Source organism: Carya illinoinensis, chromosome 4, assembly GCF_018687715.1.
Source record: "Carya illinoinensis cultivar Pawnee chromosome 4, C.illinoinensisPawnee_v1, whole genome shotgun sequence".
NCBI classification, from domain to species: Eukaryota; Viridiplantae; Streptophyta; class Magnoliopsida; order Fagales; family Juglandaceae; genus Carya; species Carya illinoinensis.
The window spans coordinates 16,128,775-16,200,863 of NC_056755.1; the positions used below are offsets into that span (position 1 = coordinate 16,128,775).

Sequence of the window (72,089 nt, forward strand, 5' to 3'; positions counted from 1 at the left end):
AAACCGGACCAAACCGGACCGAAAACCGAAATACCGGTTTATAAGGAAAATATGTGCGTAATCGATTTTAAAAAATACAAAACCGGTATCTACCGGTTCGGTCCTAGATTTTGTCCAAAACCGGACCAAACTGGACCGGTTACATCCCTATGCGTAGTCAATGCACCAAGAAATTTTGGCCCTTTCAAATACTTCGATTTTTTTTTCACCTTCATCATCACCAGGAATTCACATTTTTCACCCTCTCGAATAGAGAAACACTTCCAATTATTTTTTGCTTTTGTTTTTATCATAAACTTAAAATCCACATAGCTTGGGAAAAGAATTTGTAAGCTATCAGATCGAATTAAGGAGAATAATTTTTCCAAAATCCTTTAATAGCGGAAATTCAAACTCTACTCAACCATTTTGAAGACTACATCCATGTTGGAAGACAAGAAAATGAAGCAACGCTCTACTAGCCTTACATGCTTGGATGTTAGAAAATACAATGCAATGGTGGCATGAAATCCCACAAGTTATTAATATCTAGAGTGATATTGCTAGATTATAAAAACAGATGGGTTGTGTTTGTTGTGGGGGGGGGGGGGGGGGGGGGGGGCGGCGGGGGATCTCTCTCTCTCTCTCTCTCTCTCTCTCTCTCTCTCTATATATATATAAAGCATACTCTTCTATAGTTTCATCCAGCTGCAGGTTGAGGTAGTCCATGAGCCCGTCATTTCGAGCTGTCAGCATTCTCGGTGTGCCTGGCAGCGTATCTCCAGCTACTAGGCATTGGTTGGTATACCCATCACCAAAACAGCTAATAACAGCTAGGCCATTGTTGTGGTTTCTCACATATGGGAGAGAATATTGAGGCATGGGAAGAAATCGAAGATGGATTTTACTTTACAGCAATAATTAACAAAATTTGTGATGTAATGCATATAGCCTGGTTACAAGAATACAAGACAATGACTTGAGTTGGTTCTATTTCTAACAAGAACCAATCCTTTGGATGAAAGATAAGTGTTCCGTATCCTGTTAAGAGATTTATGTTACATTAAACGGGTTCAATTTCAACAAAAACTGAACCCAAGTCTTTCCCATGTGATACATGCCAAAGGAAAAGCTTTCAACCCGATCGGGTGAAAACTCAAATTTAACACCAGCTAATAAAATTTTGCCACGTAGGAAGTGCAGCAAATGCCCATTTACACCTATATGCACTAGATTCCCTACTTATTTTTTTATCTCTTCCTCCTCTTCCCTCTCTTTCTCCCTCCCCCCTCCCCGTCGCCTGCAACTCTCTCTCTAAACGACGAAAACAAGTATAGATCGCTAGAAGTAGAACATTTTCTTTACTTTTATGTTCTGGTTTTTGTTTTTAATGAAGGGGTTTATGGAGATCTGAATATGTTATCTGAAATGGTGGTGAAATGGTGGGTGACTATGGGATTTGTGTGTGCAGCAATTTCTGGTCGTCCGATGATGAAGTTTGAGAATGGGTATACTGTGGAGACGGTGTTTGACGGAAGCAAGCTTGGAATTGAGCCCTACTCTGTTGAGGTGTTGCCTAGTGGAGAGCGACAATCTTTTTATTTCGTAAACAGCAACAATCGGTTGCTCGACCAGTAGAGGAGAGAGCGTATTTGAGAGAGAGGGAGAGAGAGAGAGAGAGGTTGCAGGCAACTGGGTAGGGGAATGGAGAAAGAGAGAGAACAGGGGGGAAGAGATAAAAAAATAAGTTGGAAATCTACTGCATGTGGGTGTAAATGGAGATTTGTTGCACGTCCTACGTGGTGAAATTTTATTGGCTGATGTTAAATTTGGGTTTTCACCCGACCAGCTGGGAGCTTTTCCCTTTATTGTTTGATGTAATTTAGAGCCATTTCAACTGCCTAGGTGTGGCAAATTGCAGTCGACAGTTACAAAATTTGATCAACAGTGATATTGCGAAAGGCACACTGGTATGAGTGAGATGATCTCTGATTAGGCACTTAAATTCAAATTTGCACCAACAAATCCAACCATCGAAGACATTGAATCAAACTAAATTAATAAATAGCCAATAAGAAGTCTTATAATTAGATAGCCTATGAACAGAGGGAAAAGTTTTTATATCTTCCTATAAAATGGAATGCTAAAGTACCCTCGTCACTAAAATGTTTTGCTAAACCCAAGGATGATGGGGCTTGCAAGAGGTTGACTACCTGGTTCACTATACATTGTGGTCAGTAGAAGAAAGTAATTTCTCCTCCTCATTTGTGATGTCATTCGTAGTGAGCTGAATATTTGACTTGGCGTTCATCTTATTCCACTCATTTTCCACACGGAAGAAGATCCATTGGAAGCGACGGAAAATCTCCAAAGCAGCGATAGTGAACACCGTTATGTAATTATGGCGAAGATGTGCAGACAGCTTGTATGTCCATGTGCAACGCAATACCAGATTGCTCCCTATCACCCAAAAATAAACCTGGAATCCAAACACACGCACATACATATACACAATGATTTCAGACACTATAATTGTTAGTGCCTACATCCAGCACAAAACCAGTCAGACGAGGTCAAACAATGATTGGTGAAGAAACTTTTACATTAGCTTTATTATGTTTGAGAAGGATTCTAAAGCTGGGAGTGGAGACACATTCCCCACAATTTTCAGATTGGGTAATTTGGGTCACATTGGAATACCATTCCACGCCAGTTCACACTCTTTCATCAGGTAACCAATCTTCTTCTTGGATCAGTTGAGCAGTTCATTTAAGGTCATAAAAACAATTTTGTAATTCAATTACTCCAACAAAATATGAGTAGGCTTACCCATTTTCGTCCGTATAACATGTGTGAGAAGAGATGTGGTTTGCTGAACTTGAATATCCGAGTGAAGCCACTGGCAAAGAGAAAGAGACATTTACTGATCAATCAGAAAATAATGATCAAGATGTAATACTTCTAGAAACGTATGGTCACTTTCCTTAACATGGCCTGAAAGTACATTAAGTGCACAAACTCCAAACAAGATTATCAAACACGGTAGTAAGATTTAATGAAAAATCATGGTTACCAAATAACTAACCTAGATTTTCATAAGAAAAATTTATTGAGCAACTAATTTTGGTTAACCCTAATATACAGGAAATACACAAAAGATACACCTAAGAAGTGAAAGAAAAGAAAATCTTTTCTCTAGAAACCCTTCCAAAAACCAAAACCAGCTCAGGGGGGTGGGGGCCTCGGCTCCCTCCTCCCTCCCTCCCTCCCTCCCTCTTCTTTCTGTTTTAATGGTTATAGTTAGTTTAGTTTAGGTTTTGTTTGGTGTTTGAATAAGGTTTCTCGGTGAAGGTCTGATGGGGAGGCTATTTCGCCGTGGCTCATGTGCCTAGCCCAAGACCCTCGATGGTTCATCCCTCTATCTCTCTCTCTGGTTGAAAACCGAGTCGCCGTGCTGCTAGGGTGACACACAATCTAGGTGCAGGTGGCAGAGAGGACTCTGATGGTCGGAGGAAGGCTCGGTTGGCCTCTGGTCTCTCGGGGTGAGTGGCGGTGTGGTGCAACATGAGGCATGACCCTGGTTTCGGAGGTTGCTCCTGTTTTAAGGGAGCAAGGTGGACTGTGCGGCATGTGGTTAGTAGATGCTCTCTTTTCGGAGCTTCAAACAGAGGTGGGTGGGCTGGTTTTGCAGCACAGATGGCTGCTCCCGTGGTGGCCATTTGCACCGCAGGAATGTGGAAGTGGTGTGGAAACGTGGGCTGGCCAGTAACGTTGGGCGCAGTTGAGCAGAAAAGTGGTGCGGAAGTTGTGCTGTAAAATCCGCAGAAAGTGCGGAAGTTGTTGGGAAGAAAGTGGAGGGTGCGGCGTGGGCTGACCAAAAAAGCCTATCATGATGAGAACCGAGTGTTTTATTGTGTTTATCGTAATGTTTATGTGTAAATTAAATACTTAGTTTTTTTAGGAAAATAAAAAAATAAAAAACCCAAAAATATAGTCTCTTGGACTACGGTCCATAGAGTTTTGTCCTCTGTCCCTTCTTTGACGGTATATGAGGTTATGTCACTCTGTCTTTGGACAGAGATGTGCGGTCTCTCAGCCTTTAGGTTTGTAGAGATTTGCAGTAGGGACTAGACCATGTCAATCACGATTGTGTACTGAGGTGCTATTAAGGTTATAGTTGAATTGTAATGTATATTTCAGGTCCAGTTGTAATGTTTCGTTTATTAATGAATGGTCGTAACTATTATTTCAAAAAAAAAATAGTGAAAGAAAAAAGAGAGAAAATCTTGATAAATATAAATAGAAAAATGGTAATAGCTACTGTCCAATGATAGAGTATGAAACAAAAGCTCCCAAGATCCTTAACCATCTTTTCACAATCAACAAAATTCCTACAATTCTTTCCCTCCGCAAACACTGGTAAACGCATGGGATAATTTTTCATAATGACACTTTGAGGACAACTGAACTAGGCTTTCCAACATGCCAAGAGGTCCACTACAGTTTGAGGGCTAACCCAATCAATTCCAAACAAACCTAATATCAAATACCATAAAGCTGTAGCAACCTCACATTGAAGCAAAGACATCTCATCACTCTTCTGATACCATAAAACGCCAACCAACCACAATAACATGTCCTCTTGTTATGTTGTTCATTGTAAGGATCTTTCCCAAACTATCCAAGCAAACAAAAACAGACATTGATCCCGAAGCATCCGCACAAACAAAAAAAGAACCTAGCCATTTTTTAATTGGGCTCCAGAATTTCTTTTATTAATATAATTACAATTTAGCTCCAACAAACAGAGAATAACATTTGGGGCAAATAAATTTGAAACCACATTTTGATATGATGACGTGTGTTAGAGGACATGGTTGTAATTAGTGTAACTTGTGAGGGTATAGTTGTCAATTGTATATTGTTGAACATCAGTGAATAACAGCAAGTATTCTCTCTATGTTTGACTACATGGTATCAGAGAGTTGGTGGTCAGTTGGTGGTGGTTGTGCAATGGCGTTAGTGGCAGTTAGTGGTGTAGTGGTGGTTATTGCAGTAGTTCAGGTTCATCATTGTTGTTCATGCATCCCGTTGGCTTTGCTCTTCATAGTCAGCAGCCGATAGGAATTTCAAGGTGCTTCCAGTGCTTTTTAGATGTCGTCTCTAGTACTGGGCTCTAGAGTCAAGCTCACCATTGTTCTCTGTGCATCCCAGCGAGTTTTTGACGAGTATCCCCTCGTCATCGGCCATCAAAAGGGCTATTTGTCGCCAACAACGTCAAAGCCTCGAAGTGTTTAATTGCAGGTCTAAGCTATCCAATCCTCGAGTGCGAATCCCCCCAACTTGGAGTAAGAGCTTGTTCCTATCCAGAATAACACTGTTTGGTAATGAGAATACAGTAAACCCAGACCACTTATCCTCGTTTAGGATAAACTAATCCATGTTTAAGGTTAATTTGAAGTCGGTACCAGTATATACCCGGTTCAGACCCAATACAAGCTGGTTTCAAGCCAATACATGCCTGTTTCGATCGATATAGGCTGATTCCGACCGATATAGAGCCGAAATTTGTTTACTCAAGTTGATTTTTCGGGTAATTGAGCTGGGTTTCTATTTTTCTAGATTGTGTTTCTCAGTTTTTCACCCATATTTCATATTCTGTGTGGATTTTGTCTCCAAGTTGAATTGTGATATTTTTCTGTGTCAATGACAACTAAATTTGAGTCATTGTCTCTTACATCAAACTTTAATATGCCTATAACTTCGGTGAAGTTGAATGGAAAGAACTACAAGCTATGGTCAAAATCTGTTGAAATGTTTTTGAAACACAAAGGGTCTTCGTAATCACTTGGTTGGCCCAATGCCTGACTCAACTAGTTCTACATTTGCTCAATGAGAATAAGAAAATGCTCAAATCTTGTCCTTGATGTTGACCAGTATTAAGCCTAATATTTGCAATAATTTGATGTGGAGGCATCTCAAGCAGATGTATTAGGGTGCTAGGAACATTACCCGTATTTATAAGTTGTGTAAGCAATTCTTTGGGTTGGACTAGGGAACTTTGGGCCAAGAAGAGTATTATTCTCAAGTGATTAGCTTATGTGAAGAATTCAAAATGTATCAACCAATCACTTATGATGTTTCACATATGCAACGACAACATGAAGAGTTCAATGTTGTTCGGTTTCTTGTTGGCTAAAACCTGAATATGAGTTGGCACATTCTCAAATTTTGGCAAGTCCACAATTTCCCTCATTTCCTAATGTGTTCTCCCGACTTCTACGTGCCACATTATCAGGACAAGAATCTCAATTGTCTTCTTATCAGATTAGTAAGAGATCCGCTTTGGTTGACTCCTATGTTGTTCTTAGTGGGTGTGGAGGCCGGGATGTTAGAGGTGCACGTGGGGAACATGATGCCAAAGGTAATTGCACCCAAGATTATAAATCTTGTAAGTGCAACGATTGTGATTGCACTAATCACTCAGTGGAGTATTGTTGGGATCTACACGGCAAACCATCTGGTTCCACTAATCAGGCCATTTTCCAAGATGCTACATCACAGTCAACGAGCTCTAACCCAACTCCAGATATGATTAGCATATTGAAGAATGGGTATGATCAGCTTTTGATCGCAAACAGGCTTCATCTTCCATAGCTACTCTTGCCCATTCAGGTATAGCGTCTACATGCCTTATCTCATTTACTCAAGATTCATGGATCATCGATTTAGGAGCTAGTGAACATTTGACCAGTTTGTCTTATTCCTTATCTAAGTTAGATACTGTTCTCCAAAAAGTGTTACTCTTGCTAATGATTCCCTTGCTAAAGTTAAGAGGCATTAGATCCATTAACCTCATTGATTCTATATCATTGTCATCTATTCTATACGCTCCTAATTTTCCCTTTAATTTGCTGTCCATTAGTAAAATTACTCAAAATCTTCAATGGCATTGCTAGTGGTCTGTATCACCTTGATGTCAAACAGTCACCCACATTGCTAGTGGTCTGTATCACCTTGATGTCAAACAGTCACCCACTTGAGCCCTCACATCCTCATCATTATCTGCTTTTGAATGGCATTGCTGCCTTGAACACCCCTCTCTCTCTTTTGAAACATCAAGTTAGGAATCTTGGAAATGTGTCTTCATTTCCTTGTGAAAAATGTCAACTTAGCAAACTCTAACGTGTATCTTTTGTACCTCAAGTTGATAACTGAGCACCTAGTTCTTTTGAATTAGTTCACTATAATATATGGAGATCAATCAACATTATATTAAACAAGTTTCAGTATTTTGTTACATTTGTTAATGACTACTCTTGTATGACATGGTTGTTTCTTATTAAGGTACAATCTAAACTTCTTTCTATATATATTTTTTTTATGACGGGGGAACCACCCCATGGTAGAGCCCTTAGGACTCACCCATGGAAGCTAAACCCCTGGGGAGACTAGGAGACTAGCACAGCAACCCACCACTATGGCTTTCCGCTTAAATCGCAACCACCGTGGTTTGTTACTCAGGAGGAGCATCGAGGTACAATTTATTGTTTGAAACAATCTCCTCAGACATGGTTTGGGAGGTTTTTTGGTGTTGTTTTGGCATTTGATCCTCATAGATGCCAAACAAACCATTCGGTATTTCACCTACATAGTGATGCAGGTCATATTGTTGGTTGTATACGTGGATGACATTGTAATTAATGGGAGTGACTCAACAAGAATTGTTAGGCTGAAACAATTTTTACATGATCAGTTTCAAACAAAAGACTTGGGCAAGCTTAGATATTTCTTGGAATTGAAGTCAGTAGATCTAAAAAAGATATTAACCTATCTCATTAAAATATGTACTTGAGCTTCTAGAAGAAACTAGCATGTTGGATGTATGAACTATTGACACTCCTATGGACCCAAATCGTAAACTCTTAAAAAAGGAAAGTGAGTTGTTTGGAGATCCAGATAGGTATCAAAGACTTGTTACGAAATTGAATTATCTTACTATCAATAGACCTGACATCTCTTATGCAATGAGTGTAGTGAGTTAATTTCTACAAATGCCCAAGGTCTCATATTGGGATGCTGTAATCTATATTCTTCGTTATCTTAAGGGAGCTCCTGTCCTTGGATTGTCGTATAGACCAAATGGACATCTTAGAGTTGAAGCCTTTTCAAATGCTGATTGGGCAGGATCTCCTTCAGTAGAAGATCCACTATTGGATACTGTACCTTCGTGGGAAGTAACTTTGTTACATGGAAGAGTAAGAAACAAACAATAGTAGCTCGATTTAGTGCAGAAGTTGAATACGAGCTACTAGTGAGTTAACAAGGTTGCAACACTTCCTTTAATAGATTGGGTTTCCAGCTCCTCTCCCTCTTCAATTATTTTATGATAATCAAGTTGCAATGCATATTGTCTCTAATCATGTGTTCCATGAGAGGACTAAACATATTGAGACTAATTGTCACTTCATTCGAGATAAGAGACTAAGTGGTGACATCTGCACACCATTTTTTATGTTTGCTGCTCAACTTGCAGATATGTTTACTAAGTCATGTGTTAGAGTCGGTTAAAGATCATTTGTTCCAAGGACATGGTTGTAATTAATGTAATTTGTGAGGGCATAATTGTCAATTGCATGTAGTATATAGATTGTTGAACATCAATGAATAACAGCAAGTATCCTCTCTATGTTCGACTACAACATGTTATAGAGTGGCACAAAACCCTTGAGGTTGCTCAAGTGGTAAGGGCCTTGCTCTTGGGGATATACCCCCACCAAGTGTAAGGTTCAACTCCTTGACTGCAAACAACTTCTAGGGGCCACAACCCATCGGTGAAAAGCCGATGATCTACCTAATTCATGTAATGTGAAACTGTTACACAGGTCTGAGATTTAACCGGGTAAAAGACGTTTTGTTTGCACTGTATCCGAGGTCCTATTCATCAAAAAACTAAAGCAGCACAATATGACTATCTAAGTTTATTTAGCCTTTCTAGAATAACAAAGTGAGAAATATGCCCACTTGTACACAATAAAATCCAAAGGTGTTAGATTTTACATAAATGATTCTACAAAAAAAAAGTAGGAAAAGGATTTATGATTTCCATGCAATTATAGTTACTTCTAAAAAAAAGTTAGTTAGAGGGATAAGTTTGATTATAACATTATATATTATATTGTGAAGTTATTAACAGTTGACATACCTCAAGTCCCAGTCCCGGGTCACATCCCAATAGAATGAGTACAAAGAGTTCAAAGCACCAGAGAGAAGCCAGAGAGGCCGATAAAAATTTGTCCACCTATCAGGGAAGACATGATATTTAAGGGCTGAAAGAAAAATCACTGGTACTGCGGTCGAATATTTTAAAGCTGAAACCACAAGAAAATAAAGTCACTACAAAATTGAGGCATGAAAGCATAACAGATCAATCTGAACAATTTTTTTTTATTAGTAATAAAAAAAATTGTCTCATCAATGAAAGCAATAGGCACAGTCCATATACACAGAATGTACACAAGAGACAATGGATGATAAATAACATATGGATAAGATACTGCATATGTAACATTACCATTCAGAAGGGTTGTCTTCTCCCGGGTATCCTTGTATTGTCGAAGACATTGAAAGAAACGAAAAAGATAAGGCAAGACAAGAACTAAAGGAATTGCGATGGAGTGACTGCCGCAAACAGAATCTGCTTCAAACCATGCAATAGTGGCAACCTGCTTGATTAAATAGATAAAATAAAATTTCTTAACATGATAGATATGAAGCATCAAATTCATATCAAACCACTTCCAATAAAAAGACAAGTGAAAATTTTCACAAGCCTAATTTAAAATAATAGGAAAATCTACAGGCTCCATTAGGAATTTAAGCAGTAAGAAAGGCTGATGACTAAGGGTCATGGAGATACAGTCAGACGATTTTCAACATCACAGTCTTCTCACTTGCTTTCACATGTCACCAACCTCTTATCAATTTTCAAAACAATATACCATCAGCAGTAATTGGACTGAATTCTCACAGGTAATTAATTGAGTTTCAAAATTATCTGAATGCATTTTTCATCTCAACAGTAATTTCAAGGAAATTTGATAAAAAGAAAATTTTAGTCATTTTGTTGATCTACTTTCTCTCCTAGAAGACCACATCTCCCACTCGATTCCATCAATTAGAAATTTGTTGCATTCTTTAGTAATGTGAAGAAGGATTCATTTAATTACACCAACATACAATATATAATGAGAAAATCTAACATGGAACAGTTAAAGTGAAAGAACCAAATATAGAAAGAAAGAAAAACTTGGCTCTCAATCAGGACCAAAAAGATAAGATGGAACCTGATGAAATTTTCTTTTAAAACAGAAAAACAAGCCGAGTAGAGTTATTCTGTGAATATGCATAAACCCAAGCTAAACAACAGAACACTGACCTGTCGATGGAGCATTCTACATACTGAACGCTCCAGATCTGAAAAAACCTGCACAAAAGCGACAAGTATATGCACTGACAAAGGTATTGTTGCAAGTATATATCCAAATATAGATATCCAAACCATTTCCTGACTCTAGAACCCCAAGAGAAGGCTAAACGTGGGTTGTGATTGTAGTTATGCTTATCCTATACTTTCTCCACAAAAATAAATAAATAAATTGATAAAACATATGCATGCCTGTCTATGTATGTGTCTATGCACGTTTATAGTAATTAAATTTTTTTGTAAGTAAAATATAGTTATTACATATGTAAAAAAATCTTTTTTTATTATTATTATAGAAGAAACAACCATATAATAATGTTTGATACAATAATTAGATACCCAAATGTTAAACAACTGATAAAAATGGGAATTGACATAGACAACAGTTAAATTAGAAAGATGATACATACTTTCGCCATGGAGGTCAGGATATCAGCCAAGAAAAAATCAGAAAATGATATTGCCTGTATTCATAAAATTTAAAAATAAATAAATAAATAAATCTCAATTTAGTACAGCATACAAAAGCCTAAACAAAGAAGAAAGCATTTACCCAACCAAAATAGGACAGAATATACCATCCACTCCTAGGTATAACAAACAAGGTCTTACAGCATAATCACCATATCTGTTCTTTTTCTTTATCTCTGCTCTGTAGAAAGCAAGGTTGATATATGGTGGATATTCTTAGGGATAGTGGTACTACACTGCTTTGTACAATTAATTGGGAAAGACTGTTAACAAATTCACTTTTGATTTTTCAAATGCCTGTATGAATACTGTTTCAACAATGTATTTCTCCCGGAAATAGCCCCTTAGCTTCGCTTGTTTGTTGCTGCACATGTCACATTCTGGCATTCACCTATTACACAGATTGTGCAATTTCATAATACGTCTTTTAAAGGATTATGCAGTACAATTTGGTCCAATAAGCCCACATTAAATAAATAGACAGCAATTGTGAGCCCTCAGGTAATGTTTTTTCAACTCTTTTACCCGCAAAGATGAATACCCCATCTATTCAATGCTAGGCACAATGAGTATCAGGACCTAAAAAGAGTTCTCTTTTTGTCCTATTTTATTAACTTGGGTGTAATGGGATATTGGACAGGAAGTGGTGGACCCTTATAAGCCGATGACCCTATAAGCTTTATGTTAGTGTGACTCCTAAAACTCTTGCCCTCCCATTGAAAGTTGATAGCATATTTGTTGTGTGTAACAATGACCACAAACCAAAGTATCCGTGCAGGCATCATTACAGTTGTGGGATCAAAGTCCTGCCAGAATTTTTCATCTCAATCAATAGGTGATAATGTGATTAATGATTATGCTGTTTACAGTGAATTCACTCGTTTCAAGTTTTTATAAAGTATCATGCATTGAAAGATGCTTGCCACCTCCTTATTTGATCAATTTAAAGAAATAGTACAACCAAATGAATAATTATAGTTCTATTCACTGGAATGCAGTTTAATTACAGTAGATTTTGTTTATCATCCCATAAAAGTAAAATGCCCCAACTCTCCATAGCTTTAAGGGTAATAATTGGTTAAGTTAGGATTTTCATTAATGGAAAGTATCCAAGTAGGGATTTTACTGTTCTAAAAAGTTATATGTACATATCAAGAACAAGGTTTTGAAAAAACAAAAAAAATATATATATAGTCTAGAGAGATGTTAGACATTGAGAATTACAGTAAATTAGAGGATGGATTCAAGGGTTAAAAAATTATGGCTATAACATAGTTTTTGGGGTACATGTGATCAAGTTCAGATTTTATGGTGCTCAGATTTCAATCTTCATGAAGGACTCCTCAAGCCACAATTGTGATAAGAAATAGGGTATTTCAGAGAAAAAAAAAATTAAATTTCTTGGGGAACTAAAAGGTCAAACATTGATTTCCTATCCAAACTAGGATTAGGATTTCAAAAAGTCAACCGAAAGAAAAACACTTGGTTGAGGGATCAATCAACGGGATTTTTAAGTGAAACTTGAAACCGTTTGGCAAGTGTTGAAGAAAGGGACATTTAGAATCAAGAAATTTTTTTTCTTATATTTCAATTAGTGGAATCCAAGTTCTATTAGGTAAGAAACTAGGAAAAAAAATTGACACTTCAAGGCACTTATCCCAAAAATAAAAAATTGTCAAAAAACTGACACTTTAAGGCATGGCTAGCAAATAGGGGCCAACTAGAGCATGGATTTTTCTCAATTTCAAGTAGGTTTTACTCCTATATAAAGGGATTTAAACCCCTTAAAAAGGCACATAACAGCTTCCCACATAAAACCCTACACATTTAGAGGAATTTGGTTAAGAATTTTATAAGCAGTAAAGATCGGTTGGCAAAATTCTAGTGGAAGTTCCAGATTGCAAAATTTTAACATATGATAACCCTTCCTCCATGAGTAATTCAGATTTCTTGTAAATCTAATAATAATAATAAGAAAACCAAAGAGGTGAATCTGGTCATTAAACGGAGTGCACTATAAGGTTGTTATCTCTCAAAAGTTAACATGTGTTACCTTTATGTTAAATGAAAGAAAGTATCATGATGGATGAATAATGTAAATCTTTATCAATATTTTCCTTTGGCCATATGATGAGGATGCTATGGTAACGAAGCAAATGGGTGGATATGCAACCCACGCTACAGGGCATTAAGAAAGTGTGGTCCACCAGAAGATGCAGTTCCCCTTGTCAGCCAGAAATAGTGGAATTGGTGCTCAAACTAAGCACATAAGGGCTACTGTGTGTGGGCCACTATAAGTTTAAAGCTAAGTTTAAAGGATCTATTTCCTGCTCTCTTCAGGATTGCTAATGCAAAAGATATTTCAGTGGTGGACATTAGAGAAATAGCAGGGGGACAAATTCAGTGGAACATCAATTTTAGCCGGGCGGCAAATGATTGGGAAATGGACAGTATTGAAGCTCCTTTCAGCCCTTTGTATTCCCTCCAAAATAATAATCAGCAGGCTGACTTATTGTGGTGGTTACCTACAAGTAAAGGTATGTTCTCGGTTCGCTCATTCTATAATTCTCTATCACAAGAATCTCCTATTCAGTTCCCGTGGAAAAAACTCTAGAGACATAAGGCGCCTCTCAAAGCAGCATTTTTTGTGTGGACCACCTCTTCAGTTAAAATCTTCACAATAGATAATTTGAGGAAAAGAAGGGTGATCATCGCAGATAAGTGTTGCATGTGCAAAAATGGGGGGGAATCGGTGGACCATCTATTACTACACTGTGATGTAGCTTGTGGGTTATGGCACGAGGTATTTAGTAGACTAGATTTTGGTTGGGTTATGCTTGAGACAATTGTGGTGGCACTGGCTAGCTGGACAAATTTAAGAGGCAATCAACAGATCAAGGCTGTATTGAAGATGATTCCTATTTGTATCATGTGGTGCGTATGGCAAGAGTGTAATGAACGGACTTTTGAGGAAAAAGAGAGATCGATGGAGGAACTAAAAGCTTTCTTTTTTAGAACTCTTTGTTCTTGGACCATTGCCGTTAATTTTAATGGTCAAGCCTTTCATGATTTCCTTGTATCTATTGTCCCTATGTAGTTTAGGGCTTTCTTTGTAACACATGGCTTTGCCTATTCTTTTATTAATACACTTTGATTACTTATAAAAAAAAAAAAAAATTGTTTGTGACGGTATGCCCATGATGTTAAATGTGTTGTAAAGATGTTTTCATAGAAATTTAACTTGATAACATTCAATTCATTTTTGTTTTTATGTTTTAAAATGCCAGATAACAATGAGGACAGGTTTGCAAGCCAGAGTCAGTAGAGGAGATGTTGACCTAGTGAAGATTTGAATTTTGTTTGGACTTGTATATCATAATATGATTTTTCCTTAGTTATGCCAGATTGTTATATTTATCATTTTTTAGGCTTAATAAAGTGTATGGTAGTATTTAAAGTTTATAGTGTTTATAGAACTCTTATTACCCAGTGCTATGGAAAGTGTGAATTTCTATTCCTAGCCTAATCAAGAATGGGGTATTATAGAACGGCAACAGTACAGGTCTTTTTTCAAGTCACTAACCTTCTTAAAAGGAAGAAGCAAGTAAAAAAGTACAAGCAAGACTTGTGAACACCTAGAAAACATGCAAGGAGCTTTTGTACTTATTGGCCTTTGTCGTCAGCAAGAAAAAAAAAACATGCAAGTTTTCTAGAAAGAAGAAGATAACAAAAACACACTTGCCTGTAGTGGAAGAAGTATTCGCCAAAGAATCCTTAACAAGTAATAGCGTGATGACAAATAAAAAATATCAAATGGGAATACTAAAATCATTGCAACAGCACAATATAGGAGCACCTGCAGAAGAATCCCATTTGTAGTTAATCAGTGGAAATGGTTTCAACATGCCAGTAAAAGTATGGCAAAACACAAATCAATTATACATCAATGGGATATCTAATGATGAGCAATTTAGTTTCTTATGGTAAGATTAAAATAGAATTGATATACACAATTCAGGAGGCATTAAACTGAATTATATACAGGACAAATGTTAAACAAATATATCATTTATGCTTGACAGATCAAGTCATCTGAATAGGCAGACATTTTCTGCTTTAGACATTCATGTTCAAGAATCTGGCCAACTCCCATCTAGAACAATATAAACAAATATATCATTTATGCTTGACAGATCAAGTCATTTGAAAAAGCAGACGTTTTCTGTTGTAGACATTCATGTTCAAGAATCTGGCCAACTCCCATCTAGAATAATATTAAAACTAGTCTGAAATCCAGTAAATGCATCAAACTCAATTTAAATATCAAAGCACAAATTAGAGTTTTCTACATAAATATCCTCACCATTCATATACAATCACACCAAAGTTCTAAATACAGAATTCTAGGAAAAATGTATCTCGAAAAAATGTCCTTAAATTCTTTCATGACATGGAACCTCATCAAGGCAGGACCTTTGGACCCACCCTGGGAATTATACCCTGGATACCTGACTCAACCCACCAGAACTAAGTATCAGGTAATCTAGTGGAACTTCTAAAGCAGAATCAAACCTAAAATGTTTGAATCAACAGCTCATTCCAAGTTCACCCTTTTAGACCACAAGGCTATGGACCTGACAGGTATAAATGCACTTACAGTCAACCAAAGAATAGAATCGTGAATAAACAACTAACAAAACTACTAAAGAAATTAAATAGCTAATGGTGTCACTTCATTATAAGGATTAAAATGATCCAAGTTTTAGACCCTTTCAGGTAAGCAGGAATCTAGCTACCGCATGCTAGATGTTTTGTGTGTGAAGACACATCACCAAAAAAAAAAAGTTCATAAAGTTATTTTGATAGGTGCAAACAGTTTATAAAGTATAAACAAAAATTTTCAAATAGCTTTTTACAGTGAAAAAGAAATTACTGGAATCAAATAATTAAATAAAAGAATTTTTCAATAAATGCATGAGTGGATGCATCTATTACACTGGTTGTGAAGCAGCCAATGATACTTCTCCATTGGAATAAAGATAAAGATATGCTGTCATGCTAGTTGGGACGATGATAGTCATCCATGTGGAACACTGCACATAAAAAATTGATAGTCAGACATACTGTGGAGACATATCCACAATAGTATGTACATGAAGAATCATTGTTTTCTTTTACAAGCAATAAATTAATAATTTGAAATAGGTAGAAGAATGTACTAACAATTTACAGGATTCAATATTAAATATCTTGCATGTAAATGTGCAAACCCACACTACAATATAATGACTAACAAAAAATATCATCTCCAGACAAAGGGCAGTATCCCTCAGCTACTCAAAACAAAAAATTTTCTTTCTTTACAAATTAATTATATATAAAGTCTTAGTGATAACTGGACCCTAGTTACATGAGAATTTTTAATACTTCTTACTGTTACTACAGCCTTTATGACAGAAGTCAATAAATATGATAAGGAAACAAGCAGCTAATTCTTTGCAAACTAAACGACATATTTTGTAAAAATGAGACAAATTTAAGTCAAATCTATCTCCAACTTCCATTGATGATGTAGTGGAAAACTAGAACATAGGTTAAACGCTACACCTTAATTTGGACATCTTCTTTAACAGAAATGATAGTTTCAAACACAAACTACATTTATAAAATCCAAGAATCAATTTATATGAGGAAGAGAGTTTAGCTTAGGACACATTTTGCATGGTAATGTAGTAAACCCCCCCCCCCCCCCCCCCCCCCCCCCAAAAAAAAAAAGAAAAAGAAAAAAACAAAATCGTGGTAAGCTGTTATTGCATGGCATAATAACACAAAGACAAAAGCATCAGTAGGCATTATTGGAAGTGAAATAACAGAGTCAACATCTTGCAGTGTGATATAGTACCTTCCAAATTTCTCTGTGAGTTAAGTGGTTTTGATCGAGATCAAAAATTTTTGCATAATTGACACTGGCTTGGGAAAAAAACCATAAATTAATTCCCCAAAGCCAAACTGTCATAGTCTGCAATACCGAAGAAAATGTGTCACTTTACTGATAAAAAATGTAAAAATATTTTTTTTAAATGTAAAAAAAAATATAAAAATATTGAGAAGTTGGTCTATTGTCAATAAGAAAACAATAACTAACCATAAGAAGTAGAGGATTATAATACAAAAATGCCTCGTATAGAAATAAATCACGCAAATCCAAACTCATTCTCATAACAGAATCCCATCCAATCTGCAAGACTCACATATAGAAAATGAGAAAATCCCAACAACCTGAAATCCAATGTAATGCCACTACTGCTCCTATCAGTACTAAAAATACAAAATGGAACTAACCTTGCAACAACTGAAACCCCAGACAAAGAATAACAGTACCTGAACATAATCTAAATTAGGAACTTGGTAACAAAGATGAAAAGAACTGGGGAAAAAACAAGAGCATAATAAAGCATACCTTTGGCTAAATGAAAATGCAACTCATCAGAAGGAACCATGATATCTATTTCTAAATTCCTATATATCGAATATCTAAACTCAAAGTTAAACTGAAAAAAATAATTTTTTTATTGGCACCGGTTGTCTGAGTACAGAGTCCCGACTAATCTCCGGAGTGCACAGACCCTCAACAAGAAATTTCCCGCAAGTGCACCTCAGATAATTCAAGGGGAAGTTCTCCAAGTCCAATGGCCCCTAGAAATTGTTTGCACCCAAGTGTATTCAAACCTTAGATATGAAGGAGCATACCACCAAGACCAAGGCCTTTACCACTTGAGTCAACCCCTAGGGGTTAAAAAATAATAATTATAAAATATTTATATCATATCAAACTAGAAAAACCTTGAATCTCCATAATAAAATGGGTGATGGCATGATTGCAGCAGCGCTCACTGGAGTACTCACACCCTTCATATCATTTGCATCTATTGAATTCAAGAAACCTTCCTCAACACCATTTTCCAGCTCACCTGTACGTGAAAGACATCCAATGTGTTAGATCTAATGGAAACAACAATCACGGAAAAAAAGTGAACACCAAATGCTTAAGACTTAGATGATTGTAACTTGATTGTACCAAGATCAGAGAAAACAGGTCTGCTTCCAGACTTCCGTAAGTGCGGACTATTGGAAGGGGCTGTCACAAGACCTCCAAACATAGATGAAGATAAGCATATAGAATTGTATTCCACAGCTTAACCTAGACTAAGAACCTGCAATATGTGAAATTACATGAAAAATCAAAATTCATAAAACCACATCCATGGTAGAATTTTTTTTTTTTTTTAATTATCAGTAATTATGAATTTATTAAGGAATGGTGAAGCCAAGTGCACGGGACATATACAAGAGCAACAACTAGGCATGGGTGCCTAAAGATTCAAGGAAATCATGTATGCTCATGCCGTTAAAGTCTATTACAATCAACCAATGGAAGAAGGTTTGAAGGAAAAAAAGTTCTAAGCTCATCCATTGTCCAATCAAGATCCTCAAAGCTGCGACCATTCCTCTCCATCCAGATGCACCACCACATGGTAGAACTTTTAATAGACCATTTTCTTTAGAACACAAAAGGCCATCAATTGAGGGAGTCATCCAAATGGTAATTAATCCATGCACTTAAATAATTTAAAAGGTATCAATAAGGTCATAATTCTTTTAGGGGTGGTAACAGGGCATATATGTAAAATATAGCACATTTCTATTTATTTATCTATTTTAATAAGTAAATATGGCACACTTTTATCTAATAGTTCCTAATGCTTCCTGTTTGTATATTCCCTTACAGTAAAATAAACCAGGGCCAGTTACCTAAGGTTTCCAAAGGGCAGCAAGACTCCTAGCACAAGATCTAACCACAACATGAAAAACATGAGATTGGAACCTACAATGCCAACAACAATACTTTTTTTTTTTTTTATAAGCAAACGATTGTATTAATAAGAATAGGCATAGCCCAAGTACACAAGATGGTATAAAAGAGGTAATACCTATTTAGGAAAACTGGTAGAAATTGATGGTCCCAACAGCACTATTAAAGGCATAATTAAACAAAACTTCTTGATGAGAAACAATAACATAATTCACATTAATTAAAGCATAAATTACTTGCAATCCCCAGCATAAAGTGTGTATAGTTGAAGAACTGGGACAACTTATTATATGTTAGTTTTTATTTCAACAACGCAATATGGCTTCGATTGTTGACTATCAAAGCTGCTTCCCAATAGGAAAGCCACCATTTGCATTGCACAAATTGACTCCAATGCAACTGAGTACATTGGAAAAATAAAATCCACACAAGCAAGCCCAATTGTTCTTAATAAAGATCCATTCAACTCAAATGAGAGCCACGACACATAAAAGGCAGATATAACTGACGATTCCCGCACATCAACAAGCAAAATGCACAGCATCCACATAAGCGACTAACTCATGGGCTTCCTAATTCTTTCCAACATACTATGTACCTATACTTGCACCAACCAACCCCGTCAACAATTGCTGTATTGTACATCAAGAAACATATTAAGTGCTACAAACAAAAGAAATGACAAAAGATCACTGTCTCCTGGACGTTAAAATTTAAAACTCTAGTACTGAAGATTCCGAGTTTATGAAACAAAATTTATCAGAAATGGAAATTTCCAACGTATTTCATCACCATCCAAACAATAATCAGACCAAAATATTTTATCTAAACCCCAGAATTACTCATCAAACCCCACTTCCCCAAAACCAAGAAAATCCACACAAAAAGAAGAAGAAGAAAACAACCAGTATACAATAAGAACATAAACAAGCAAAAACAGAGAGATGATAAACTGAGTCAGATGCGAAGAGACCTACAGAGGAAGATTGAAGAATGCGATTGAATTTCATGTTGGGCGCAATGCTGAGCTTCCTCCTGTTCATCCGGATCTCTCTGCCTGAGTGCATGCAATTTTTCCCCGGCCGAGTTTCGTGCAAGAGGAGTGATGGGGGATTTGAGAATTGACTATTGAGTATTACGCTATCGGAAGAAAGGCAAATGGAATACGAATATTACAATAGTGTGGGGATCAATTTGCAAACTAAGAGCATGCTGGTTGGATTGGTCAAATTCATTTTTAAATTTGGTCAATATCAATACTTCTTTATATTTATTTATTTTATTTAAATTTAATCTTCATATTAGATTAGTTATTTATTCTCTATATAATAATAAAATATTATTAAATTAATAATTTTTTAAAAAAATTTATTTTTATCATATTTTATAATTCTATCAATTTAATATTACTAATAATTATATTATAATTAAATTAATATTAAAAAAATATTTTCAAGGGTCATTTAATCATTTGAAATGAAAGTATAGAATATTTTAATATTTTAATTGGTGAAATGAAAGTGTAGGAGTGAAAAAGTAATATTTTAAATTTTGGTGAATGAAAGTAATTTTCCATCTTTAGCTAATGATAGCAGCAAAAATGTAAAAAATTTTAGATTTGCCTAATTCAATATGGGTCTTTTTTTCACAAATAATTCAAATTTTGGCCAACATCTTTATTTAGCCAAGCCAACAAGGATGCTCTAAAGAGTTTATGTTGAGGCTATCGAGGTAGGGGTGGGCAGCAAGGGCGGACCCCCGTCTGACTTGCCCCGTGTGGGTGGGGCAGATCCCTCTTCATCCAGGTGCAGGGCGAGGGTGGCCCCACCTACATCTAGCCCCCCCCCCCTCTCCCCCCAAGAGGGGCATGGCTAGGATGAGGGTGACCCTCGGCATGCAAATACCTTGCCCCGCCCCCTCTGCCCATATATATAATATTATATATATATATATATATATTTATAATATATGTTAGTTAAAAAGAAAAACCCAAGCCATGGTTTGTAGTATGACTTTATGTGTATTGGACCCACCATTACCATAGTTTGCACAATTTGTCCCTTAATTATTTTTTGCATTTATAATTTTATATAATATTTTAGTATCTAATTATTTTGCTTATATATTTTTTAGTTTTTATATTCTCAATATACATATGTTGAAGCCTAATCCTAAGGTTTTTAACTTATTAATATTGCAGGTTTTATGATCTCGATTTTAGCAGTTTCACAGCAGTTGACACAACTCAATGAACTCACCACCACCTGAAACCCCAAATTGATCAAATTTGAAATGTTATAATTTTGTTCATTTACAATTAATTGTAATGTTGCTACAATAGTTAATGGTACAATTTGTAATATTTACTATGTTTAGATGAGTTTGTAATATTATAATAGTTTATTAGTTCTCTTAATTTGTTTCCTTGTAATAGTTTAGCGCCATAGTGAAGATTATTAGTTAATACTTAATAGTATTTGTTGAAACTTAGTATATAGTTAATAGTTTTTATCCATATAATTTATTTTTTATTTCAGCTCTGAAATATTTTATTTTTGTAGTTAAATTCTAGGCCCAAAATGACCAAAAAAAAGTTTGAATGTGTTTCTGGACCATTTTAGACCCAGATAACTATACTAGGCCAAAGGTCAATTTGGGGGCGGGGGGCAGACGGATGGAGGCCCACCCTCACACCCTGTGCAACAAACGGGATACCTCGCCCCCTCATAGACGGGGGTGGACTGCAGGGAAAAAATCCCCAACCCACCCATGCGGGGGCGGCGGGTGGGGAAGGGGTAGCACCCGTATGTTGAGGTGTGTTTGGTTTCACGAATCTCCCATGAAAAAAAGAGAGTGATTTTAACAACCATTGATTCATCGAACTTTGCTCATTGAAACTCATAATTCCTTTATGTTTTGATTTTTTTGATGAACTGAAATTTACTTGTAAATGATAATACCTTTTTTTTGTTTTGGTAACAGATCAAACTTCATTAATAATAAAGATTACAGATATTTCTCAAACTATATGGTATAAGAAAGAAAGTCTAAAATACAATCTTTCCAAATCTTGCAATCCTCAACATTCCATGCATTCCTAGGAAGCAATGGCGAAACCAAGAATTTGTTTCAGGGGGCCAAGTAAAGCTAAAAATATAAGAAGATATTTTTTATTCTATTTCTATACAATTTATTCTACAGTATAGAACTATAAGATAGTAAGATCTAAAAAAAAATATATTTAATATAACCTATGTATTAAAAAATATATATTATATGTCAAGAGCAATATAATATTAAAATAACATAAAGACACTTATACAAATATATCAAACAAAAGAAATACAATGTCTAAAATTGTAATTTATGTTCTTTTAAATAAACAAAATCATCAAGTATTGAATTTAAATCAAATTTCTTAGCTATTTCTTTTTCAATATAGACAACTAAATTATTTACTAGAAACTCATTTTCAATTTTGTTGCGAAGTCTTGTTTTAATAATCTTCATAACTGAAAATGTTCGTTCACTGGTCCCTATAGATACTGGAACAGTCAAAACAAAATGAATCAATCTATCAATAAGATAATATATTTTTTATTTCTCTGTATCTACCAATCTTTGACATAAATCTGTAATGAATGACAAATTCTAAAACTTTGGATTAGTAAGCACATCAACTTCAAAATGATTTAATTGAAACCTTAAATTAATTTTTTCGTTCTCAGAAAAATCTAGAGGATAATACTTTTCAACAAGATAACATATATCATCAATATTAAAGGATTTATAAGTATCATTTGGATCCAAAGCTAGGCTAAAGGTTAAAAGTTATATTGCTCCTTTACCAAACCTACTGTTAAGCTCTTGCATTTGAAAGTTTATACTAGCATTAAATATTTCAAAATAATAATGATGTTCTATCGTAATGTGATCTTGTTGATGACGATCACGACCTTGGACATATAAAGAGCTCGATTCTAAAATGTCAATGTCAAACTTCTTGGAGAAATAGACAACATTCTCAAACAAATTTTTATAACCTTCATTTTCAACTCTTGGATGAGTCTTGTTGTAGTAAAAATCATATCCATGGCATTCAAGATGTCTTGAGATTTTTACTGCAAAACTTGAAAAATAACATTAGTAATATCCATGATTTCTTTTAGTAAATATAAAATAAATATAAATTGGAATGATATAATCATTTTATAAACAGCATTTTTATCCCCACATTGAGAGTAAATGAATCATTCTTTCATTATATTTTTAAGCACCAAGCAAGTGGCTCCAAACATTTATAGTAGATTGTAAATAGAATAAAAATGAGAATCTCAATGAGAATCACTGGCTCGTTTGATAGTGCCAATTTGATTAGCTCATTTTCCACTTTCAAGTTCATCAATAGCTATCATATGTGCAATTTGTGTTGTCTAAATAGCTTGTAGTTCATCATGATATCTACATGAAGCGCCCACCACATTGATAATGAAATTCAAATTTAAGAAGAACTCATGAACATAAACTATATCTTTAGATGCAGAAATTAATGCTAATTGTAATTAGTGAGCAAAATAATGAACATAGTATGCACATGGGCAATCTTTAAGAAATAATGTTTGCAATTATTTCCATTCACCACATATATTATTAGCACCATCATATCCTTATCCACAAATATTTTGAATAATAAGACAATGATAGAAAGAACTGTAGATATTTCATTCTTTATAGTCAAAGTTGATGTATCTTTAACATGTACAAGATCATAAAATTGTTTTTGTATAAAACCATCATCATCAACAAATCTCAAGATTATAGTCATTTATTCCCTCTTAGACTCATCTCAAGATTATAGCCATTTATTTCTCACTTTCTTTGTAAGAACTTTCAAAATCTCTTTCTGAATTTTGGGTGAAGTATACTTTGAAGATTTAAGATCATTTTTCAATGTAAGTTTTCCAACCTTGTCATTATACAAAGCCAATAATTTAAGCATCTCAAGGAAATTATCTCAATTTTTTGACTCAGGAGTCTCATCATGACCTCTAAATGCATATCCTTGAAATGCAAGACATCGAATAACATCAGTAGATGTATTTACACGGAGTCGATTGTTGAGAATTTGTTCAAAGCTTTATGCATTCATTACTTTATCAATATGCTATAATTGTTTTAATAAATCTTTACAAGATTTCATAATATTATTATGATAAGAGCAAGGATCCTCTCCAATATGATTAAAAACGGCACAATTTTTTCACTATTAATCTTCTTACAACTTATATATCCTATGATAGTAAATACATCTCATCCAAAGCATCCAGACGCTTTCATTGTAAAAAGATAACAAGGTAAAAAATATGCAACATCATTTGATATAGAATACACTAGCCAAGATGCAAATTGTACAAATCAAGAAGGTTGAAAGCGATGAGGATGCTTTTCAGAACTAAAAAAATATATATTTTGATAGACGTATTTGATATAAATCCATTTTCAAGTAAGCTCTTCTTATTTCATTATGTTGATTGGCTGGATAGTCCCACATAGGAGGGCGTAATCCTCGATCTTATTATAGAGAATATATATCAGTCTTTTTAGAATCACATGTAGAAGATGTAAAATGAATCTCTTTATACTCTACAATTAGAGAGTTAAGATCAGCATTTTCCTCTGATTCAACCTTTGGAATTTTAGACAAATTTTCTAGAATATTAACTTCTTTTCTTTTGAAGAATGAGTCGATAATTTTTAATTTAGACATAATTCAGGAACCTAAATTTAAAATTAAATTGAAACATACAAAATAAAGTTAGATATATATGAATTCAATTACTTATAAAACATGAATTTAAAGTTAATCTTTAAGTAAAAAATAAATAACCATTCAATAGACATAATTATATACGGGTCAAACCAAATAGTAATCAATCGAGTTAAAAAAAATTCTAAATAAAATACAACTACATCAATACATGAAAGAAGAAGAAGTATAAATAAATAAAAAAATCTAAATACCTGTACATCAATAGTTTAATATATATATATATATAAAAGAAGAAAAAATAGAAAAAAAAAAGAAAGAAAAAAAAAAGATTAAGAGAAAAGTAAAACCTGAGCTACTGCTATGTATGTAACACTGTTGGCCTGTAGAAGAAGTGCAGCAGACAATAGCTTTATTGGAATTTAGAGAGTCTGATTGTAACTTTGTAAAACTTGTTAGTACTTGTAGCTTTATTGGCTTTTCGGCATATTGTAAGGAAAATGTTTTCTTTTTCTAGTAAAATTACATGCAGACGGTAGATGAGAAGAAAAGAGGTGAGCTTCTATTCATAAAAACCATCTAACTTCTTTTTTTTTATTATTATTTTTATTAATAATAAAAACGTGTCATCATATTATTGGATAATTTTATTTTACATAAAATATATTTTATTTATTTTACTTTAAATTAGATTAAATTTTTTAAAATTGAACTTATAAGTAAATAATCTATAATATCAAAATAATTTTGTAAAGGGATGGCAAATTAATATTTTAGAGAGGGGGTCAATACAAAATAAAATTAATATTATCTTGTTAAATCATAAAAAATTAATATATATTATTTTTTTTCAAACTTTTGGGCCCCCAGGACCTTAATAGGTCCACCACTGCTAGCAAGTTTGTGAGCTACCATATTGCTTTCCCTATATATATGAGTAAAAGAGTAAGAAATAAAACAACTCTTAAGCCTTTTAACTTATGCAAATAATGTCCCTGGAGTTGAATCAAACATATTGTCTTTCCATAAAGACTCAACGACTAATAGAGAATCAGATTCAACTATCAAGTTAGAGATACCCATACTAGCATAGAATTGAATGCCCCATAATACAACCTGTAACTCAATAGCTTTAGGATTTTCAACATCATACTCTACCTTACTAGCTACCATGATCAACTCTCTTTTATCATCTCTAAGAAGAAACCCAACACCTGCTCTCTTTAGATCAGCAAACATGGCCCCATCAGTGTTTAGCTTAAAAACATCCATAGGAGATGGCTTCCATTTGAGATGTTGCTTCAATTGAACTAGACATTGCCCTCTAATCTCTTTGTGATTCTTCACAGTATTCAGAACAAAACCAGTAACCTATTTCAGACTTATCACAACCATATCAAATTCCATCTTGTTCCTCCTATACCATAATCCCCAAGCTAGTGAAAAAAGAGAGAGCCAACATGTTTTTATCCTTCCCCTAACTAATCTACATAGGTAGATCAAACACCTTACCATCTGCATTAATAACCAAAATGGGCGGTAATTGGTTCCATAACTCTTGAATATACTTGCAACTGATCATTGCATGGTTGATATCCTCCAGAGGATGAGAACAGAACCCATAATGCACCTCAGAAACAACATGCTTCTTCCTTAGATTCTCTTTAATAGGAAGTCCATCTTTACATGCATACCAAGAAAATATTTTAATCTTAGTAGGCACTGCCATATTCCATAATGCCCTCCAAAGACCCTGCTGACCACTCATATTAGATGACTCTACATGATTATGCTTCATCTATTCTACAATAAAATGATAATAGGTCCTCACAGAAAATCTTTCATCTTGCTCATGTTCCCATATCCATCAATCTACCACTGCCCTTGGACAAAGTACAATTTTAAACAAATATGTGATCACATTAGAATTAATCTTGTCCATATCCCACCATCCAATTGACTCATCAATCAAACAAGCCACTAAATCATTTATGTTTCCTCAAAAACATCAAAACCCTCATGTTCTAACGCCTTGTGCCGTGGAATCCATTTCTCAATCCACAAATTTGCGTTTTTTCATTCCCAATCCTCCATCTACAAGCCTCTTTCAACTATTTTTTAGCCTCCCAAATGCCTCTCAATGTATATGAAGGATTAGGACCCAAAGCCGCTTCAAAAAAACTTTTCTTGGAAAAGTATTTTACTTTAAACAGTTTATAAAGCAAAGGATTTTCATTTTGAAGCAATCTCTAACTTTGTTTGGCAAGTAAGCAAGATTAAAGATCCTAAGGTCTTTAAACCCCAAGCTCCCTTTTGATTTCCTCTCACACATTCGACCCCAACTCATCCAATGAATCATTCTTTTCTCTCTTTTTTGACCCCACCAGAATGACATAAACCCCTCCAACTCAGCACAAAAACCAGTAAGTAGAAGAAAATAACTCATACTATAAATTGGAACAGAAAGTGCAACAGCTTTTAAAAGCATTTCCTTCCTTACCCCCTTGAGAAAGCAATTTCTTTTTTTAACCTTGAAGCTTTTGCCAAACACTCTCTTTAATAGATTGAAAAGCTCTATTCTTGGACCTACCCACCAAAGGAGGTAATCCAAGATACTTCTTATATTGTAAGATCTCCTCATTTCCCCACAAGAGACCAATTTCTTCTCTAACTTCCCTTCCCACATTGTTGCTAAATGCCATAACAATTTTGTCTCTATTTATTTTTTTGGCCAAACACACTCTCATAATTGGCCAAAAAATTTTGTAATCTCCTATTCTCCTCAACATCTGCCTTACAAAATGTCACACTATCATCTGCTAAAAGCAAACAATTAATGTTTGGGGCTCTTCTACATATCTAAATATTAGAAACTTGCTTCCTTAACCCTATTTCCTTTAGCAAAGTTACTAAACCCTTTGTACATAGAAGAATAAGACAAGAGGACAGTGGATCCCCTTGTCTCAATCCCCTAGTTGGTGTAATAGGTCCTTTAGACTCCCCATTAATCAATACTAAAAATGAAACTAAACTTATACAGAATATAATCAAATTGGTCAAAGACTATTGAACCCTATAACTCTTATAACAGTCTTAATGAAACACCATTCAACTTGATCATACGCCTTACTTATATCTAATTTTATAGACATATATAAATTCTTCTCCTTGTTTTTATGCTTTGAATAATGTACTAAATCATAAGCAATAAGCACATTATTAGTAATCAATCGGCTTAGAACAAAAGTATTTTGACTTTCCTCAAGAACAAAAGGTAGCACAAATTTCAACCTGTTGAACACAACCTTTGCAGTCAACTTATAGGCCACATTACATAAGCTAATGGGCCTATAATTATCAACTTTTTTAGGGGTCTTCCTCTTAGGAATAAGAGTAATATTAGTATGATTAAGAGTAGAGGGGAATGCACCTAAATTCATAGTATTCAAAACTGCTCCAGTGACAGAGTTGCTAACAAAACTCCAGTATTGTTGGTAGAACATAGGTGACATTCTATTTGGCCTAGGGGCTTTACCAGGATGCATCTGTGCCAAAGCTGTAGTAACCTTAGCTTCAGTGTATGGTTTAGCAAGGTCTTCATTCATAGAGGGTGTCGCTTTGTCAGCAATGGAACACAGAAAATCAGTGGAACCCGTCGGCTTTAAACTTGCAAAAGGTTCCTCAAAATAATCAAGAATAGCCTTATTTCTCTGGTCACCAAACTTCCATACCCCATTACCATCTTTAATTCTCACCAAGTTATTCTTTTCTCACATTTGAGATGCCTTCATATGGAAATGTCTTGAATTTTGATCTCCTTCCTTAACCACAACACTTTAGACCTCTCCTTCCACGTCAATTCATCCATTTCTAGCCATTTTTTAACATCATCTCGGACCCTATTAAGCTCCTCCATATTGTCCCCTAGTGAACCAAGATCATGTACCCTTTCCATATGCTTTGTGGCAAAAAATAGTTGCTTTTGCATATTTCCAAAACAATTTCTATTCCATGTGTGTAACTGGTTCCTGCTTTCCTTTATCATATCCATTACATCTCTCATACTGTTACCTATATCAACCCTCCTCCAAAATCTTTTAATAGTATCATAAGTCTTCTCACCAACTCACATGGCTTCAAACTTAAACTATGTTTTTGGTTTGGTGAAACTCCCTTCCCCCTCATCATTAATCCATATTGGGACATGATCCGAGTATGCAACTAAATGACAATACCTGATAACGGGGTAAATTATGAATTAAGAGGCTCTAATGTGACAATTATTTTTGCGATACATAAGTATATGTGTTTATGCTTTCATAGCTATTGAAAAATGTTAAAACTCAAGAATGGTGGCTTCATGAATTATAAATATTAATATTATTTGAGTAATGCCATTTGAAAGCATTTATATCACACACCATCTACATGACATAATATGATTTGTAAAAATATTTAAATTTTAAAATTTATTTTTCAAATCAAAATATACTAAGTGTGTGGTATAAATATTTTTAAATAAAATTATAGATTAAGATCGTATATAAAAATACCCTCAATTTAAAATATGGTTATGTAAAATATGTACATATATCATTACGCATCTCCCTAGCCCAATTCACCAAAAGAAAAAAGAAAAAAAAAGAAAAAAAAACACCTAAGTGCATGGTTGGTAAGGAAGAAGGATGAGCCAAGTTGAGACTCTCCTGAAGAGAGAGAAAACTTTCTCAACCTTTCTTAGGTGTGAAAAAAATCGAAAAACTAGTTGAACAGATCGAACCGATGAGTTTGGTCTAATTATTAACCAGTTTAGTTTGATACCAGTTTTTAAGAACCGAAACCGGTTTAATACCAATTCTCATATTTTGAAAATCAGTTTAAATCGAATCTACATATATATATACACACACTAGGAAGGGCACAACGTGTGTTAAATTCAGAAAAAAAAAATGATACTAGATGTCAAATGAGCAGGTAAATAAAAAAAGTCAAACAGATTTAAAACAGGTCATAAACTTATAAAAATTAAACCAAACATATTAAAAAGTGAACAAAAGACATTGAATTTATATACAAGTCAGTGTTCTATTTAGGCATATATTTACAGCAAAGAAAAATTTGACAACAAGAGATTTTCAACGTTTATGTTATTGCTTCAGTTACAAGCTTGAGGGAGAGGATGTTATGTTTATTCCAGTGCAATTGTTTAAGTTGATTTATTTATGAGCCTCGATAGATGATCCATTTTTTCTTTGAAACTTTACTTTCAATATTTTGTAAAAATGGTAGGTGCTCCTATAATAATGAAAAGATATAAAGAAGTAATGTGTCAATTTTTATAAATAGATTTATGAATCTATATTTTACCTCATCTGTGTGTTTCAAGAGATCAACGGCTATACAACCCATTATTTCTTCTACTATTGATCCAAAAACAACGATTGTTATACATCCACTATTGTCATCTACTTCCATATAGGCTCGATAGCTAAAATTAATCAAATGATTATTATTGGTTAATATTAATTGTTGACGTCATGTGTTGCACGCCTTTGAGCCGGGCTCTCAGCAACTTGGATTTTTTTTTTTATCTTAGGCCAATGAATACAAAAAATATCACTACGAGACAGGGGCCATGGTGGTCGCCAGGGAGTATTCGAGGCCAAAGTCTGTATCGTTTTAGAGTTTAGTGCAAGTATGTAAAAATTTCAGAGAGAAATCCTAGTACCTTGGGATTCGCCTTTTATACTCGATTCCAAGGGTTAGCTGTCCATGCCCAGTATTAGGAAGATGTGTCCTATTAACATTCTCTTTAGTTAGGTTCCTTTAATGCTGCATGGCTCCCTAGGGTGGTATAATAAATGCGGCGTGGATCCAAGTCCCGCTCAACCCTTAGGTTCACGTCGTCAGGTCTCCACATTCGCTGTTCATCAGAACATCAAAGGCTCTCAGCAATTTCTGTTGGCCTGTTCGCTCATAGCTACATGGGACTAAGCTTCGCAAGAGGGTGTCGAGGTGGCATACTCCTTTATGTTACGGGGGTTTCCCGTGCTTTTGAATTCATGGACTGTCCTTTGTTCTAAGGCAGGGGGCAATGAATGCCATTGTCGTAATGGAGCAGTGGTATTGCAAAATCAAGGATTGGACCAAAAAGTTCTTATTTGTGTTTGGCTTAGGATGGGAATTTTTCTTCGGGCAGATTAACTACGTTGAGTTCCCTATCAGGTCCTAAAGGGGTATCGTTCCTAATGACAAGACTGTGTGATTGCAGGCTACTCCTGAGGAGCTGCATCGTATAGTCATCATTAAGGAGTGGGCAGGGAAGCATGCAATCACTTTTCTCTCATAGGCTTTCTTGGGGGAGGAGAACATAGCGGTGCATCTTCCTCCCCTCACGCACACCATTTATGCCGGCCGCAGTATTTCCATTTGCCCACTAGCTGCCTTAATAAGAAAGTGTTCCCCCAGCCCTTTCGTCGAAGGCAAATGGAAGAAACCTCGCATAGAGATGGTTAGGATCGATAGCAACCTCGAGCCTCTTTCTTAGCCCCATCTGGGCCAATTGTCGAAGTTAGTTGATGTGCAGCGGCCGAAACCCGCGACGCCTACCTAGTGCCCAGCCTCTCAAGTGTCTCCTATGTGTCTTGCACGTAGGCCGGGGGAGAACCTCGCAGGCCCTGGTGCGTCAGCTGCTCCTTCTCTCATTGTAGTTTTAGTTGTAGAGCTCGTATCGATCATTGCTCCAGAGTAGCTTGCCATCCTTGTGAGGTCGCGTGAATTGTCTTGGAGGTCTAATATACCCCAATTGCATTTCTAGTGAGCCCTCTTGGAGCAGGCCCCTTGTCAATTGACCCTGGTTGAGCGACCTCCCAAGGTAGACTTGGAGATGATCTCTTCTTCTGCCTCCATAACTCACTCCGCGGTCGGGGAGCAAGTCTTCGGGGACACTTCTGGGGACTTTACAGAAGGTTCCAACTCTTCCGAGGAGTGTACGCCTTCACCTGAGTCTATAATTTGGACTTTATGAAGATGTCTGTGCAATTTCAATCTATGGATAAAGAAGTATTGTTGCATGGGTTGTGCACTAGAGACAGTTCCACAAAGGAAGGACAACAATTTTTTAAACCATCATCAGCAAGACAATAAGGGTGGTTTTTGCAGGTTTTATCTACAGAAGAAGATACTAGCCATGAGAATAACCAACAAGAGATTTCTGAATTGTTGAATGAATTTTAGAACATTTTTGAAGAACCAAAAGGTCTACCCCCTTCTAGATCTTATGATCATAAGATAGTGTTAAAGAGTGATACCCAACCTATTTCAGCAAAGCCCTAAAGATACCCTTTCTATCATAAATCTAAGATAGAAAAAATTGTGCAGGACTTGCTAAGTCAGGTGTAATAAGGCAAAGTTAGAGCTCATTTTCCTCTCTTATTCTCTTGGTAAGAAAGACTGATGGGAGTTGGAGGATGTGTATAGATTACAGAGCCTTAAACCAAGAAATAATCAAGGATAAGTTCTCGATTCCTATGATTGATGAACTCCTTGATAAGTTGTTTGGAGCACATGTTTTTTCAAAACTTGATCTAATATTTAGGTACCATCAGATCAAGGTAAGGGGGAGGACGTACCCAAGACTGCATTCATGACCCATAAGGGTCATTAAGAATTCTAGGTTATGCCATTTGGGCTAACTAATACATCACAACTTTCCAAGGTTTAATGAATGAAATATTCATACCTTATTTGAGAAAGTTTGTTTAAGTCTTTTTTTGATGATATCTTGGTGTATAATAGTACTTATTCTGAGCATTTAAAGCATTTGAGAATAGTCTTGGAGACTTTGAATTGTAATCAGCTGGTTTGATTAAGATAGTTTCTATGTTGGATTGGCCCACTCCAACTTCTTTGAAGTTATTGAGAGGGTTTCTTGGCCTTACTAGATATTATAGAAAATTTATAAGAGGTTATGGTTTCATTGTAGCCCCTTAAAGAAAAATGCCTTTGAGTGGTCATAGATAGCAGCAACAACATTTTAGGAATTAAAAAGGGTTGTTACATAGCCACTTGTTCTAAGATTGCCTAACTTCTCAAAACCCTTTTACAGTGGAGTGTGATGCTAGTTAGGTGCTTGGGGGCAGTTCTTATATAAGAGGGACAACCAATTGCTTACTTTAGTAAGATTTTGAAGGGCAGAAGTTTGTTGCTTTCGACCTATGAAAATGAGTAATTAGCCTTGGTCTATGCAATGCAAAAATGGAGACCTTATTTGTTGGGTCAATCATTTAAGGTTAAAAATGACAAACAAGCATGAAAGTCCTCTTGGAACAGAAAGTGGAAACTGAGTACCAACACAAATGAGTGGCAAAATTGATGGGGTATTATATCACTTTTGAGTATAAAGAAGGTAAAGAGAATGAATTAGTAGATGAGCTATCTAGAAACAGGTGAAGAGCAGGCTCGAACATTAATTTTGATTTCTTTTCCTACTTTATGGATCGAGGTGAGGAATAGTTATTTATTATCACAGGAAACTCTGGACATCATCTTGAAGTTACAAAATGGAGATATGTATGTGAGTCATTACAGCTTACAACAAGGCCTACTACTAAGGAAAGGCAAGCTTGTAATAGTTCATTCATCCCCTTTTAAGGAGAAGATCTTACATTACATACACAACAACCCTCAAGTAGGACATGTTGGGTATCACAAGACCTTGCATATAGATAGAATGGATTTTTTTCTACAAGGGTATGAGTTGAGATATTAGGAGGTTTGTGAGGGAGTATGATGTATGTCAAGCTGCAAAATATGAGACACTTCACCCAGCTAGCTTGCTGTAGCTATTGCCTAGTCCAGGGTTGAATGGTTTTCATTGAAGGTTTGCCTTAATCACGTGATTCTGCTGTCATTTCTTCTATCATTGATAGATTTACCAAGTATTCACATTTTGTTTTCATTGGCATATCCATACACTGCTGTGATGGTAGCACAAATGTTAATGCAGTCTGTTAACTTCATGGTATGCCTAAAATGATAGTCTCAGATAGAGATCATGTTTTTACAAGTTTATTTTGGAAGGAGTTGTTTCAGCCACAGAACACTACTTTGGCCTTTAGTTCTGCTTACCACTTACACACAGATGGTCAAACTGAGGCCTTAAACAAATGCATTGAAAGTTATTTGAGGTGCTACATTGGGGTCAAGCCAAAGGATTGGAGTCTATGGTTGCCAAAGGATTGGAGTCTATGGCTTCCAAAGGCTGAATAGTGTTACGACACAACCATACATTCATCTACTGGATTAACCCCATTTGAAGCCTTGTATGGGTATCTTAGGCCCTAAGCTCTTATCTTATGTTCAAGGAACCATTACAAATGAGGTTGTGGATCAACAACTAAAGACTAGAGAAGAAATTATGGCCTTGTAGAAAGAGTACCTACATAAGGCTAGCACATGATGAAGCATTTTGCTGATCAGAAGAGAATAGAGAGACAATTTGATGTAAGCAATTGAGTATTTTTTAGATTGCAGCCATATAGGCGGAAGTCTGTGGCTATGCGCCACAATTTGAAGCTAACCCCTCACTATTATGGTCCATTTTAGGTCATTGCTAAGTTGGGAAGTGTTGCATACAGACTCAACCTGCTAGATTCAGCCAAGATACATCTTGTTTTCCATGTATTTTGTTTAAAGAAGAAATTGGGGCAGTGTATTAGTACTCTTCCATTTTTACCTCCATTAGATAAAGAATGGAGTATTCAACTAGAACTTGAGAAGATTATAGACAGAAGTATGAGAAAGAAGGGGAATCATGCTATGACAAAAGCATTGGTGAAGTGGATTGGAACCTCAGTTGAAGACAACACATGGGAATCCTTGTGGAGATTAAGGGACCTTTATCCCCACCTTGTGGGAAAGGTCTTGTAAATGGGGGGAATCAAGGTTCCAAATTTAACTAGCCTTATGGTCAAGGCTTTTTGAAGTGGGAATGAATTATTATGTGTGGAAATAAGTTAAAAGTGAATGGAAGAAGAAGAAGAAGAATTGCAGCTGTGAAGATGAAAGGATTGATTATGAAGTGGAGTTTGTTGGTAGTTAATAAAACGGTGTATTTGGGGATTTAAGTGATACGGGGCATTTCATGTGCAGAGAAAGAATAGTGTGTGTATTTTATAGTGATACGGTGCGTTTAGTGTTAGTGATGGAGTGCATTTTGTGTATAAGAGGCAAGGTAGTGTGGGTTAGTAATACGGGGTGTTTCATTTTATGTGTATAAAAATGGCTTCAGATTGTAAGTGGGGGTTATTTGAAAGCTTGTAGTGAATTCTTTGGGAGGTTGGATTATGCTCGAAATAATTCAAGAAAGTTATTCTTGATTCCATTTCCATTCTTGATCAATCTTGATTGTATTCTTTCATTCTATCTTAGTCTTGCATTCAAGATTATCCCTAACATCTAGTTGTGGCTTGGAGGAAAGAAATCGTGAAGGCTGAGTGGCTTGGGTAGGAAATCTTTTGTGGAGCCTAGAGAGAGTTGGTGTATGTAGTGCGGCAACCATAGACTAGAAGAAGGAACACACCATGTGCAAGGGGCTACAGGGTATATTTGCAGGTAAGGTTTAGGAATTTTAATGTGAAGATAACTTGTAGAGTTGTAAGAGAGTTCTATTGAGGCACAAATCTCAGTGGAATGTGGAGACGTGCATAGCTTAGAGTTTGAGAAGTTAGTCAGTTAGAAAGTTTTAATGTAAATATAATTTGTAGAGTTGTATCTTTGTTGGGAGATAATTCCGTTAGGCCTAACGGGTTTGGATCCATGTCATGGACTAAAAATTCAATAATTTTAATTGGGTTTCTAAAATATTAGCCCATTAAATTCTTCTAAAATTTTCAACTAATTTTAATGACTTTAAAATAAAATTTTAGGCCTCACTAAATCTTTATAAATAATAACTCATAACTTATCCAATATGAGTTAAAATTTTAGGCCCATTAAATTTATTTTAGTCCTATTAGATTTTTTTTTTCATATTGCAACTCTAATAATACTGGATCGGATTGTTACAACACACTGACATGGTTTAAAATGATTCATCAGATAGTAAATATTTTTTTATTATAAAATAGATCAAATATATTATATTAAATAGTGTCAATATTAAAATATTTTAAATAATTTATGTGTAGACATTTCATATTTTCTAAATTATATATGTGTGGTTTGGATAATAAGATGCTATGAGATAATTTTAAATAAAAACTGAAAGTTAAATAAAATATTATTTAAATATTATTTTTTGCTTTAAAATTAAAAAAAAATTATATTATTTATTATATTTTATATAAAGATTTTAAAAAGTTATAATAATATAATAAAATGAGATAAAATACTGTATCGGTTATACCCGATGGTTGTCCCATGATCACATCTTTTGCCTTTCTTCTTCGCAGTCCGGGTAAAAAGGCTGGCCACAGCATGTCCTTGTAACCGAGCGTTTCCACGTCACCATACTATCACTTTCCCGTATCCACATCCTGCCACGTGTCGAACGCCCAGAAAGCCTAGGAAAATCGTTTATAAATAGCTTACTGAGCTGCCTCAGGCTCAGACAGTGTCTCAAAGAAACCGACGTATAGCGTCGAGTTTAGTGTTTGTTTGTTCCATACCCTCTTATATTAAAATAATCGATATGGTTTTTGAGCTACACCTTCCCTTGCTCCCCATTAATGGATTCTATGTTTCTTGATCCTGGCTGATTATGCTTCACCAAATCTTTTTGTGAAAATTCGGCATTATTTAAATGGTCAGTGCTTTTTCACCCATACGAGTTTCACATTTTTCTCTCTTTAATGATCTCATTTTCGTCTATACTAAGAAAATGCCATTGGAATAGTGATGCAATGGTGGAATGGATTATCTCGTAATTTAAAAACGCAATTGGAATTTAGTCATATAATGGTGGGAGCGATATTTTGATGGGTTTTTGTTAGTTTGTGATGATGGTTTGCTTTTTGGGATGTTGAAATGAGAAAGGCGCCGAATTCCTGCTATGAGCACTTATTCAGTTGGTTTAGTTAGGAGGAATACGTACTTTCGATTGGGTTAGAGGAGGGAAGTATGGAGCCTCTATGTGAGTTTTGCGGGGTGGCGAGGGCATTGGTGTATTGTAAATCAGATTTGGCTTGCCTTTGCTTTCCCTGTGATGGGTGTGTACATTCAGCCAATTCCTTGTCCCGTAGGCACATGCGTTCTCTTTTATGTGAAAAGTGCTACTCCCAACCTGCAATTGTGCGATGCATGGATGATAAAATGTCTCTTTGTGAAGGCTGCGACTGCAATGGCAATGAGTGTTCAAGGTTGGGGCATCCGCGTCAGCCATTGAGCTGTTATACAGGCTGTCCATCTTTGGCTGAGTTGTCAAGGATTTGGCCTTCACTCCTTGATATGCCTCCTTCGAGTGCTTTTGATACTGCTTGGGAGTGTGTGAGTGCGCTACCTATAGATGAGAATTGCATCAGTGAATGTTTGGACCTAAGAGATAATGAGGGGTTTGGGTTGGTAGCAAGCAAGCCGAATGAACTAGAACCTTTCTCTAAGCTTGATCCTTGGATGGGGTTGTCATCTGTGATTCCACTAAATGCAAATTCCATGCAATTCTGCAGAGATCAGACACCTTTCTTCCCTGAAGAATCGAGTTTGCCAAAGGTAGCTTTTTTCCTTCCTGGTTTTTGGTTTTGATCTTGGTGAAGTAATTAAATGCTAAGAGTTTAATATATTGTATTTTTTACTAGTTTCTATCTAAGTGCTTTTATGTATTTAAAATATGGATAAAGTAACTTTACTTTTGGTAACTCTTAGTCATGCATTTATTTCCTTCATGTGCTTCAGGATGCTTCCAATTTCAAGAATCTTGGAATTCATGATTGTGATGATCTTTGTGAAGGTCTCAACAGTGTTGACGTTCCATTAATCTTAAAAAATGGTGAGATAGTTGGCTGTCCACAAGCTCTTACCGGATACCCGTTCAAGGAAGGAGGAATGGAATGCCTATCAACGGAGAAAAACTTATCAGTCACTGAATCTAATGGTCCATTTGAGAGTGCTTTGGAGGTTATATCTGCACTCGAAGTTTATAGTATTTTCTTCTAAATCATCCCTTTTTTTTCTCTTTCTACTTTTCTTCTCATTAATTCCGTTGTCTAATCTTCATAAAATTCATTGAGATATATCATTTGGATGTGCACTCATAAATATCTAAATCATTTTGTTTGCGCGGAGCACATGACACATTTGCATATAGGTATGTGATGTACTGCTGACATAATAGAAAAATAGCTTCTCTCGTCTTCAACTTGCATAGCACACCTCAAAATAAAATATCCAGGTGATTTAGCGTTTCAAATTCATTTAAAAAACACCTTTCTTTGTAGTTTTTCTAATCATCTAGGGATTAATAACATATTAATATTAGAAATAAATATTAGAAATAAATTAATATTAATGATAAATAATAAAATAGTTAGAGCTATATAATAAATAAAAAAGTATAATAATAAAAAGAAAAAATAAATAAAATTTAAAAATAAACGATTATTTAATAACAAAAATAAAAATAAGCAATGAATATAATAAATAAATAATAATAAAGAAGAAAAATAGGATGACCTGTGGTACTGTGTTGCCTTTTTTTAATTAATTTTTGTATTGTTTTAAATTTTTCATGAAGGTCATTATAGGAAATATGAGCTGAAAATTGAAAAATATGGTAGTTTGGAATATAAATTGAAACCATTTTCAAGCCTCTTTGACACACCCAATAATGAATAAGTATTGGTGTTTTAACTTTTAACTATAATGAGTCCCATGACAAGTGATGTGTTGACACATCAAGCTTGAAAGTAGCAAAACTCAAATTGAAAGGCATTTGGTTGTTTGGGATGTAATATGAGAAAAGGGTGGTAGTTTAGGAGTGCAAAATGAAATTTCCTCAATAGTTGAATCGAAGAAATTCATTTCCATGAAATTTATAAAATTCAATTCATTTACTTATCAAAAATAAATAAAATTCAATTCCTTTGTTAATAAGCCTAGTACGTCAAAATAGCTATTAAGCTTTGCCATCACATTAAACTATTCATTTTTCCGCTGTGACACACCAGGCAGGATCTTTTGTTAGCGTTTAACCATGTTTTTAGGAATATTCTATATGTGACAGACTTGCCCTTGTGTACCTTATTAGGCATCTTCGTCTGGGCAACAAGATTGTGTGCCCTTTAAAACTTCTCATGTTGGTGGGTCAAGTAGCATGATGCAGGCCTTGAATGGCGGCACAAATTGCTTACCTCTGAATCATACGTGTGCTGGGAACATCAATCTGGGGTTTCCTACAGGGCAAGTTCATTCGAGCATATCACTGTCATTATCCAACATCACCGGTGAAAGTAGTGTAGCTGATCATCAAGATTGTGGATTGTCACCAGCATTTCTAACAGTTGAGTCACCTTGGGCATCAAAAGCAAGGGATAAAGCTAAGATGAGATATAATGAAAAAAAGAAAAGTCGAACGTATGTGTCTCAGCCCTGAATTAATGTATATTTTATTCAATCTTGATATATGCATCATTTTGTTGATTTGATATCTAAATAATCTTGATTTATGCATACTTTTGTTTCCACGTGTTCTTGGAAGTCAGCTTTACTACTTTTTAACTTTCAAGCGCTCCAAATCTTTTGTCCAAAAACTCTGGATTATCTTGGCATTCATTTCAGTCTTGATCCTGATATATTTAGGAAAACAGAAGAGATAAATGTGGTTGCTGATACCCCTTTGTAGTTCAAAGTACAAACATTTCTTAGTAAGTGATATTGCTTCTTGATTTCAATTAAACTTAATCATTATCCTTAATCTTCGTCATAATGGGGTATTATTCTTCAAATAGAATGCAACTGCATTTGGCACATATATGTGATTCACTGGGAAAAAAATTTAACTTAAATTATGAAAGAAACTAAATATTTGTGTTTGGATATTTTATATATTATTTCTGGAAAGCTCAAACAGAATGATGGTTTTAAAGTATATTTATGTAAAGAAGAAAATGCTTTAGCTTATCCTCATGTAACAGAATAAAGTCACTTATAAATGGTCTCATTTTACCATTTGGTTGAATTGACTGGTAGTTGTTTGTTTATTCACTGAGGCCTGCCTTCTACACATCTATTACTTCATAGAGATCTTATTAATTCTACTTACATTCAATGTCTTGTTCTTTTCTTTTCTTTTTTGGATAGGTTTGGTAAACAAATAAGATATGCCTCACGTAAAGCCAGAGCTGATACTAGAAAGCGTGTGAAAGGAAGATTTGTGAAAGCAGGTGAGGCATATGATTATGACCCTCTTGTTATGAGGAACTTCTGAGCCAAATCAGCTTATCTCTATTCCTTGTCTGGCAATACAATGCCTGCTTGGAGTGAGGTAGTCTTGATGGCAAATTATGTGTAGGGACTTTTATCTGTTTAAGAGATGTTTTATCCCATAATGATAATAGGTGCTCAACTCAGTTCTGTACCTATACAGAAAATCTGTCTTTTGAATTTAGAAAGAGGATAAATCTTACAGTTTTTTACTCTTATATAATAGATATATATATATATCATATCATATCTTCCCTAGTTTTTTATTATTCAAATTTGTCACATGCTGTTCATGTTCTGTTTGCTCCAATATATGATATACTACGATCTTGTTCTTTCCAATTATCCTTTAGACTTTGTTTCTTTTCCTTACATCTTCTGGCCTGTTTGTTCTTTCTTGATTTTAGAGCAGGATAGTCCATGCTCGACTGAACCTTCATGTTCCTACAGGTCATTTACCCCCTCTCTCTGCAGATCCTATGTTGAATCTAGTACTTTGTGCTCCTTTATGTGAAATCGTCTATTAAAAATAAAAACAAATAAATTTTAGAGCATACCTTTTTTTAGCATTATCTTCAACTTTCCTCTTTCACGGCCAGATTTCATGCGAACGAGGACATATCTTCAACACTGGTTGCCCCTTAGAAAAAATTTGAAAGTTACACCTCTTGAATCTTCATACTACCTCACCTATTTATACAGTAAGTGTTCTGAACAACCTCATTCGTAATGGTAGTTTGAACTTCAATGGAATTTAGCACTACAACTGCTACTATATGATCAAGATGATGCATGGGTGCTATCTTGATGCTTAATTTATCAATGGAACTCAAATTGTAAACAATCATTTTCAACTTCACTGATCAATATCTTATTCTTTTGTTTATGTTCTGGCAAAGACAACAGATACTCAGTTGGAAGATACAAAATGACGAAGAATAATCACTACCTTCTGCCTTCTGCGTAGCATAATGTAGACCCCCCTCCTCTTGCTTTTGCTTAATTCGTTTCTTTTATCTTTGTTGCATTATATATTTAAATTTTAATCAGTTTAGAATCACACCGGATACAAATCCTCTTTAAATATTTGCCCAAAGTTAATACTCCAATACAGAGAGAGACATGTAATCTCACAACATTTAATGCTGCCCCTACAAGATTTCCAGTCAGTGTGAATCTCACATGCATGGGATATTTAAATATATATATATATATTATCTTTTCAAATTGAACAATATCTTCATTAGAGTAATTTTTATTCAATCTTTTCGCACCCTATTCCATAAAGAATGTCGCTCTCTTTGTACGGTTAGAAACGAGAAGACACCGAGCCACATTATAATGTAGAGCAATTTGGATGTACTCTCCAACAGTATTCCTCGCTCCAGATCTCACCCTTCTACTGAATACCTTTTTGTCTCTATTTGCTACCAATCCCATTTATAGCGAGTGCAGGCTCCAGGGTTTTTTGTGTTGTCAAGGGTATGTTGGGATATTTCTTTTTACATCGAATGGTTCATCTCTGTGTCCTATTGCATTGAGAACAAAACAGATAATGTGCAAGGAGTTTGTACAAAATTGCGTGCCGTAATCAGAATAGATGATGCCTTGAGATCGGGGTTAGGAGTTCTTTGAATGAAAACAACTTCAGTCTCCCATCTGTTGTGAGGAAGCCATAGAATATGCTGGTTTTTTTGTGTTAAAACTGATTGTGGAGCAGGTGGAGCCATTTTGTTCTTAGATCTGGGACATGAGGATATGCTTCTTCTGTTCTCGTTCCTAGATTATGCATTTTTTAAGATTTTCCAGAATTGGGAATATATGGTCTTGATATTTTCTTTCCCAAAATCATAATCATGGGCCATCTTTGTTTTTTGAGTCGTAAATTTGTATCAGTTTTTGAAATAGATGATAAATGATAATGGGTGTTGCATATCCCTTCTGATTCAAAATACCATTAGCTTAGATTTGTACATATTTGTTGCAAATAATAAAAAGATATATGAAATTCACTACATCAAAGACACATATCCTCTATGCCAATAGAGAATACAAGACAACATTGGAGTTGAGTTCTGAACTGAGACAAAAATAAAAGTGAAAATCAGAGCCACAGAACAGGCCTTTTCAGCTTCCCAGAACACTCTTTCTCAATACCCGAATTACAATGGCTTCTCTCCATCCAACTCCTTATTGATGGAAGCACCACCTCAACCGAAACTCCAAGAAGATATCGTTGTGTAAGGTTTTGGCATGTGTTGCAGAGAAAGCACCTGATATGTCTGAGGGCTAAGAAGTTAGCCCTATGAACCCATTTGTCACAGTTTCTGCATAAAAAAGCATCATCTGCTTGGCAATACAGTGATGCCCTCGCGCTGCAGAGCTCGCAAGACATGATCGAACCGGTTGAGGCATCACGCAAAGCAGCCTCTCTGGGGATCTGCGGCCGGCAGAGACCACCAAACTTTCCTTCCTCTAGACCTTGGCACATTCTTAGAAACTCAATATGGCATGGCCTAGAAGTTGGAGGAAAACAGCCTTTTATAGGAACATAGACAAATGTTAAATATTATTTGTTTTTTTCTTTCTTTGGTCTGATATATCACACAAGGAGGCCATGAAGGCGACTTTATGTCCTACAATTCTACAATCATGACACGAATGCCATTGCACATGAAACTTAGCCTTTTAGCCTCAAGGATTTGCTCATATTGGAACATTATAATCTAAGATCTGCTTGATTGTGCTAAAGGGTCCTTTTACTGATTGAGCAGAGTGGAGAATTTTGTGAGACCACTAAATTTCACCAAATGTCAAAAGTAGAAACATTATCAAAGCCCTTCAACTCCAAGATTTGATGGCATCCTGGTATTGTTACGAGGCATCTGTTGCAGGGTGGGTGGTTGATAGAGTTAAAACTTAAAAGGGCATTTGTTATCATTACACTCGATACATTTTCCTTCATCTTTATTATTTCTTTTTATCTCTTTGGAAAATAAAGAAGAGGTTGGAAACTGATATGACTTGTTTTGCATACGTAAAAGCTATGATGGCCTCTCTCTGTTGGACCCCATATGTCATGGAGTGCAGAGTGAGGGGTTGTTCTTGTCCACACATTGTTCTAGCATTGTAAGATCAGTCCAAATGCATGGTTGAAACAAAGCTTCGACCTCTAAAATATCCCCTTCCGTGCAATGTGAGATCGTGATTGACAACTTTGGAGGCAGTGGTGGAGAAAATGTGGTTGGTGGTGCCGGCTGGCTGGCTAGCTGGCTTTTCTTGGGGTTATTTCACAGAGTACGGCTCGGTTCTGAAAGTAGCCACACACGTTTGCGTATGAGGTTGTTGGATTGAGAATCTAGAAGCTTCTCAATTTGATGATGTTTAGGCATATGACATGACTAGCTCAGTGAGTGGGGCCGGTGGGCATCAAATCACATACGGATGTATAATGCGGCAATGCCAATGCTGCTCCCATTCAAGAAAACTCAATCATATACCGATGCATTTTTTTAAATTGAAAAGAGTTTTATTATATATAAATAAAATCGTATATTAATATTAATTTTTTTATATTTAAAATTTAAATTAATATTATTTTTAATAAAATTTACTTTTTGATTAATTACAATAAATTGATATACATATTAATACATAAGTATATTTATAACTAGACTTTTTTAATTGAAAAATAATATCTGTAGTTCGGGGTATAAAAAAAAATCTAAAAGTTATATAAAAATAATTATTTTTTAACAATAGAATTTATTTTTTTTCAAAGAAAATTGACAAACTTGTATTTTTTTAAAACTATTAGCAAAGCTTATAACAGAAATCCTTCAACACTGTTATAAACTAAACTAAAATAATTTGTTTTTTAGGCAGTTTTATTATAGGTGGTTTGGCTCAATTTTCACACTTTTGAGTAGGGTTGGTTTTGTGGACTGGGGTTTTTGAACTTTGGAAGATGAGATGGCTTATCTCATCTTATTTTCATTTACTTTTAAAATATCATTTAAATATGAATATTTTTTAATTTTAAATATTTAATTTTTTATCTAATTATTACAATTTTTTAAATTTACAAATAAAATATAAAAAAATAATTTAATTTTTTCAAATCTCAAAATAAAAATTATATTCTAACAATAATTTAATTTTATAATATTTTTATTCAATTTTTTCTCTTTCATTTCCTAAAACTCTATAAAATATCATAATTTGAATCATTTCACTACTATTTACAAATCATTTCTCTATTATTTATAGATTTCTAATCTAATCTCATTCTCCAAACATCCCCTTACTACACAGATGTTCAACAGTTATGGACTCATCTGCCCGCCAACTTGCCAAGTGTTTGTTGCGAGCGTGATAACTGGTGTGCAAAATTCTGAAATTTTCGATTCCGTCCGAACTTTGCTCCAATTCCAACTTCGACAAAGTCGAAGTTTTCAGAAGTCAGAATCGGAGTCGGTGTAGCTCCAAGTACATGTTTAGAGGTCGGAGTCGGAGTAGTGAATTGCTCCGAATTTCGATTTCGAATTCCAACTTTTTTAAAATTAAAATAGATGTGTCGTTTTGAATCTTTTTTTTTTTTAAACAATTATATAAGTTGTTGTTCATCATGTATGATATCTCTTAGGGGCAATGTGTTATAAGTAGTATTGTGATGGGTGATTGAATCCCACGTGCTTCGACTACGGATGCATGTATATATGTGGAATGTTGTGATTTTGTTGATCAGCTGAACTTTCATGACTTGGTCTTAAAACCATGTCCTTTTGTTTTGCTGCATTTTTTTCCCAGTAGTTTGGTGCTGGTTTTGTCCTCAATATAGGCCCCCACCTCCTCCTCATCAACAACTACAGCCTTTGTTTTCCCACTAGGGTTACCTCCAAACTCTAGCACTACAAAAGCAGCTCAAACGAACGTTAGAATCTTCTGATCATCTTAAGCAAGCTGCTAAAGTAGTACCACTGTAAGATAATGATTTTATTATTTGATATTGCATCCCAATATATAAATACACGCCTGTAAGCGACGTCATGTAACACTTGTAAAAAAAAAAATTACAGGCCAGTAATCCAGTGTGATCAAGGTGCCTGGCAATGTACAAAAAGTTAAACTCAAAGTTACGTATGTATGTACTAGTGAAAGTCACCTCACATTTATCATTAATTAGGGTTGTGAAAGTTAAATATTTTTCCGGCCGATGCATTTAAGCATGTCACGAGGAGTCTCAACCCACATTCTTAAATCGTGAAAATGTCAAGCTAACATTGCCAGCCAAATCCTAACTTATACTAGCATAGCCACACTTGCACAATCACTATCAGCTCTCGGACGGTACATTCATGAAATTAATTAGATCATGCTAGCTGTACCCCATTCATAAAAGTAACAAAATCTAGATCTTCACAAACCATTGCCATCAGCTTTCCAACAGAGAGAGAGAGAGAGAGAGAGAGCTAAAGCCTAAAGTGAAATATCCAAGTACTCTAAGAAAGTATTTCATAAAATTAAAGTATTTCATTAGCTTTCTTTCTCTTTTCATGCTCTGTAATTTTCATTTACTTTGTTTTCTATCTACTCGTACTACTGCAGTTTCTAGCTGTTAGATGCAATCTCTTGAATTTTTAGTTTGAATGAAATCATTATCATGGTTATTGTATTTAAGGGGGAAAGAATCGTAATACAAAAATAGCTCTTGTATGAAGTTGGGTTTGGGTGTTGAAAAATATTGAGATATGTTATGAATAGTAATAAAAAAATAAAAAATAATAAAAAATAAAAAATAATAATAATAAATAAATAAAAAAATAATAATAAAATAATAAATAACAGTGGAGAGTTGCCCAAACCGGAACTTGGCTGCCAATTATTTTTGCATGTTACCCAAAAAGAGCCCCATATACGTAATTACCAATAACACTTAGCTAGGTGGCAAAAATTGCAAAATATGGGTTTGCGCAGCAAAATATGAATTCTTTAGTTTTAATTGGCAACATATGACAGGTGATTAGCTTTTAAGTTAATTGGGCCTCTGATTCTTGTTTGCCTATGCAATGACCTAGATTGGGGCTTAGACTTTGAGACTTGCAAGATTTTGGGTAATCGCCCACACTTATTCGATTAAACACAAAATTATTGTCTTTTTAGTACATACCCTTCCTAGTGCCATTATTCTTTACATAAATTAAGATTCCATTAGCATTTCGTAATAATATAAAGTAGTTTGAGTACTATTTTAACCTGTCAATGGCTTTTTCTTGTTGATCTTGAATCTCATTACAAGAAATTTAATTTTTAGGGACGAAATTAATTTCGTCCTTAAAAGTATTTTTCTATTTCGTCTCAAAACATGGAAAACCTTATAAATCCGTTCGAATTAAAACATAGTAGTTCAAACTTGAGATTCTGAGACGAATTAGGTCGTCTCCAAAAATCTATACCGTTCGAACTAATTAAATTAAATTCGAACAGAAAATTAATTAATTCGAATGTAATATTATTTGTTCGAATGAGTATTAACGTGTTCGAACGGTATTATTTAATTGAAAAGATATATTGTTAAAATTGTAAGAATACATATTTTTTTTATTAATTTTTTATCATTTCCAAAGTAAATAAAAAGTTCTATATATTATATATTATGATTTACAATGAATTAAAATATTTACAAATTCATAAATTAATTTTATATAATTAATTTAAAAATATTTTAGTTAACTAAATATTAATTTAAAGATAGTGTCATTTTTTCAATTATCGTGAACGCTAAGTATAATGAGAAAAAAATATAATTAACAATAAAGAGGCTAGCAAACACTAAAAATAAAAACTATACTGCATTAATTACATTCCAAAATGAGTTAGACGTTCTATACAACATAAAAAAGTAAAAAAATTACTAACAATATTTATTTATTATATAAATCAAAATCCTCCTGTAAAGTTTGCAAGCGTCCTTCTAGGTCCTTAAACTTCTCCATCATGGGCTGAATGAAGTCCCTCAATAAAATGTCGTGGTGGTCTGCCAATATAGCTTGTACCTCATCTGGAGTAGCCCCGGCAGGGTGTCTCTCAATAGGGGCAGCAGCAGTAGAAGCTGGATCAGTAGGTGGAGGCTAATCTCGTAGGACTGCACGAGTCTTCGACAAGTGACCCTTGCTCTTATTGAATGTGATCTTGTTAACGGGCCCCATTTGTGGCGACCTCCGCTCAGTCAAAGTCACTGTAACCCCTGAATGGAGTAAGAGGTTAGATATCAAAAGCGCAAATGGTAGACTACCTCCACCCGAATAGCGTGACTCTATGCGAATGCGGAGGAAGAAATATAATGCTAGATCAATCGGCTCCCCTTGTGCTAACCGTAACAAAAATTTGGCCGCTCGATCCCGAAATCAGTCTTGTGTTTTTTCGGATCAATATTATACCCAACAATCAAATTAAGCATTCTGAAAAATGCTATACAGTCGGCCTGTCGGATCACTTTACTGCCATCATATAGAGGAGCCTCAGGGTCTCGCACTAGGTCACGAACCTGATCGTCTGTGAGACCATCATCAGGTACCTCATCACCGCTCTCGCTATCATCTGAGTTAGCATCCAGCTCTGCGGTCTGTACATCCGGCACTGGCGATGAGAATGCGACTGTTGTGTCCTCTCCAGATGGTGCAGTCGCTGCTCTCGCTGCTGCTGCTGCAGGATAGGCACCGGGCTCTCGCCGCAAATCTAGAAACTCAGCAATAACGCGGGGAGAGAATATAATACTCACTTCCCGGACTACTAAGTTATAGCGTAGAGCATCACCAGACTGCTCACCCATGGCACGGTAAAACTCACCGACCATCTCAGGATATGCTGTGCCCCTCTGTCGACAGATCGGGGTCCATCCACGATCGGTGATGATGTCATGTATGCTCTGCCCCTCCCAAGTGAGGTCACGGAAGTCACCTAGAATGATCTCCCGCTCAACTAGTATAGGCCTGACGGCCGGCTGAGAAGGAGCTGCGGATGTACTTTCGACTGACTCTGGAACGTTTTCTTCCGCTGCTGCTTGCCATTAGTATACTGTTGATGTATAAAATATATATGTGATCTAATTAAAGTGAATTAGAGGAATGATGATGTTGTGCTGTCATGTTTGACAACTGCTTATTCGAATGGCCTTTAATTCCATTCGAATTAAATTATATTCATTTGAATGAAATTTAAATTCATTCGAATGAACATAAAATTAATTCGAATGACCTCAGATAACTCTATTCGAATAAAATTATATTCCATTCGAATGAACCTAAATTTAATTTGAATGGACTTGACTTTAATTCGAATGGAATTTATATTCATTCGAACGGACCTGAGCCAAACAGACATGGCTGAGTCGACTCAGAACCGAACCGACACATTCATTTTTCACAAGGAATCCAATATTTTAATCGGTAGAAATGATTTAGGAGTAAATCCCTATCATTTCTACCGATTATAGTTGTATCATTTGGCCCCAAAACAACAAAATGGGGCCGGATTGATTCAAAATCCGACCCCCCCAAAACTAACCAAAAAACTAATAAAAATAAAGCTCATTTAATCCATACCTCTTGTTCTAGGAGATTTGAGGAGTTGGTCGGAGTTGGTGGCGGCGTTGTGGCTGCTAACGGCAGAGGAATCGAAGAGTAAGTTCGAATGAAAGGAGGCACGAAATGAATGGAGAAGAAACTGGTTCGCGGCTTAAATAACGTAATTTCGTTCGAACGGAAGTATAATCAGTTCGAACTAAAAGGGTATAAGTTCGAATTAAAAGGGTACAAGTTCGAATGAATTATATAATACTTCATAAAAATATATATATAAGTACAAGAGGTAAAACAATACGTTTTATATTAGTAATAATACTAGTATTAGTACTAATAAAAAATTTCTCACTAGTATATATAATATATATTAGATAACTATATATCGATAGTATAGAGTTTTATACTAGTTACTTATATATATTGTAAGTAACTAGTATATATATATGTAATAGTATATATATTATGCATTAGATGAGTATAAAATAGTATTGTCTAAAGCATTGCATTATAAAGTAAATATAGTAAGTATATAGTAAAACATTGCATTAATTATATGTATAAAAAACATATTTTTAATATATTTAGTTTGTATATTAATAATAAACCAAGTACTTGGACTATATTATAAAGTATTACAGTATTATTAGTTTTCATATTTTGATGCTATCTATACTTTAATATCACTTAGTATTATACTTATAGTGATACTAACTTATAAGTATAACACTATTAGTGATTGTGAATAAAATATTATACTATTTTAAATACTTAATATTATAGATTGATAAGAAACTTAGTATTATGATATTAGTGACACTTAGTATTATATAGTGTATATAAGTTTTACATATACACATAAAAATATTGGGTGTATTATTGTATAGTTATATATTTCTCTAATTATCTGTTCGAATTAATATAATATCAGTTCGAATAGAGATAATTCATGTTCGAACGCATATTTTTTTTTTTTGGAGGGAAAATTCGCACCAAGTTATCGATATATCAATATCAATTAAATACTTATTATTTGCAGTGATAATTAAATAGCAGTTAATACTCCAAATATAATAATAAGATAGTTAATTAAAAAATTATAATTAAATATTTGAACATAAGTAAGTACTCAAGTATTAATTATGATGATTAATACATAATGTATAATTAATTATATCTATGATATAGTTTAATTAAATAGCTTAATACTCCAAATATAATAATAAGATATTTAATTAAGAAATTATAATTAAATATGTGAAGATATTTAAGTACTCAAGTAATAAGATGATTAATACATAATGTATAATTAATTATATCTAAGCACACTAATTAAATAGCTTAATACTCCAAGTATAATAATAAGATATTTAATTAAAAAATTATAATTAAATATTTGAATATAAGTAAGTACTCAAGTAATAAATATTTCAAAATCTTTAATGGTCCATCATGTATACTTGTAATGTAATCTTCCCATGTATTTGTGATGTATGCTTGTTATGTTTATTACTGAGTGTTTGGATTTTGTAGTTATTTTACATGCATTTAAACCTTAGACCCGTTCGAGAGTTGTAGCCAAATATTCTCTTAAAGAATATTTGGGTATAACTCTTGAATTGTCCAAAGTTGACAGTTTGGGATTCTATCATCTATATGGCATATATACTTAATTATAACTCCTGTGTTAGTCAATTTAAATTTTGGTTTAGCATTTTCCTACATTCTTCGAGTATGTAGTTCATAAGTTTCTCGGCTCATGAATAGGGTTGACGACTTATCGTGACTAGCATACTCGGAGAATTGTAGGGAAATGCTGCTGAAATTTTTACTAACATACGAGTTTTAGACTGAGTATATATGCGATATAGATGATAGTCTCTCGAATGGGATAGGACCAACTACCTTAAAAGTACAGGGTAATTAAACACATGTATTGTAATAGTTGAATGATAGTGTTTATCCCATGATTGTGGTTTTCTTTTATAGATGGATAAAAGTTGGATGTTGTTGGGAGATAGACTTGGTCGAGACTATAAGCAATATGCACAAGGGGTGAAGTTTTTCTTAGAATTTTTTGTGGGAGTGTTGATAGTCGAGGATTTATAAGATAACCATGTAAGAAGTGCAAAAACCTTAGTTCATATAATATGACGGCTGTGGAGGATCATTTATTCGTAAATGGAATTGATTCTAAATATTCACATTGGGTTTTACATGGAGAACCATTTCTCCAAGGAGTTAGATTTGGCAGTCATCTCAACCAGATGGATGAATGTAACGAGATCGACACGGAAGACATAAATGTTGATATGTCTGATGATGGTTATGATAATGGAGAAGATATGACTGAAATGTTAGGAGATCTTGGCGCAGGCATATTTGGTGCCAGGGTTGGAGAAGGAACATCTACCCAGTCATTTGAGGGAAATGAAGACTTTGGATCATCGTGGGAGGATGCACAATGAGAATCGTACAAAGGGTGCACCCGTCATAGCAAGTTGTCATTCACTGTCAGGTTGCTCCATATAAAGTCTATTTGTCGTATTTCTGCAAAAGCTATCGATATGCTGCTTGAATTATTTAAAGAGGCTCTGCCAGAGGATAACGTAGTACCTCAAAATTTTTATGAAGCGAAGAAATTGAAGCGAGAGTTAGGATTTGATTATAATATCATCCATGCATGTAAGAATGATTGTGTTCTCTTCTGGAAGCAATATGCAGAACGTGAATCATGTCCGGTGTGTCTTGAGTCAAGATGGACATCAGATAAGCGTAATGTACCCCAGAAAGTGCTAAGACATTTTCCGCTTATTCCTCGACTTCAAAGATTATTTACTTCCCGGATGACTGCGAAAGATATGACTTGGCATCACACAGAAAGAGTTCAAAATGATCAATTTCTCACTCATCCTGCATATTCCTTACAATGGAAATTTGATGACGAGTATCCATGGTTTGCTGAAGAACCTCGCAATGTATGTCTTGGTTTAGCAACTGATGGTGGCTTTAATCCATTTGGCAACATGAGCACTTCTCATAGCACTTGGCCTGTCATAGTAATGCCTTATAATTTGCCACCATGGAAGTGTATGAAGGATCCTTATTTTATGATGACTCTATTGATTCCAGGGCCAAGGTTACCAGGAAATGAAATAGATGTATGTTTGCAGCCAATGATGGAAGAGTTGAAAGAGTTGTGGGAACAGGGTGTCAATACATATGATGTGGCCGCTTCGCGTGAATTCAAAATGCATGATGCAGTACTTTGGACAATAAATGATTTTCCGGCATATAGGAACTTGTCTGGGTGGAGCACAAAGGGAAAAATGGCTTGTCCTGTTTGTAACAAAGATACACAGTCTCAGTGGTTAGCGAATGGTTGGAAATTATGTTTCATGGGACACCGTCGATATCTACCTCATGATCATAGATGGCGAAACAATAGGGTAATGTTTGATGGAACGGTTGATTGTAGGTCATCACCGCCAGAGTATTTTGGCAGTGATATTCTCACTCAATTGGCAGATGTCCCAGAAAATAGATTTGGAAAGAATGCAAGATGCCGAAAGAGGAAAAAACAAGCAGTGGAATTGAATTGGACCAAAAAAAGTATTTTTTTTTGAGTTGCCATACTGGTCTACCTTAACATTGCGTCACAATCTAGACGTAATGCACATTGAAAAAAATATATGTGAGAATATTTTGAGTACCCTGATGTCAATACAAGGAAAAACAAAAGATACAGTCAACTCTTGTAAAGATTTGAAAGAGTTGGGAATCAGATCAGAGTTGCATTTGCAAGATACTGGGTCATCAGCTTATATGCCCCTTGGATGGTATACACTTTCAAGTGATGAGAGAAAGAAATTCTGTGATTGGTTTATGACAATCAAATTACATGATGGATATGCTTCGAACATGTCAAGATGTGTCCGACCTCATGATTGGAAGATAACTGGTCTAAAAAGTCACGACTGCCATATATTTTTACAGCGATTGTTGCCAGTTGGTGTGCGCGGAAAGCTTACTCCAGATGTTCATACAGCTATCACAGAATTAGGGAGATTTTTCAGAAATATTTGCGGTAGAACGTTGAAAGTTGATGCCTTATTAAAAATGGAAGTTGACATTGCATTGATATTGTGTAAATTGGAGAGTTTGTACTCGCCTTCATTCTTTGATGTAATGGTTCATTTGGCTATGTATCTCCCTCGTGAGGCTTTAGTTGCTGGCCCCGTTCAGTATAGATGGATGTATCCTATTGAACGGTTTTTGGGAAAACTTAAGCGATCTGTGGGGAATAAGGCTTGTCCGGAAGGATCGATCGCAGAGTCATATATTCATAATGAGTGGCATACATTTTGTTCAATGTATTTTCGTGGGGTTGATACTAGATTTACGAGACCGGATCGAAATTATGAAGGTGGACAAATGGGAGTTTCGTCAGCATTTACCGTGTTTTTCCAGAAAGTACGTCCTATAGGTGCACAAGGGGGCTATGGCCTATGTGGGCGAGAGTTTGGAAGAGCTCGATGGTATGTCTTAAATAATTGTGAAGAGATTGAATAGTATTTGAGGTTCGTGATGATCATCTAATTTGGTAGTAGTATTAAGTGCATTTCTAATAATATAGTATATATTGATACAAATTAATAACTCACATTAACATATGCAGTGAACATATACAACTACTTCGCATGAATGGTATGACTGACGTAGAAAAGACGCATGAAGAAGAATTTGTCTCATGGTTTGAACATACGGTATTATTCGGGAAAAAATTATGCTTGAAAGTATTTTAAACTTTATTTAATTTGTAGATTTCATCATATTTATATATGATATTGATATAAGTAGAATAAAATTTATTTATGTAGGTTGCATTGGAATATAATGAACATTCAGGTGAAATCTCACCAGAAGTATATGCTTTGGCATGTGGTCCGTCTAAGCCGGCTATCCAATATTTAGGTTGTTTGGTGCGTGGATATAGATTTCACACAGCAGACAGAGAACGATATAAGAAAACTCAAAATTGTGGGGTTGTTGTCGAAAGAAGCCATGGGGATGAAAATATTGATTTTTACAGAATTGTGGAAGATATCATAGCATTAAAGTATGTGGGGGATATATGATCTGGTTATTTAAATGTAATTTGTGGGATGTCTCAAATCCTAGGTTGGGAGTGCGTAAGGATGAATATTTTGTAAGTGTCAATACATTTCGCAAATGGTATGAGGACGGCCCATTTGTTCTCGCATGCCAAGCAAATCAAGTTTTTTATTTAGATGATCCAGAGTTCGAAAATCCATGGAGAATAGTCGAGAAATTTGCGCTAAGAAATGTATATGATTATATTCCAGAGGCAGACAAACCACATGAAGAAGTTGATAGTCCAGACCATGAAGAAGCATATCAAGAAAATGAATCAGGCATCAATCTATTTGTTGATCTAAGCCATTATGACATGGTCCCATTGCGCAGAGAAGATGTTCAACCCGAAGTAATTGAAGGTGACATGTCGGAAGAACATGAATCAACTGAAGTGTCTACTGAGGATGAGAGCGATTGGTCCAGCAATACTGATACCGAATGATTTTCAAACAGATATTTGTGTAGGTAAAATTCTTATAAAAATATTTTATGTATTTTGTTCGAATAATAATTTATTATAATTTCAAACAGATATGTCTCCTAAACGCAAAAGAACATGTGAGCCATCCCCACCACTTAGCGAATCCCCGTGTGCTTCACCTGCCAACAATGGTGGGCTACCGTCACCAGAACCAGAATAAGGTATTTTTTCACTGTATATCTTTCAAATAAGATTAATTTAATTAAAATATATGCTTTAATTTTTGTATATATAGCTATTGTAAACCAGCGCCGAGTTAGAAGCATTACGAGGGGTGTCTGCATAGAAAAAGTAAGAAAAGTGGGTAAAATCAAAGTTGATATATCTGATGATCACACGGTGGCTCTGGGGATTCGGCAGCTTGGCTTGCTTCTTATGTTGGTACACTTACTCGCACGTATGCACCGATGGCTACATCATCCTAGGCTAAAGTTTCCCAAGATATGAAAGACCACATCAAAAATCGTTGTCTGGTAATAAGTTACTTTGTATAAAATTTTTATTTAAATGCGAATGTTTGAAATTATACTAATTGTTTATAATTCTTTGAAGGACGAGTTTGAACTAAATTTTGGTCGGCGAGAGGATCGACTAACGATTGAAGAACTCATATCGAATGCATTTCGAAGGTACAAAGGTCGATGCCATGCACACTATCAGAAGTTCAGTACTATGATAGAGGCGCGTCAAAATCCATTCCAAGCAATGCCACCAAACGAATGGGAGAAAGTTTGTGATCTGTTTGAAGATCCTGCTTATCAGGTAATTTCGCTACTATCTTTTTTTTAATAATATATAATAGATGTATTAAATAAAAATTATAATACTTTTTTTTAGAAACTGAGTACAGTGAACAAAACAAATAGATCAAATTTAACGATACACCATCACGCGGGTTCTCGATCTTTTCATCGCTTGTCAAAAAAAATGGTTGGTTCTTATTGTCTCCATTAAATCTTAATATATACACTTTTTTCGTATAAATTATTATGTTAATTTTTATTTTGCAACAAGAAGACAATCCTACTGATTATGATCTGACCCAATTGTATGCTAAAGCACATAAAAATCGTGATGGTGTTTGGAGCAATCATGAGGCAGAGGCAAATTATGTAAGTTTAAGTTTATTTAATTTCATTGTCTAAATATATTTTTGTTACATATACTAATTTTAATGTTTTTCTTTTTCCAGGACAAGATGATATCTCTTAAAGACACTGTTGCGGATCTATCTGATGAATCATCTCTCAACGATGCTCAAATCTTTTCTCAAGTTCTTGGATCACGTTCTGAATATTTGAGGGGCTTAGGACGTTGCATGAAGCCATCCTCAACATCTTCATCATTTTCTAAAGCCAGATCGAATGAAGATAAGACTAAAAAATTAGAGGAAGCTGCACTTGAGATAGAACGATTGAGATCGAAGGAAAAAGAGTTGCTGACCCGATTAGATCAAGCAGCAGATTTAGAAGCAAGATTAGAAGAGAGGCTACAATTAAATAACCAAAAAATGTTTGAACAATTTCAATTAATGATGTCCCAAAACCCTATACCACCACTACCACCACAATCATAATTCATTTGGTTTTTTTTAATTGCCTTTAATATTTATGATGTTTGTAAACATTTGAACAATTGATGTATATAGATTACAATTTGATGTATATAGATTACAATTTGTATTAGTATCAATTTCATTTTGTTTGATCAATGCCGTTCGAATGGTAAATTACCATTTATGCATACATTCGAACAAAAACATATCCATTCGAACCAAAAAATTCTCATTCGAACAAAAATATACCCATTTGAACTTACCGGGAAATACAATCCATGCGTTCGTTCGAACAACTAAATACTCATTCGAATAAATTCATTTCTAAAAGTCTGTTCGAACAGAAGATTTCTGTAAATAAATTATTTGTTCGAACAGTTAATATTTTTCTTCGAACTAAAGTCGTTTACGAACTTTTTTGTTCGAACGGACTTGGTCAGATATGGTTATTGGTTTGAATTAACATTTCCTATTGTTTGAACAAAAATATTTTCGTTCGAACTAGATTCTGAGACGACATTTTTTTGTCTCAGAAAAAATTTTCCGTTCAAACGGTTTCGACCGGTTCCGCCAATTTTGTCCCTAAAAATACTTTTTCATCTCCGAAAATTTTCTGAGACAGCCTTTTTGAGACAAAATAGAGACGGAATTTTTTCATCTCCCAAAACTTTTAGGGATGAAATTTCCATTTTTTGAGACAAATTTTTTTGTCTCAAAAAATCATATCTCTTGTAGTGTCCCTAGCCTATTAAATATGGTGTTTTGTTGGTGCTTAATTTATAAAAATTGATTCCCAATCTCCTCACTCAATAGAGACATTTATATATTTATGAGTCTATGAGATCATGTGTCACTCCTATACTAAATAGAAAACTTGAAAAACATCCCCACATCAAATAATTTGATCTCGTCTCTAGAGTCACAGATACGACTTGAAATGATTTGTTTCCTCTTATTTTATTTTGTATGGAGCCAATAGAAATGTTTGCAGAGAAAAATCACCATACAAATAGAGAAAAATCACCATATATTTTTTTGTCAGAATTCTAAAATATAAGAGTGAAAAGGAGAAAAACACTTGCAGAGTATCAAAATATTTATTGAGGTGTTAATATTGTCCATAAATCTTACTAAAACAAGAATAAATATATTTAATATATATATTAAAATTTAGTTGGCATGGTAAAAACTAAAAGAAATGATCTTTTTTTTTTTTTTTTTAAATGTGAATTCATTTATTTTCTTTTATCTAGTGGTGGGCTGAACATTATGTGAAGATTACATAATTTATCACAATTCTAACTAGTTTACATATTGTTGGGCTGAACATGGTGATTTTAGTGGTGAGCTTTAAGCACAAAAAGCATGATTTCTTACCAACCTACATATACTCCTTTTGAAACTGCTATAAGTATCGAATGTTACTTCTCAAATTTGTGATGGTTTTGCAGCTTTGCTCTAATTTTATTTTATTTACAGTATTTACATTTTTTTATTTAGCAACTAACTCTCTGCTTTTAATTTAATTTTTCAGCTTCTTTGATTTCAAATAGTATGGATGTTAGACATAATGGAAGTAGAGATTGTGGATACAATGCTAATATTCCTACACCAGCGGGGGCTTCCATCCCAACGACGGCGTGCACTTCCACCCCTAAAGCCCCATCTAGGGCAACATCTAGAGCAGCTACTTCCTGTGCAACTAGTCGACTCTCAATAGATATAGAAGGAGAAGATGAATATATGTTCAATGAATAAGAGGAGATGGTAGATGTGCCCATTGAACATGATCAACCACCATGGCCTTCTAAAAAACGGTCGTGGATGTGGGAACATTTCACTAAAATTTCTAGTGATCGTGTGAACCCCCAGGCAAGATGCACCACTATGGGCAACTTTGTGGTTGCCATTCGAAGAAGCAAGGTACCAATGTATTAATAGCACATCTTAATGGTTGCCAGTGGTATAAGATCCGAAGGGATTGGCGGCCACTGGTACTGATCAAACCAAACTCAATTACGAAACTCAAATGGCAACTGATGGTGGCAGATCACATGTTAAGAAGCTTATAATCCCTCAATATAGTGAGAAGATGTTGTGGGAATTACTTGCAGAGATGATCATTATTAATGAGATGTCTTTTATCACAGTTGACAAAAAAGACTTCAACAAATTTGTGCGCTGTCTTGAGCCACGTTTTCTCATGCCTTCATGGTATACAGTTATGCAAGATTGTTTGAAGAGGCATGTGTTGGAGAAGACGGAAATGAAGGAGATGTTTAGTCAGACTAGCCAGAGAGTGTCATTCACCACTGATACATGGACGTCCATACAAAATGTGGGCTACATGTGTATCACAACCCACTTTATTTACAGTGAGTGGACGTTGCATAAATGGATAATTGGATTTAAAGAAATTGTTGATCACACGGGTGCATCCATTGGTGCAATGATGGATTATTGTATTTAGGACTGGGGTATTAAAAAAGTCTTTTGTATCACAGTTGACAATGTCAGTGCCAATGACACTGCAATTAAGTGGTTCAAGAGGAATACAACGGTAAAAGATGATATCATTCGTAGACACGAGTTCCTACATGTTCGATGTTGTGCTCATATCATCAACCTCATTGTTTTTAAGGGGTTGAAGGAGGTTGATGATTCAATTACCAAAGTTTGCAACATTGTGAGATATATGAGGGCTTCCCCCCAAAGGCTTGGCAAGTTTAAGGCGATAGTAGAACAACTTTAGATTCCATGTTCTGCCATGTTATGCTTGGACGTTCCAACTCGATGGAACTCGACATATATGATGTTGGAGGTGGCGCAAAGTATGAAAGAGTATTCCAGCGAATGGAAGTCGAGGATGGGGGTCTGAGGTATGCTTTGATGGAGTCCACTGGGGGGAGAAGGGGGCTTGATGCGCTGGATGCAGTTGATTGGGATTGTGTGAAGTTTTTTGTTGATTTTTTGAAGTTGTTTTATGATACAACTATGCGGATATCTGGATCCAAATATTGTACTGCAAACTTGTATTTTGACAAGCTTTCAAGGATTCATGAACACTTGCAACAGAGTTATGCTAATAGTGAGGGATTGTTATTTTCCATGGCTATGAGGATGAAATCAAAATATGATAAATATTGGGGAGATATTGTGAAGATGAATAAATTATTACTTGTGGCTACAATCCTTAACCCCCGATATAAGTTGGAAATTATACAATTTTTCTTTATTGACATCCTCGGAGAAGAGAAGGCTGAAGAGTTTATTAGAGAGCTGAGAAAGGATATTGATGACTTATATAGCCACTACAACAATAATGGTCATCCTACTCCAACAAGTGGTAGACGTAGCTCATCACACCCGACCAGTTCGACATCTTCTTGTGATTACACTGCTTCTGCTGCAGCTACTTCATCACCATTAGTGCAGTGATATCATCAAAGCGTGTATTGAGAAATATTATGCAATGTAGATCTGAGGTTGAATGCTATTTGATGAAAGATGTCGAGGCACCTAGTGATGCATTTCAGTTATTAACTTGGTGAAAGGTTCATTCCATCAAGTTTCCTATTCTTTCTCGAATAGTCCGAGATCTGCTATCTATTCCTATCACTACGGTTGCCTCTGAGTCGGCGTTTAGCATTGAAGGCCATGTGTTGGATGCTTATCGGAGTTCATTGTCAGCTTCCATTGTGGAGGCTCTCATTTGCACACAAAATTAGCTATGTAAAATGCCCACTAGAGTAGATATCATTGATCCCAAGAGCTATAGGTTTGAATCAAGTAACTTGATAGTTTATATGCTTTTAAATGATAATTTAAATATTTGTAATGTTTTAATTATTCAATTTCTAATTTTTATGATTTTGTAGACCTACTTGTGAACCCTAACATAGTTGCAGATGAGTGATAATTGCGGATGAGTTACAAGTTACATGGATGAGGAGTTGTGTTCATGTGTTGTAGTGATGCTATTCAGGTACTATATTAGTATTTTTAAATCATTTAAAAAATTATTGACCATTTCATAATTCATACTATATTTTTAATATTTTCATATGTATTATTTTGCAAATAAAAGCTTATGAGAACGAATGCCAAATGGTAGTGGCTACTGGCTTCAACTTCAAGAATCAAGACTTTGTTCCTTTCTCGATGTTCAATAATCAAGTCTTTGTCAATGTTCTATTACTAATTTACTACTCTTTGGCTTTGTAATGTATGATTGTATGTAATTTAATCAATATCATTTGTATTTAAGTTTTTTTCTTATTTTTTTACATCATTTTTTTGAAATTTGAAGTCAATTAGGTGGTTGGACTTTGGATTGTGCATGGGCCTTCGGAGGTGAGCCTTCGGAGTCGAAGGTGGGTCGAAGCCCAACCATACTCTAATTGGAGTTATGAAATTTGAATGGAGTTCCGACCTTCGTTCGAAGTCGGAGTCGGAGTAAAAAAAATTTTTTGATTCCTGTCAGAATAGGAGGTCGGAATTGACCATTCCGACTTCGTCGGAGTCGAAGCCCACCCGTAATAACTGGTATACCATAAGGGCATGCGTATAGGATCAAGTACTAGTTAAATGTCCTCTTTATGCTCTAACACCCATAGTGGATCACAACGTTTTGAACCCAGCCCACATATTGCATTAATGCATAAGCAGCTCAACCCTGTAACATACTACAACCCTTGGTGACTAAGAGTTGACATTGAGGTGCTAAACCTTTCCGCCAATGTAAGCCTTTGGGAGAAGATTAACTTGTTATTCCACGAGTAGTGAGTGATGACCCTTCCACTCGACACAATTGGAACAACAAAAATAAAATCTACACCAAATATGGATTTATATTTGAAAATGACTAGTTAATTAAGGTTAGATCTGAAGCTCTTGAAATCATTATAATCATCAAGAACTTTTCCCTCTCAGGTAATGTATAATCTCATTCACTATTTTATATTCATTCTCAAAATGATTTTTGCACATACGCTAGCTAATTAAGTAGACCATTTTTCTATTAAGGCTCTATTCATTTTGGGTGATTACAAACGCAATGATCATAATAAGGTAAGAAAATATAATGGGAGAGATCATATAATTCTCTCCATGTTCTCAAAATATTAACAACACCGTGGAAAATGGTTTAATTCCTCACTCTGTTCTCCCCCTTTCTATCGACAATAGCTAAATCTTTAACATGAACACAAAATAAGGGCATAAGAGGCCATTCGATTTAGAGAACAAAGAGTACCATTGGAGTAGATACCAAAGTAGCAATGTTAGAAATCCATATGTTTTGATAATTGATTGTCACTTGACGTTATCAAAATGGATGACGGAATTGCATGGATTTGCGAACTTTTGATCATCAAGGAGAGGTAGTGTTTAGAGATCAATGCACCAAGCTAAAAGATGGCCACAAAGGTTGGGGTGGAAGATTGGCTGGAGGGGAGTGGCATCATAGGTTGTGCATATATGGCCTTTGGGAATGTTTGGTCGTGGATAGATCTAGACCTCCATTAATCAATTCGGCTCCTTTTCCATCGAGATTGCTTATACCATCTTCACAAATTAACCGATCGACCCTTCTAGCCCTGTTTGCAAATCTGAATGCAAGCTTCTTTGGAGAACCAACGTGCTCAACCATTTGATACTCTTTGTTATGGAAAAAAGGTAGTATATATGGGACTTGCTCGGCCTCTCCCATTAAAAAAATATTGTTTTGGCTATAATCTGAAACTAATTGGGGGAAATATCTTGAATGCTTGCACAAAAGATATGAACATCAATGACCCAACTTTACCAAATCTCATGTTGCATCTTTGATGTGAAGATCAAACTCAAAGATGCTATCAAATTGTGGTGAGTACCATAAGTGTTGTCTATATCTTTAATGTAACAAAAAATTAATCGTTTCAAGCTGTTGGACTTCATCATAATTAACAAATATTTTAAAATTTGAAATTATTATGCAAGTTATGATCAACAATAAGAGGATTCTATAATGGCCATTACGAAGGATTTCAAATCATATAGTCAGAATAAGCCTGTGATAACCATATAACTAATCTGGTCAATATACTCAATGAGAATGAACATACAAGAATTGACAATAAAGATCTCTCTATCACAAGGTTCTCATATAAAAGGTGTTTTGAGTTGTTCTAAAAAGTGTGCTAGTTTTTAAAACAATTGACCGGTGCAAAACTGCAAGTGCACAGTATCGTAGTTTTATAGTAAAGTAATAAAAAGAGTATCGTCCTCAGGTATTGGTACCTTACTTATGCCAAATACCAAAATTATACTAAACTTGATTTTATCTAGAGGAATCACTAAGATTTTTATAGTTGCAAATTAAACTAAGATCAACTCAAAGGGAAATATGCAAAGGAAACAAAACTGGCATTCGAAGATCAACTTAATGGGGAAGAAAACTTCTAGGAAATCGATTTCACCTAATTCTTCACTATGCTTTTCTCATCCAGCTAACTTAATTCAATTCTCTTTTATCTATTAGCAAATCTCTAATTCATCCAAAAGCCTCTTTCGATAGTCAATTGGAAATGACTCTTGTTTATCAATTCACACAAGAATATGCAAATTTAATAATCAAGAAAGCAATAAGATCAATGATTTAAGAACTACATAGGTTCATACAAGTCTTTCGATCTCTATACTTACCTATACTGAAATATTTAAGATCTATCCTATGATTCCCTCTTTCGATAGCAAATCACAAGATTAAAAATCATCTAATCAATGGCCAGTTAATTAGAAGCAATAAACTCAGAATAAATCAGATAAACAAAGAGAGAATTGTATTAAATTAGCGTAGACAATCAAGCATAGTTCGGAAATAGGTTACATCGTTTTCCTAGAATGAAGAAAATTTAGCTCATGCTAGAAATGGAATTCAACATAAACAAATTTACCATAATTGTTCTGAGAAGATTGGAAGAAAAATAAACACTGAAAAATCCTCCTTGCAGTCGCAACTCGTCTTTAAAAGCTCAAGGGAACGATTCAATGCTTTTCTCCCGTCCGTGCTCGTGTATGATTCCAACGTACGTGCAATAATTGGAATTCCCTCTCCAAAATAGCTGATTTGAATCCCTTTAGCTATGTTTTTCTGTCTCAAAAAGTGTTCTCCAGTCAAAAATCGCGGCCCTAGAGTGAAAAATTCCTTTTTATATGGTGTGACGACGGAAAACCTTAAATCTATCAAAATACGATGTTCGCTCAAGCGGGGTGTCGAGCGCACATCGAGCGTTCGACTCTGCCTGATTTCGCTCGAGCATCCTATCGAGCGCACGTCGAGCGTTCGACTCTGCCTGATTTCGCTCGAGCGGCCAATGTCTCCGCTCGAGCTCCCTGTCGAGCGGCAGTCGAGCATTTGAATCTGCTTGAATGCGCTCGAGCGGCCAAAAGCCTCCGCTCGAGCGAACTTGTAAAATCTGCAATATGAAATTTTGCAAGTCATCAACAATGATTTAGGGCTTTATTGTATTTTGTGAACAATTTTGTCTAAACTCTATAACACGTTGAAAGGGGGCAAAATCAATTCTAAATAAATCATTATTACAATTGGGCCTTGAATCCAAATTCATATTCTCATATATTCTCCCTTTGTGATTCCTTATTTTTTACCTTATTTTTCCAACACTAGATTGAAAGATTTATCCTATTTCAATGATGCTAGGTGGTATGCCCTCCTATTAGGTGACATCCCCATAATACATTTATCTTCTTATGCCCTCCAATTTCCTCAATGTGCTTCGCATTCTTCAATACCTTAAGGGGACATTGTTTTATGGTTTACATTTATCTTCCAAGTCACATCTTCAATTGATTGCCTATATAGATGCTGACTGGACAAGTAATCTCATAGATCGACATTCTACTACTGGTTATTAATTCCTATTGGGTGCACATCTCTTATTTCTTGGCGTAGTAAGAAACAAATTGTAGTCACGCGTACTAGCATTAAGGTAGAATACCGTGCTCTTGTTGATACCACATTTGAGCTCATTGGGTTGTGATGGATACTACAAGATATGGGTGTATCTATCTCTGTTGCCACTCATGTATAATGTGACAATAGGAGTGCCATTCAAATAACTCACTTTGATTTTTTTCATGAACAGACCAAACATATTGAGACTAATTGTCATTTTGTTCATAATCATTTTCTTTAGGGCTTACTGCAACTATTTTTAGTTACTTCTTGTGATCAGCTCGCATATATCTTTATCAAGTTGCATCTTTCAATGAGGTTTCTTGATCTTATTAATAAACTCGAGTTGGTTTTACAAAGATAACTTGTAGTGTAGATACATGAATGTGGGCACTAGGCGAAGTTGTTTATAATTAAAAAAACAAAATACATTATAGATGTATTTTCATTTCATATTCTTTCAATTTAAAACTAATATATTTTTTTTTATCGAACTCGATAATTGATCATATTAAGATTTTTAATTAAGATAAAATAAGAAATAAAAATGCTTCAGACCGGTTGGGCTATTAATCACACAAAAACAGCCCGCCAATCATCTTATGCCAGGTAGGAAAAAGGACTAAAAGGTAAGTAGACCGTGAAGCAGGGAATCACAACGTTCCAGCTTGAAACAAACTTCAGTTTTCCGTCTGCCCTTCCCACGATTGCGAGTACTAGCTGTTCTCCCTTCTGCCATTTGTCTCATCCCAACGCCGACGGAAGCAACCATCGCAGCTCGACGCCGACGAAAGTATCTCAGCCCGACGCTGACTCAACCATCACAGTCCGAAACCGACGCCGAATTAAATTGGAGACTCAACCATTTGAGTTCGAAACCATTCACCCTTCCGAATTGTATTGCCCTTCTCAGTCTGAAACCATCTCAACTACCATTGTTCGCACCGCCTGTATATCAGTCCAACGCCGACGCAGCTTAGGAAATCCAACGCTGACACAACCAGTTGCCCAGAAGGAGTTATCATGGTTGACACAGTATGTGTTTTATTAAATGTCACAAAGGGCTCTGTTATGTTATATTCACATATTTCGGTTGGATTTTTGGCTAAATTTGTATATGTGCATACGTATTTGGCTAAATTTGTATATGGCTCGTACGTAGTTGATGCTGAAAGGACTCATCTCGATCTAATCCACTTACCATAAATACAGAACAAATAGCTGAAGAGAAATCCTTAGGGGGCGTGTTTATTGGAACGTACAAAGCTCAAATACAGAATATATATGATGACTGTTGGATGTTATCTTTGAAGGAAATTCATCTCAAGTTGTTACGTGTATTTTAGTCAAGGAGCTGGTTGCTTTAGCTGTTAACTGTAGAAATAAGGTCTTTGTTTTCTGATTTTGAGTGGAAAATTATACATGTAAAAAGAGATGTAATTAGGTCTTTGTCTAACTATAGAAATATTGTATGAATGTCATTCTGTCTTAAAAAAAAAAAAAAAACTCTAAACTCCAGAAATATAGAAATATATGATGACTCAACCATTCTGTCTTTCATACTAAAATAGTCCATGCAGTTTGAACCTTAAAATGAGCATTACCTGAATTGTATTCTCAACTTGATCATTTGATCCTTCAGTTGATTTGTTAAGTGGAATTCTCTTTGATAAATAGACTCAACAAGTAGAATATATATTGCAAGTTGAAACTTCACTTAATCCAAGATTATATCAGTTTTCCGGACTTGCAAACTGTTAAATTTTATAATTTAACGTCACGTAGCAGATATGTTATATAAGCAACAATCATTTGCATATATCTTCAACCTATTATTAATCAGAAAAATTTATTCAACTTTTTGTCAGTTAGTAGATCATATATTACATTCCACTCTTTTTAAAGATTTTTTTTTTCTCAAACTTGGTGGTGTTGAGCCATGTTAGATAGATTTATAATTTGGTTGTGGTTGTTTTTGAATAACTATTGAATTTATGATGTGGTTTTTTTTTTTTTTTTTTTTTTTCATGAAAGGAACAAAGTTATTGGGTTGATAATGATGAAGTTGATGATTAAAGTGTAGATGGACAATGTGATGTCAATGTTGAAGATGGGGTGAATGATGAGCGTAATGTGAATCTTGAAGATTGTGTGAATGTCGAAGATGGGTTGAATATTGAAGGAGTCAATCTTCAAGAACAAGTGAATGTGGAAGATTCGAGTAGTGGTCCTTTGGAGCCATTTATTGGTATGATATTTGACGATGTAGAAGACGCCCAATCATTTTACAAAGCTTATGCAAGACGGAAAGGTTTTGCAATTCGGACAAATCATACTCGATTGTCGAAAGATGACAAAAAACTTTATGGAGTAGACTATGTTTGCACAAGGGAAGAATTTCGGCAGGTAAGTCGAAAAGAAAAAGAACGAACAGTTCCTGAGATTGCTGAGACAAAGATTGGATGTAAAGCAATTATGAGAGTAAAAAAAGATGGTGAAAAGTGGATGGTGAACAAGTTTGTGGTTGGACATAACCACATTCTACTTACACCAAGGAGTGCTAGTTTGCTCCGTAGAAATAGAAAGGTTACTAAAGTCCAAAAAAAAACTTATCATGACTTTGAATGAGTCCGGTGTACCGATAAGAAAGATTATGTCAGTGTTGAATAAAGAATCAGGTGGTGACTTCAATGTTGGCTGTATTGGTAAAGATGTTGAAAATTACTTGGGAAACAAAAGGAGAAAAGTATTTGAAGAGGGGGATGCACAAAGGTTATATTCTTACTTTCTTGAGCGACAACTCACAGAACCTGGGTTTGTATACTCCATGCAAGTTGATAAGGATGGGTGTATGGGAAGTTGTTTTTGGGCTAATGCGTGATCAAGAACTGCATATTAGTATTTTGGAGATGTTGTTACATTTGATTCCACATACCTGACCAATGTGTATAAGATGCCATTGTGCCATTTTCTGGAGTTAACCATCATCATCAAACCATAATGTTTGGTTGTGCCTTATTGGTTAATGAAACAGCTGAATCATATACATGGTTATTGAGGACATGGCAAGAGGCAATGCTTGGTAAAGCCCCTGCAACTATTATTACCGATGATGACAAGGCAATGACGAAGGCAATTGCAGAGATACTCCCGAATACAACTTATAGGTTATGTTTGTGGCATATTTTACAAAAGTTTCCTAAACACTTGGCCCATGTTTATAACAAATTTCCGGACTTTGGCAAAGATTTCCGTCATTGCATCCATGAAACAATTACAACTGATGAGTTCGAGCAAGAATGAGGTTGTATATTATCGAAGTATGAACTAGAAGAAAATAATTGGTTGCAGAATCTTTATAGCCGACGGGATAAATGGGTTCCGGCTTACTTGCGTTCGACATTTTGTGCTGGCATGTCAACAACTCAAAGGAGCGAAAGCATGAACAAATTTTTCAAAGATTACGTTCGTTCAAGCACTATGGTAAGTGACTTTGTGTATCAGTATGAAAAAGCAATAGTTGCACGTTACTTTAAAGAAAAAGAGAAGGATGTGCGGACAAGATCTACGCGGGCTATATTGAAGACACCTCTTAAAATTGAAGAGGAGGAGGCAATGATTTATATAAGAAAGTCTTTCATGATCTTCCAAGATGAACTGTTCAATTGTCTACAGTACAAAGCTACAAAATTATCTAAAGAGGGTGAAAGAAAGACATATGGAGTGGTAATAAGTGGTAAAGAGAAACCACTTTATCATGTGACATTGGAGAATGGTGAAGAACAGACAACATGTACATGCCATATGTCGGAGTTTATGGGGCTTCTTTGTCGACATATCTTGTGTGTTTTTGACAAGAAAGCAAAGTTAGATAAATTGCCACAACATTGGGTGAAAGAAAGATGAACTATTAATGCTAAGACTCAACCCATTCCTGACATACCATTAATTGAAGGGCAAGTTCAGGTAGGACAGGATGATCCTATGATGAGAAAAAGCAAGTTGATGATTCAACTTTATGACATTGTTGAATTGGCTCACAGTCAACTGAAAAACACAATCATCTATGTCTTGCATTGGAGAAGGTTCATAAAGAGTTATTTGCAATGGAAGATCATGTAGGATGTTCACAAAGAGGGGAGTCAACCAATATTATCCAAAATAAAAGAAGTCAAGTTGTATCGAATTTTTCACAAATGGTCCAGGATCCTCCACGGGTGCCAACAAAAGGATGGCCAAAATCGTTAAGATCGAAAAACCCAAAAGAAACACAGACAACAAAGAAAAGACGTTGTAGCATTTGCAAGAATGAGGGACATGCTAAAAACAATTGTCCTTCAGTGAGGTATAGTAGTTTTCTAGTTATATTTTATCAATTTATTATCATGATATGAAATTAAGCAAGTTTGTGTTTTGTTGTTGTTTATGTAGGGATTTTGGGCAAGCAACTGACAACACATTGATACATTTAGAATGAAAATCGAACTTCCCAAATATCTTGTGAGTGATTTATATGTCATTTGTAAGTGAATAAATGTGAAGTTATTTTATCGGTTAATTTAATCCGTTTTTATTTTGCGTGTGACAAGGAATGTAGCAGATTCGCTTTCTTTACATGGTCCTTTCTTCAAAAGTGGCATGATTTTTTACAAGATATTTGTACAGAATTTTTTTGTAATGGTGTTGCACTTTATTTTGGTGGAAGAATTTTGTGGCACTTTATTAGTTTGGGATTTTTGTTAGAAGATTTTTGTTTGAAATTATTGTAAAAGCAAGTTGATAGAAGGTTTTTGTACCAATGTGGCACTTTATCTAGTCAAATTAGCTATTTGACATACTTTGAAGAACACGTGGTGAAAAGCGGATTTTAACTTTTTTCATAATTTCTTCAGTTTTCCCTTCCAAATGATAGCCCTTTATAGCATGTTTTGGACAACGAAAAAAAAAAAAACCAAAGTCGAAATACATTCCAAATTCATTCTACAATTGATCTCAGAATAAACTAAGGAAATTTCAAATGCATTCAATTCATAAGATGTTCTCATTACATATGAGACATTTAGTACATTTACTGATCAAAGTGGCAGAAAAAGTACAACGGCTCACATGAGTCGTAACAGTGGCCGAGATACACTATAATTTATTGGATTCATAAAAGGTACACTACAAACTATTATTAAAAAAACCATGTCAAGATTAATACTTTTAACACTCTCATGTATTTCTTCTCCAATGTTTTAAATTTGGAATCTTCAATGCGTAGCCGCTCATGAAGTACCCTCTCGTGCCTTCGTTCAGCTAACTCCAATGTCATCTTACAGCAATTGTTTTGCTCACTTTGAAGATCAATCCACTCAAAAAAATCACATTATTTATTCATCTTATAGTTTGGACAATTGAAACATCTTCTACCAAAAGTATTTGCTTTTCCATAAATCCGTAGCTTCGCTTGGCAGCCACAATAGCAAAGTGGTCTCTCCAAACTTGTGCAAGAATGAGAAGCAGAACTCATTTGCTAAAAAGGACATAATCAGATAAGCATATATTAGACAACAATTAAGAGGCATTCTAAGTTAGTAAAAAGAACTAAAAGAACTACATGAACTAAATTTATATCTTGCCAGGGATCGGAAGCAATGCAGGGTCTCATCCTAAATCTATTTTATGAGCTTAAACATGAAGAACGTTTGAGGACCAAAGAATCTGTTGGGAAGGGTCATTTGCTAAATTCACCCGAGTTTAAAGCATTTGAAGTGAATGGTTTCATCTTAGATTTGAAACATGTGAAAACAAAAGCATTTTACTATAGTTTTACTATACTTTTATTTCTTTCTTCATGTTAATTTTTTATACATTTGGAGAGAGGGGGTTTGGACCCTAAGACCTCAACTTTTGAGTATGTCACTAATGATAATTTTTTTTTTTTTTTTTTTTTTTTTTACAGATACTCAACAATTTTAAAGTTCTTACTATACTAAAGTTTTTACAGATACTCAACAGTTTTTACCATACAAAGTTCTTACAGATACTATCACTTGAAGAATGCATAAAATTGGTTGAACTACATGAGTCTATCAAACATCTGAAAGGGCTGGTCAGAGTAGGGGTGTAACCGGTCCGGTTTGGTCCAGTTTTAGCCAAAATTAGGACCGAACCGGTAGGCACCGGTTTTGCATTTTTCAAAACCGATTACGCACCGATTTTCCTCCTAAACCGGTATTCCGGTTTTACCGGTTTTCGGTCTGGTTTTAATAAAATACAAATTTGTCATAAAAATTCTGTTTAAAAAAAAAAACTGATTTAAAAAATTCTGTTTTATTAAAAATCTATTACCATTTACAAAAATCTGCTTTACAAAAAAATTCTGCTATGTAAAAAAATTCTGTAATCAAAAATCTGCTTTATAAAAAAAATCTGCTATATAAAAAAATTCTGATATAAAAAATCTGCTTTATAAAAAAAAATCTGTTATATAAACAAAATTCTGCTATATAAAAAACTGCTATAAAACAAAAACTAAAATAAGAGATCTAGTGTAAAAAAAAATCTGTTATAATCCTATATTAGACGATTAGTATTAGTATATATATATTAGTATTAGTTATAGCTATATAATATATTAGACAAAATAATAGTATTAATATTAGACTTTTAGTATAGCTATATATTACTATTAGTTTTGATGATTTAGTATAACTATATTAGTATAAGTATAACTATAGTCTATATTAAAATATTAATATTAGTATATATGTGATTATTTTTTATGTGATTAAAAATTATATATAATATAAAACATATTATATATAATATTAATATATAAATAGTACTGGTCCGGTCCGGTCCAAAACTAAACGGAATCGAAATCGGACCAGTTCCGGCTAATTTTTCATTTATGGAAACTGGTTCCGGACCGAACCGGTCCAAAACCGGCACAACCGGTCCAATCCGGTTCGGTCCGGGCCGATTTTCCGGTTTGTCGAGTTTTTTTTTACACCCCTAGGTCAAACTGAGTTTAAGAGAGTTAGAAATCTTCCAGAAAGCATTTCTAACTTGAAATCTGTTGAAATTTAGAAGGAGTTGTCGGGCTAGCAAGTGGAAAAATCCAACCCCTTTTAGTCATATACACAAACACTTGGCAAGCAAGTGGACATCAAACAAAATCTATATATATACTAGTTACTTTTACCCTTAATTACAACAAACAAATCCAATTCTTCATAATGTAGAATGTAGATTTCCTACCAATACCATCAAACAAATCCAACAGGCTTGGGCGAGATATATTTCATTGCCATGAATAACATCAAACAAATCCAATATTACTTCAGTATGTATTTTGTTTGAAACCAAAAGAATAGAAAATCATTGCTATGAATATAAAGTTAAAATCATTTAAGTACATAACATCACCGAAAATCGGAGAATCGCGAGGGCTGAGAAATCGGAGAAATGGCGAGCGACGGCATGGAGAAATCGGTCCGGTCGTGTGAACGTGAGGGATCGCTTCGTGGAGAAAAGTTGATGCCGAAATCGCAAGCCACGGGTTGGGAGAAATTGGAGATGAATATTGGAGAAATCACAGGCTGAGATCGCGTTAGGGCTTCAACGTGAGGGAGGGCAAGGGACTCAACCACGTTCGGGAGAAGCTTAGGGCTTCAACGTGAGGGAGGGCAGAGGGCTTCAACGTGAGGGAGGGCAAGGGACTCAACCACGTTCGGGAGAAGCTTAGGGCTTCAACGTGAGGGAGGGCAGGGGGCTTCCACGTTCGGGAGAAGCTTAAGGCTTCAACGTGAGGGAGGGCAGGGGGCTTCCACGTTCGGGAGAAGCTTAGGGCTTCAACGTGAGGGAGGGCAGAGGGCTTCCACGTGAGGTCAGGTAGGGGGCAGCTTCCACGTGATGCTAGTCCACGAATTAATCGATGGAAGTCCTACGTGGCGGGATGTGATTGGCGGGCTGTTATTTGAGTATAACCAGCCCGACCGGTCCTAAGGTTTTTCTCAATAAGAAATTGCATTGCATTTTTTTGTTCATTTGTTTTTCATGAGGTAAAAGATTAATTGAAGAAACATCGGATGCAAATGTTTAAAGTTTTAAAAAATGAAGAGAGGACTTTTGAGTTTTATAAACTAAATATATAGAGAAGTGATATTTGCAGTCATGAATGTGCAAGCACCTTGTAATTACTTTGAAAAAAATAAATAAATATGGAATCTACATGAAAAGAAAATTAATTTTTTAATATTAGACCCTATTCATTTTCAAAACAACTGTATGGTATTTGCACACTTCACAACTATATGTAACATTATTCAAATATATATGAGCGCGCTCACACACACACACATATATATTCATACTTTAGCA

At 35.1% G+C, this 72,089-nt stretch overlaps 3 protein-coding genes across 6 annotated transcripts; 1 reads left to right on the forward strand and 2 right to left on the reverse strand.

Moving 5' to 3' along the window:
* Window positions 1–2,021: 2,021 nt before the first annotated feature.
* On the reverse strand, window positions 2,022–19,964 carry LOC122307534 (SPX and EXS domain-containing protein 1-like). Of its 2 annotated transcripts, none has more exons than XM_043120458.1 (14): window positions 19,783–19,964; window positions 18,015–18,150; window positions 17,780–17,907; window positions 17,279–17,317; window positions 17,082–17,174; window positions 16,839–16,955; window positions 15,934–16,029; window positions 14,679–14,792; window positions 10,876–10,929; window positions 10,418–10,465; window positions 9,554–9,704; window positions 9,185–9,350; window positions 2,809–2,878; window positions 2,022–2,458 (listed from the first exon to the last, which is right to left on the reverse strand). In XM_043120458.1, exons 2-14 carry the CDS (start codon window positions 18,094–18,096, stop codon window positions 2,201–2,203), a joined length of 1,416 nt encoding a protein of 471 aa, XP_042976392.1. In that variant the 5' UTR covers window positions 18,097–18,150; window positions 19,783–19,964; the 3' UTR covers window positions 2,022–2,200. The 2 variants fall into 2 exon arrangements, with proteins under 2 accessions (XP_042976392.1, XP_042976391.1); XM_043120457.1 differs by having other exon boundaries at window positions 19,787–19,963.
* A 16,101-nt stretch (window positions 19,965–36,065) lies between these two features.
* On the forward strand, window positions 36,066–41,928 carry LOC122306574 (putative zinc finger protein CONSTANS-LIKE 11). Of its 3 annotated transcripts, none has more exons than XM_043118997.1 (7): window positions 36,068–37,284; window positions 37,468–37,689; window positions 38,819–39,144; window positions 39,871–39,953; window positions 40,401–40,443; window positions 40,593–40,694; window positions 40,900–41,928. In XM_043118997.1, the coding sequence occupies exons 1-6, from the start codon at window positions 36,697–36,699 to the stop codon at window positions 40,636–40,638; spliced, it is 1,308 nt and encodes a 435-aa protein (XP_042974931.1). In that variant the 5' UTR covers window positions 36,068–36,696; the 3' UTR covers window positions 40,639–40,694; window positions 40,900–41,928. The 3 variants fall into 3 exon arrangements, with proteins under 3 accessions (XP_042974932.1, XP_042974931.1, XP_042974930.1); XM_043118996.1 differs by having other exon boundaries at window positions 36,070–37,284; window positions 40,893–41,928; XM_043118998.1 differs by lacking the exon at window positions 40,900–41,928 and having other exon boundaries at window positions 36,066–37,284; window positions 40,406–40,443.
* On the reverse strand, window positions 41,906–42,788 carry LOC122306575 (B-box domain protein 30-like). Its single transcript, XM_043118999.1, has one exon. The coding sequence runs from the start codon at window positions 42,482–42,484 to the stop codon at window positions 42,098–42,100; it is 387 nt and encodes a 128-aa protein (XP_042974933.1). The 5' UTR covers window positions 42,485–42,788; the 3' UTR covers window positions 41,906–42,097.
* Window positions 42,789–72,089: the final 29,301 nt, after the last annotated feature.

Excerpts from the sequence above, each read along its gene's own strand:
- LOC122306574 (XM_043118997.1), top strand. The coding sequence starts at position 36,697 with ATGGAGCCTCTATGTGAGTTTTGCGGGGTGGCGAGGGCATTGGTGTAT. Across the intron at positions 37,690-38,818 it reads CATTTGAGAGTGCTTTGGAG|GCATCTTCGTCTGGGCAACA; the intron begins GTTATATCTGCA and ends GTACCTTATTAG. Across the intron at positions 39,145-39,870 it reads GAAAAAAAGAAAAGTCGAAC|GTTTGGTAAACAAATAAGAT; the intron begins GTATGTGTCTCA and ends TTTTTTGGATAG.
- LOC122306575 (XM_043118999.1), bottom strand. The coding sequence starts at position 42,484 with ATGTGCCAAGGTCTAGAGGAAGGAAAGTTTGGTGGTCTCTGCCGGCCG.
- LOC122307534 (XM_043120458.1), bottom strand. The coding sequence starts at position 18,096 with ATGTTTGGAGGTCTTGTGACAGCCCCTTCCAATAGTCCGCACTTACGG. Across the intron at positions 16,956-17,081 it reads ATAATCCTCTACTTCTTATG|ACTATGACAGTTTGGCTTTG; the intron begins GTTAGTTATTGT and ends TCGGTATTGCAG. Across the intron at positions 16,030-16,838 it reads CTCACAGAGAAATTTGGAAG|TGTTCCACATGGATGACTAT; the intron begins GTACTATATCAC and ends TTTTATGTGCAG.